The 72089-nt window shown below is 35.5% G+C and overlaps 2 protein-coding genes and 1 long non-coding RNA gene across 3 annotated transcripts; 2 read left to right on the top strand and 1 right to left on the bottom strand.

The window, feature by feature from the left end:
- The first annotated feature begins 1762 nt into the window (after window positions 1–1762).
- LOC135072877 (uncharacterized) lies at window positions 1763–5007 on the top strand. The gene is made up of 3 exons (XM_063966910.1): window positions 1763–2200; window positions 2515–2700; window positions 3247–5007. Coding segments are annotated over exons 1-3 (543 nt in total). The 5' UTR covers window positions 1763–2198; the 3' UTR covers window positions 3602–5007.
- A 1295-nt stretch (window positions 5008–6302) lies between these two features.
- On the top strand, window positions 6303–8599 carry LOC135072408 (uncharacterized). Its single transcript, XR_010257429.1, has 2 exons — window positions 6303–8033; window positions 8141–8599. It is a non-coding gene; the product is annotated as an uncharacterized LOC135072408 (long non-coding RNA).
- A 30854-nt stretch (window positions 8600–39453) lies between these two features.
- LOC135072426 (ATP-binding cassette sub-family G member 1-like) lies at window positions 39454–71401 on the bottom strand. The gene is made up of 8 exons (XM_063966326.1): window positions 71295–71401; window positions 54432–54616; window positions 47039–47347; window positions 45914–46488; window positions 43857–44048; window positions 42759–43154; window positions 40797–40897; window positions 39454–40047 (listed from the first exon to the last, which is right to left on the bottom strand). The coding sequence occupies exons 1-8, from the start codon at window positions 71325–71327 to the stop codon at window positions 39547–39549; spliced, it is 2292 nt and encodes a 763-aa protein (XP_063822396.1). The 5' UTR covers window positions 71328–71401; the 3' UTR covers window positions 39454–39546.
- Window positions 71402–72089: the final 688 nt, after the last annotated feature.

Genomic DNA, 72089 nt, shown 5'->3' with positions numbered 1-72089 from the left:
CCATGGTAAGATTCTCTTACCGTTTGTTCTGCCTAACACATTCAGCTCAAGACCCATGGTAAGATTCTCTCACTGAATGTCCTCCTACCTAACATACACAGCTGAAGAGCTATGTCAAGATTCTATCTCTGAATGTTCTTTCTTAGGTACCTGATTACTATTACCTTTTATTACCGTTTACCATTACTTACCCTTTTACCTTTACCGTTTTTAGCACAACCATACCATCACCTTTATGTAACACCATACCTTGAGATTTTTTATTCAAATAAAACAACCACAACCATAATTTATTATAAATTGAAATAAATTAAGACCTTTTTTACTACGATTATTGATGATATAAATCAATTCTTCTTCTCGTCGAAGTTTCTTATCCACGATTTAATTAGTTTATTAATTAAATCATGTCACTGGGGATCTGAAAAAATAAATAATGCTTTAAATAAATTGTGAACAGTTTAAATACAGAACCGAAACTTCTAACAATATTGCAACATTATTAATAAATAAAAAGGTTACCTGTTTTAACCAAGATCTATAACGACGTTTTCTGCTTATTATTGTAGATATTTAATTGTCTTGCTGAGCAGTAGGTACTCCTGAAATAAAGAGAACTTTTTTTAATCGTCAATAAAATCTGTAATAAATATTAGCAAACAATTATCTATTGATTTTAGTATTTAAAGATTTTTATTTGTGATATATATTAAATATTTTGAGTAACACTATAATCAAAGCGAAGAAAGTTTTCTTTATAAATCAATGAAAAAATGGTTTATTTATTCATAATTTAACCACGTATAGAAAAGAAAAAATACTGCACTGACCCCAGATAGCTTGGGAACAGCAAGCGAGTGATGATCTTAAAGAGGTATCAAAAAAATGGTAATCTCTCTCGCAAGTTAAACGAAAATCATGATCCGAAAGTTATCCTATAAACTTAAAAGTATATGAAATATATAATTACACTTACATTTTAGGAAATACTGCACTGGTTTCACAGAGTTTTTAAAATGTGCACTTATACTTTTTAATTATTACGTACATGACGAACTTGCACTCGATGAAATCTAATGTCACACTGTACGTTGCATCGCGTGGATCGTGGGAATGTACGAGCTGCAATTTATAGTCCAAGAGTAAGAGTTTTATATATTTATCTGTAAACCTGTTCATTTTAAAATGGTTTTAAAGTTTTGTTTCGAATTTTTGACATTTTGCATTATTGTACATTTATGACTATTAGACATTTATTTATTGTACATTTACTACTATACTACTATAAGTACTTACTCTTTCTAATATTGCAAAAATAAAATAATCTTTTAAATCATTTATTTCATATTTAATGAAAATGTATATCAATATTTAACCAATCTGAAAATAAAATACATTTTATTCAAATGTTCAATAAAACATCGATTTAAACATCTCAGCTCCTGGTCTCACACAGCTTACTTGCAGATTCAGCATTAAATGCTTTGAATGTGTGTGCACGACATGTAACTTTAGATTTTTATTGTTTACTTCGTGTTGCATTGCAAGTTGAAACTAATAATTATTTTTATCTTTCTATGTGACTCAATGGTGACTGATACATTATGCTTCTACCGTTAAATCTACCTTTATAAAGTAAGTAAATTTTTTTCTAAATGACAATGCATTGTAAAAAAGATGTAAATATTGTGAGGAAAAATAAAATCGAATAAAATCGTGAGTAAAATTAGTTGGTTTATTAGTTTTCTGTTGGAAGCAGACTCAAATCAATGTAGCTTATTACAATTTAACTTTACAAATAGAATGATGGAAATTCGGTACTTGGAATACTACATAATTAGTATTTGACTAGCCATTTAAGAAATTAACCTACATACTTTAGATTCTGATTTCACTTTTACTGCAACATAGTGTAACACAATCATATTTCCTTTAAACGTAACATCAAAGTATGGGTAATATTTTAATTCAAAAGGTAATACCTACTTGCTAGTGATTTTTTTTTCTGTGCTTATCGAACATAAAAATACGGTCCAAATTTGTATATCATTTTATTGTTACTTTAGTTTTAACTAATTAGCTTAATTTTTGCTGACAATTTATTATTGATCACATAAATACAGAATTTCACCGCAAAAAATTAATTACTTTGTGAGATTCTTTGTGAATAGCAAGAAACAAGCTCCCGATTGTGCAAAATGTGAGTAAGTACTGTTATACATTTATTTTATACTTAGTTTGTTCTGACAAATAATTTTCAAGTAATGTTTTCTTTACTGAGTATTTCTTTACATGTTTTCTTTACTTTAGTATTTGTGTAGAGAACCGCGATGTGTTTTGTTAAGCTAATTGGTCGCGGGTTCGAATCCCGCAACCATCAATATATCTAGCTAGCATAGTATGTATCTTTGTATTTGGTAGTGTACTTAAATGTGTCATTACCGTAATTAGACAGTGGTCATGATTATTAGGAAGATAGATAATATAATGATAATGATGATTAATATTTTATAGGTCGGATTCTGAGTACGCATCCAGCATTGAAGACGTGGCCCCATTAGAGGTGGTGCCACCACCGCGCTCGAGCAAGAGCAAGTCCAAAACCAGCGCGTCGACCTCAACCGCTTCTACGCCTGCGCCTAAGCCGAGGAAGCGAAAGCCTGCCGCCCATTCCGTTGCGAACGTTGAAGCCCTAACTAGGTAAATTTCCACCTTTATAATCTAACTAGCTTTTGGCTGCGGCTTCACCCGCGTAAAATTTAGTATATCACAGATCGCCATAAATTATAGCCTATATGTTATTCTGGGTTATAAACAATAATACTGTAAAGTTTCATCAAAATCTGTTCAGTGGTTTTGCATGAAAGAGTAACAAACATCCTCACAGCCAGACATCCACACAAACTTTGCATTAATAATATTAGTAATAGTAAGATTTTAGTAATAATATTACCAAACTCCCTCATAATTATTCTACAAGCACTTAATTTTAATATTCCCTAAAAGGTAAATTTTTAATTTACAATGAGTTTTTACGAGTACTTACATAAAAATCTAAGCGAATTAAAGTAAAATAGTACCTAATTGTTTAAAGTACAACAGCTGATCTTTTGACAACTTTTTTGTACAGAGCATTCTTATGTGTTTGTGTGTGTGCAATAAAACCTTTAAATAAATAAAACTAACAAAAAATATATTCTATTGAATAAAATAATCATTACTTAAATAAATGTCTATTGTTCACAGACCAAAGAAAACGAAGAGTTTGTTTTCAATCATTAATAAGGACGAGCGGGCAAGTGCGAAGGAGACAACTCGTAGCATCGCATCGAGCTTTACATCGCGGGTGTCTTCGGGCCAGTGTCGTCGGACTGCAGTCACCAGCGGCGAGTTCTACATAGATTTGAAAGTCTACAACACCGACGATGTTAAGAACGTTCCACCCGAGGAGCGTTACAAGAAAGCGCTTGCAGCGGTAAAACTCCAATGCGGTGAACAATCCCAGGAGTGGGAGGCTCTACAAAGGTTTATAAGTAGCGCTTACGTAATTTTTGAAGAGTGCGAACCGACTTATTACAGTAATAAAATAAACATTAAATAATTTTTACTTGTAAATAAACATACTTATTACACAGTTTTAATATTATTTTTTACATTCGAATTATTCAACATTATTTCTAGTAGGTAGGTATAGAGACTTTATTGTTTATTAACTAATTCTTGGTTCTAAAATGCCTTTCTGTACTATTTGTAACGTGTCCATAGGTTCAACCTCTTGGGTAGGACACTTGCGGAGTCGCTTGCACAAACAAAAGAACTCCACCCAACCACACAGTGATGGTGTGGAAATCGTAGGTTCTGCATTTCGCTCTCGAATCATTTCTTACCGATTAGTTGCAAGTGAACTTGACCAAACTTCTATAGATATTTTCTTTAATTCTATTCATAACAAAATAAAATCACTTTTAGATGATGCTTTAAGAGTACATACTTGCATCAAAGTGAATTTTGAATTATTTAGCATTTTCCTGTTATTCAAAAATAATATGCAGGAAATGAAATCTTTTGTTACAAAGAATTTTATACTTTACCACAACTATGATTTTGATAGTTTATTTTCTAAACTAGTGAGTATATTGAAAAAGAAAATGGAAGAGTTTGAGGAAAGCGATAGTGGTTGGGCTTTTTTAAGTAATTCACATTTAGAAATAAATGTCAATAAGTACCAACCATTAGGTGGGTCATCTTATTTAAAATTACCTAAATTTATTCAAAATAAGAAAGCATGTATAAATATTCAAAATAAAGACCAGTGTTGCTTTTTATGGAGCGTAACAGCAGCTCTTTACCCTGCTCGAAATCATCCTGAACGAGTCTCGTCTTATCCCAATTTTAAAGATGTTCTAAATATCAATGGGATATCTTATCCCGTCACATTCTCAGATATTAGGATTTTTGAGAAAAACAATCCTAAGTTAAGTTTTATCATTTATGGTCTAAAAAATTCTAAAACCATTATTGGCCCCGTATATAAATCTGAAAATACCAAAAACAAAAAAACTATTCATTTGCTAATGTTAGAAAATGACGCGACGTCACATTATTGTCTTATCAAGGACTTGTCGCGGCTTGTCAGAAATCAAATAACAGCTCATCATGGTAAAATTTATTTCTGTGATACATGCTTAGTGTTTTTTACTACTTTTGATGAACTAGAAAATCATTTATGTAGCGGGATCGTCACTGTATTACCTGAAAAGGGGACCGTCATAAAATTTAATAATTATGACCGTAAACAAAATGTTCCATTCGTCATTTATGCAGATTTTGAGACAATTTTAGAAGTGCACAAAGACAAATCTGATACGCAAAATACAAAAACGCTGCAGCACCATATACCCTCAGCGTTTGCGTACAATATAGTCTGTACTGTAAACACTAGCTATAATCGGTATGTATCATATCTCGGTTCTGACTGTGTTTCAAAATTTATAGAATCTCTTTACCGTGATGTTCGTGACATTCATGCAATCTTATCTAAAAATTTGCCTATGATTTTTACCGAAAAAGATGCATCCGAATTTTTGCAAGCCACTCGCTGTCATATATGTGATAACTTTTTATTTTCAGACAAAGTGCGCGATCACTGCCACATAACAGGATTATATCGTGGTGCAGCCCACAGATATTGTAATTTACAATACAAAATACCTAAGTTTATTCCTGTATTTTTCCACAACTTGGCAGGTTATGATTGTCATTTGTTCATAAAACAATTAGGTGAAATGCCTGGAAATATTAAGATTATACCTAAAACTAAAGAAAATTATGTGTCATTTACGAAATTTGTTCCGATTTCTGATCAAGAATTTATGCAATTGCGCTTCGTAGATTCATTTAAATTTCTTGGCACTAGCTTAGATAAATTAGCAAAAACTATTAAAAAAGAAGAGTTTGATCATTTACGCATGCATTTTCCAATACCTACCCAATTTAATTTACTTACTCGCAAAGGTATATATCCCTACGAATACATGGATAACTGGGATCGGTTTAAAGAGCGATGTTTACCAGAAAAAAAAGAGTTTTACAGCTCCCTTACAAATGAGCATATTACTGATGAAGATTATGAACATGCTCAATCAGTTTGGTCACAATTTAACATCAAAAATCTGGGTCAATACACTAAATTGTATTTGAAAACAGACGTTCTCTTGTTAACTGATATTTTTGAAAAGTTTAGAAAAACTTGCAAATTTCATTATCAATTAGATCCTGCTTTCTATGTAACCGCTCCTAGTTTATCATTCGATGCAATGCTTTACAAAACTGGAGTCGAGTTGGAGCTCATAGATGACCTTGCCATAGTGCGTATGATTCAATCAGGCATCAGAGGAGGAGTATGCATGTGTTCGCACAGGCATGCCAACGCCAATAACAAATACATGAACGAATACGATCCCTTAAAACCAGATACCTTTGTAGTTTACATAGATTGCAATAACTTATACGGATTCAGTATGTGTCAATCTCTACCGCTGTCGAATTTTAGATTTTTAAACCAGACAGAAATTGAATGTCTCGATATTGTTAATGTTCCTGCTGATGCAGAGTATGGTTTCATTCTTGAGGTTGACTTAAGCTATCCGAAAGAGTTACATGACAGGCACAATGATTTACCATTTTGTCCTGAGAAATGCATTCCACCGGGGGGTAAGACTTTTAAGCTCGTGCCTAATCTTTACGACAAGTACTTCTACGTCATCCACTATGTTCACTTGAAAACATGATTGAAACATGGGCTGATATTAAAAAAAATACATCGAGTCATAACGTTTCAACAAAGTCCTTACTTAAAACAATATATCGATCTAAATACGAGTTTAAGACAACAGGCTCAATCTACATTTGAACAAGACTTTTTTAAGTTGCTCAATAACAGCATTTTTGGTAAAACCTTAGAAAACAGCGAAAAAAGAGTTAATGTACATTTAGTTAACGAATGGAGTGACCACAATAATGTAACAAAAAAGAAAATAACTGCCAATAAATTAATTGCAAGCTCTAGTTTTCACAGTGTTTCAATTTTCACTGAAAATTTAGTCGCAATACAAACAAAACCTGAACGGGTGATTTTGGATAAGCCAATATACATAGGGTTTACGGTGTTAGAGTTATCTAAAAGCCACATGTATGACTTTCATTATTCAGTTTTTGAACCATCGTATAAAAACAAATTACAAATGTGTTACACGGATACGGATAGTTTCGTTTACCAAATTGAAACCGAAAACTTTTACAAAGATTTAAAAGAAACCTTCTTACATTATTTCGACACAAGCAATTTTTTCAAAGAAAATGTATATGGCTTACCGCTTCTAAATAAAAAGATTCCTGGACTTTTCAAAGACGAAATGGGAGGAAACATTATAACAGAGTTTGTTGGATTACGTTCAAAGTTGTATTGTGTAAAGACCATTAATACTACAATTAAAAAAGCAAAGGGAGTAAAGAAGAGTGTTGTTCGCGATATACAAATATCAGACTATAAAAAAACTTTGTATCACGGCAATATAGTGCGGAAAACAAATATTTTATTTAAGTCAATCAAACACAACATTTTTACTCGCAGTCTCAACAAAGTAGCGCTATCCAGTAATGATGATAAACGTTTTGTTTCGGCTGACAAGGTGTCAACAAGAGCTTGGGGGCATACATCCATTCTAAACATTTAACTAAGCATAACATTGAACCAAGAATTAGGTAATTAAAATTAAATTATAATACTTTCCTTAGTTGTACGATTTTCTTTATTATAATAGATAACCTAAGCTAATTAAGATAATATTAAGTTTCAAATAAATGTAATTAATTAATAAGGTACCTACCTATAAATAAATGATGACAAATTATTTACTTGGGTTTTATTTCTTATACGTAAAGACATTGGTTCACATTAACTCAATAAGATCATGTTTAGACATGTTTTAAAGTGTGATATTAATCATCGCATAGAAACGGTGAGATCGTAATATGACATCGATCACACGTTAGGAATCAATTTACTACATTTATTTTGCAACGCTGAGGAAACTTTTACAGGTTTGGACATGAAGTTAATTAATAGCACGTGGCATAGCCGGTGCGTCTCATGTTACCTATTTGATATAAGCAACCAATAGATTTTATTTAGTTATCAATTCGACTTTGTTGCGTTCAAACTTGTTTGGGTTAAAAGTTAAAATGGCTCAACGTAGTCACAGTCATCTTACCTCACCACAAGCCAGCTACGTTCTTTCAATCGATAGTAGAGTCCCCAAGCACGTAATTAAAATTGAAATTATGGAAGCAGTGGAAGTGTCAAACGATGAAGTGGACATTCAAAGTCGTGCAAAAACTCAATACATTGTGTACGAAAATTGTGATGATGTATATTTTAGCGCGCTGCAACTGATGTCACACATCAGTTCCAAACTGCGAGACCGCAACGAAAGACCTACCTTGTGAGTGGGAAATAATTAATTATCAATCAGGTATGTAGTATTTTAGTATTTTTAAGTGTTTTATTGTGTGGTTAACTATTTACCTAATTATTAGTTAAAGCAACTTTATTACAATTTATTCTCTTTATTCTTTACAGAAAATGACTGACGTATATGATGATTTTCCTCAATACGCTCAAGACCCGTTACAACAGTTCACTCAGCAATACAAAGATTTATTTGGGGTGGAATCGACGCAAATTGATCAAAAACGTAAAAAACGAGTTTCTCCAAAAAATAATAAGCGGATAACTCCAAAATCTTTTGTGGTGTGTAACGAACAGAAAGGCTTCAAAATGATCCAGATAAAGGTGGTGGACCTGGTCTGCGAGCGTGACCGAGCAAATTCGAACTCATCATCATCTACGTCAGATGCTGACAGCGAGTGCGTGTTACTTAGTGCCCAATACGTAGTCCATGACGCAGTGGACGAAATAATGGATATGACAGAATGTGTAATTAAAAAGATATCAAAAAAGTTAACTGGTTCTAACTTTTAATTGATTATGTTTTTTAATATAGTTGTAAATGTAATGAAATAAATTATTATGCAAAAACGATGTTTTTACTCAGTTCCCTAGGAATACATATTTAGGTATAAAAATAAACACAAAGTTTAATTCCATATTTCAATTATTTATTACAGTAAAGTGAATATTTATTAATTAAACACATTGTTATCTACACACCATTTCTTTAAACTTAAAACATTTCGTAACGCACAATACTTGTCATGATAAAAACAATTAAATAAAATTTTATCTTTACAATATAGTTCATTAAGACTATTCAAATTAGGAGTACCCTTACGAGTTATATCAATAACACTATTATTATTATTACACAACTCTTGCATCCATTTTACTTTTTCTTCCCCTTTGACTATAATTTTTTTATTTTTCAAAAAACCAGTCATCATTCTATGAAATTCTCTGTAGTCTATGTAGCCCTCACTCCATAAATAGCCTCTATTTCTTTCGATCCAACGAACACATTTCTTTTCTTCATCACTCAGTGCAGAAAACGGATACGGGGGCTTTATTAAAAACACATAGGTATACTCTACATTAGCTACTGCCATTTCTTTAACCAAGAATTTATTATTGCTGTCCTTAAACCCTTGCAAATCAACGATTACTGTATTATAATTATTCATGATAGTTTCTTTACAATGTTACTCAAAGGCTTATATTCGTATAAACAATCGTTTAAAATCAGGCAGTATGCAGCTGTCTTATCTGGAATTTCTTGGTCTGTCTCAATTTCGACTCTCACATCAATAGATCCTTTCAGTGTTTCGTGTTGTCGTGAACAGTCAATAACGAATAAAGGGGCAACGTCTCTAAATTCTTTTAAACTCAGCAACGGCTCTGAACGACGTCCGTGATACGACTGCTGAAATCTTGTATATTGTTCGTATAATAAAGTGAACTTGTCATCTGAGAAACTGATGTTCAACCCTTCATAGGGATAATACGACGAATTTAAAAAGACTCTTACATCACGTACATGACAATGATCAAACTCTGCCATTGACAATTGACTGTTGTGTTTGCGGTTGGTTTGTAAGGCTATTACAACAAATCGCGGTTTCTCTGTTTGGGATGCAGTTTTGATAGACCAAGTATGCTTACGTGTTTGAGGAAGTAATGGGTATTCATACAGATCCCAATTACGAAATGCTAGAGGAATAGCACGATCTTTCTCTAAATGCTTTAATAAATTTATTCTTTCTCGATCTGACACTTTGATATGTGGCACTCTCCAAATAATTTTACTAATTATAATGTCATCTACAACTTCTCCTGTATTTAATTTGATAGAATTAAGATTCGTATTGCTTCTAAGTAACACTAACTCGTGTTTACAGTTCATGATTATTTTTTCATAGTCTTCTGCGAATCCTAATATCTTGTTTAGCGGAATGGATAAGGAAAACGCCCCACCTCCAGTATTATTGGTTCCCATAGTTGACCAACCCCAAACTCGTGCATATTTTGATTCATTTTCATTTAGCGATAGATAAGATTTTATTGTTGTAGTTATACCTGCATTTTTTATTTTATCTATTTCTACTCCATTCAATTCATACCGAATATCTTGAAATAAGAACAATGCCGGATTATTAATGAAATGTACCTCAGATATTTTTGCTTTAGTTGTGGTGTTATAAACATTCACTTTCCCCTCGATATACAAACTACTAAGTGAAGGCAATACGTATAGATCTTGTTGATTAATAGGAATTCTTATTTCATCATTCTTGTTGAAACTTGTCACGTACGGTTTGTATGAATGATATTCGAAACTTTCAATGCTGTTGTCGTATGATGTTTGTTGAGATATATTTAGAATATTCATTTTATCAACCCGATTAGCCTTAGAAATTCTTTATTGGTCTTGGTAAGCTTCTTTTTTAGTTGAAACGGTGTGCTTTTGCGAGATGATCTTCGAGGAATGGCTTGGGTATACGACTGAGGGGGGTTTTTATTGAAATTTATCATTTTTTTCTGAAATGTAAATACAGCTGGACTTCTTCACCTCGTAAATTTATCTCTTTATTGTCAGCGTCCAACAACCGTATATTGATAGCACTTATAGAATTTTGATTAACAGGAAAATAAATTAAGTTTTTAGGTATCTCAATTATTCGATAACCAGGTGGAACATTAGGCACAAATTCATAAATAATGTGACTGGCTTTCCCGTTTACAAAGGAACCACTAACTACGTCGCATTCGATTCTCACAATGGTTGTTGATAGAATGCTAACAGGGTACTGTGAATCAGTACTTATATTAGCTTGTATTGTCTCCATTCCAAAACCTAGTATTTTACCAATTGATTCACTTTTATTAAAATGAACATCTTTGGAGCAAAAAAGGTTTGTCTTCAATGTATTGTTATTGCAAGTTAGTTTTAATACAGTGTTCTTCATATTGTCTTTTAAATAATCACAAATATCCTGAAGCTCATAAGATCCTTCAGGAATTTCGATGATTTCATTTTCACCATAATGAAACTTATTGTTTCGTTTATCGATATTAGGAATAGAGTTAAAAGTTGAGAAATACAAAAGACCGCATTCATATTCTCCTCGAAGTTCCAAACTTGGTGAATAATTTGTTGTTAAAGAGGCTCCACTTCCAGTTAAAGATACAGTGAAAGACATTTTTATACTAACACATTTATTTATTTCGTTTGCTATTTAAATGCTTTTTCCAATAATTTCTTAAAAATTTTAGACACAAATGACCACAATTAGTAGTGCCGTAAGCTTGATGTCTTACATAATTGTAGTTTATAGGCAAGGCATACATATATTTCATTAATTCTAACGGTGGTTTTAAATTACCAAAACTATCATAATATTCTACGTAATTGTTTTGCTTTACAAAGGCTACCCAATGCGTACCTGGATTTATGTTGCTATCCAAATTTAATATTCCACATTCTATTTTTCTAGGTTTCAAAGGTAACGTATCTCTCATGTAAACACCGCGAAAGTAAGGAATGTCATTAGCATGTTCCAAAATATCGAGGTTAGTGAGCGCACGTCTAGGTAGCCGCTTAATCAGTTTTTTGATGGGTTAAGATATAACCCTGCTCCTTTTTTATGAGGTTTAATATATAATCCTTTTCCAAGAGCCACCGCTTCCATCATTCTGTTATGTCTTTCAGATTCCTGAAGACTCTTCTGTGCAGCTTTAGAATCATTCACAGCTTTTGCTATACCTGCTGCTCCTCCAGCTAGTGAACCTAAAGCTGACAATCCCGCAAATATGGGAATAAGTGGTAAAAGTCCTCCACACTTTGGAAGAGGAATGATACGTGGCAAACGTATTCCTTTCTTTTTACTAAACAGTTTCTTTGCAACTGCATAAGCATATTTTATAACAGAGTTTTGATCCTTGGATTTCATTTTTTTCAATAGGGACTGTATTTTTTTCACACCTTTCTTAAATGATTTCATGCCACTGCCTGTTCTGATTTTTGCCTTCATAGCATTTTTTACTATCCATGATGCAATTTTTTCTCCTTTTCCAGCATCTTTCGATTTCAATCTCCTTTGAGCCATATTCAAAAGTTCCAAGTCGGCTTTGCGTCGAGCTCCAGGATCTTTATTATTGTAAGAAATATCGTGGTGCATGCAAGCGTTATCTAATTTGTTAACCCCTCGATCGCCTTTTAGAATCCGTTTTTGAAGTTTCGTACCGGGACCACAAAATTGATACCCAGGTATATGTAACTCGAACGGCAAATGATCTACCAAGCTATTGATTACACCACTGCCTTCCTTCATCGATAATCATCTAGTGTCCCAAAGAGAGATCCTGTGTTATTTATATACTTATCTAAATCACTAATTCACGTTTGTCTACCCAACTGTTCTCTTTATCACTTAGTCCTAACCATTTTACAAAAATTTTGTTTTCTTTTTTCTTTATAACTTTTTCAATAAGGTAGATGTCTGGAAATTTAGTTTTTTGTAACTCGTATCCATAAAAAGAGCCTAGAATATTTTGGTTGTATTTGTCTTTTATTTGATACGTTTGAGGATAGGTATCATTAATTTTTACGATTTGAAATATTTCCGTAGACCAATTAGGGGTATAACCTTTATAGAAATCTCCTTTGTATTTACTTATACGAACAAAATCGTTAACTTTAAAAGTGGATCCTTGACGTACTGTCTTTGGCTTTCGGGTTTTAATGATATTAGATTTAACTAAAGCCTGATTCGCATGATTAACATCAATCGGTTTGAACTTTGTAATGCGGTGCAAAGTGTTGTTATAGCGATGCACCACGGAATCTAAATTACATTGAAACCATTGATATCGTCCGCACAGACTGAATGTTTTGTAAAGATGTGATTTTATAGTTCTTATAACTCGTTCTACTATAGAGGCTTTTTTAACAGAATATGTGGAATAATGGTTTATGTTGTCATTTTTCATTAACTTTTCAAAAGAATTATTATAAAACTCTGTACCCAGATCTGTTTGTAAATTGTTTGGCTTCCGTGTTGATTCAGATAATATACTTTGCATTGCATTTGTAACATATTGTTTAGATTTTGCTTTCAACGGTCTTACCCATACAAATTTTGATAAAGTATCAATTACTACTAGTACATATTTATATCCTTTATTATACGATGAATATTTTTGAAAATCCATAAGATCCGCTTGCCATAAATCATCTATTCCTTTAATGTTAGTATGACGGCGACAGAAATTTCTTCTTGCTGGCTTGTGGAGCTCGTTAACTATGTCTTGTTTACTCATTCTTATCAAGTTTTGAAGGTAACATAAGATCGATTTCTTTTTTTGTGTAATACAATTTACTGAAATTGACACTAGTTAATTTTTCTAAATTATTTAAATATTTTTTAATGTTGGTTTGAATTGATTTCATTTCATTTTTTAGATCTTGAACATATTTATCGACATACTCTTTATTTACAGCCTCGTCATCCTTTTCAGGAGTTGGTAGTCCTTTTAATCTCGATGATTTTAAATCAAAGTCGCCTGCATCTGACTTTACTAATGTGTTGGTAGGAATGTTATTAGAAAATTCAGATAGTCGTAAACGCTTATGAACGTGATGACCAAATTTATCTATATTCATTGCCGTCTGCTCGGCTTCTGTAGTTTAATGGTACTGTTGAATCCTCCAGATGGTAGCTTTATATATTTTATGTCTTTTATAATACCAGCTTCATGCAGTTCTTCTATTATTGCATAAATTTCATTATTAACTCCAGTGTTACCAGCTGCCCATGACCCGAGTAGTAATTTTAGCCTTTCTACTAATTCATTCGGATCATCCCAATAAACTAAATCAGTATCCTTCTTAACTTCTTTCAATATATCGATGCCTTCACCTCGCGGGAGACTTTCTACACTACTTGCGTGACTTCTAGAGAACTTAAATAAAGGTTTAATCACGTTCATATATTTAAATCCTTTATTACTGTTTATTGGTTTAAATGGATCGAAGTTACGTTTGTGTGCATTGGTATCTATAAGTACTAATTTATAATTTTGTAAATCCTCGTTTGTAATTATTTTTAAATTTGGTGCCTTTTGGTATAATAATTCTTTCAAGCCTGGAGTTTTTTTTAGGCTACGGCTTCCAATTTTCAAAATGCGTCCATCGTCATAAACACGTGTATTACCGAGCATCAATTTTCCATTAACATTTCTAACACCAAAAGGAATATTTTGCATTACTTCAGATGACACAGACCATGATAAAGAATCATTAGCAATACTTGGTGATGACTGAATAGATTTAAATGAGTTGTCATGGACATCGTGTTCATGAGTGGGTGATGTGGTGAGGGTTTTGTTAGGTGTTTTACAATCATCATTTTCTAAAATATCTTCATAATCATTTAAATTTTCCTCGTTGTCAACATCCGTTTTGTAGTAATCAAAGTCTTCATCTGAATTATTGGATGACTGGCTTTCGATATGTTTAGTTCTTTTAACTGACTGGATTGGTTCTGTTTCTTCTTCGTTGTAGCGTTTGCCATCAGGTCTACTACTTAATAGTTTAAGAGGGTTCACAATAGGTTTAAATATTGTTTCCAGTGTCATATCATTTTTCATTTTTGAATCTTTTAACATTTCTACTTTTCTTTTCACAGCTGACGCTGACTTTAAAATTTGTTCCTTAAGGTTCCGCTCCATTGTTACGAGTTCCACTCTGTTTGACTTCTCAATTCAAACTAGTTTGTTGGAACGTAAGTAACAGTTACTTATATAAGAAATAAATAGTTTAATCTACTTTAATGAATGTATCAAACTTCATTCTATAACAACCTTTGTTTCGTTCACAATCCTTATTTATGACCACATAACTGTATGGCTTACCCCACACAGTTGAACACATTTCACGGAACTGAGTCCAGGTCATGTCAGACCCTACATGCTCATCGTAAATATGCCTTAGATTAATGTTGTCTTGTTTAAATAATATGATAAGGTTAGCATTATCTCTTACTAATTGCTTAGGTATTCTTGAGTAGGTTTGATTAATATAAAAACAGTCAATGTTTTTATGTCGTCCCATAGCAAAATAATCACGTATATTGTTTTGATTTTCACATGCAACATCATCAAATACGAAAATGGATTCAGACAAAGCATCATGTGGACTTAAAATGTCTTTATTATCACTATATTTGAAGTAAGATATGTCTGCAACTTTTTCCAATACTTTTTCCAAAAACTGGTACTTAGGTTGATACAAGGACTTTGAATAAACATATAAGTTGCGAAAACGTGGTCCATCACGGTGTAGCAACAGACTAATTACAAAATTGGTCTTTCCACAATTTGATGGGCCACAAACAATGCTGCGAATAGTATTTGGTAATAAATTACCATGACGTTTAAACTCTTTCGAGGATACTGGACAAATACATTGTAATTTAAGAGATTCTTTTTGTTTCAGAAATCTCATTACAGTTTTTGGTTTAAACTCAACCGTTCTGATTGATAGGTTTTAATGGAATGATAAAAACTTTGTTGAGTTTATAATTTTTATAGGAATTTTGGAAGATAAAACTACTTTCAACACTCCGTTCGTAGTGTATTATTGGGCATTCTGTCAAACCAGAGTGAGCGCAGCGAACGGTCGGAAGCGAAGCGGACGACTGGGGGACAGAATGCCCAATAATACACTACTGGTAACTCATATAAAACGACCGCAATTAAATGAATAAACGTGATTTTAACTTACACAAGCGCACCACTTACGCTTCAGAATTATCTGACTATTGGCAAATTATAGGCAATTGCAATGAGATATCCAATGCGCCGTGTAATATATTCTTAATTATGCATAATTCCCGTACGTCCATTTGGTCTACCTCGGGAAATTGCTGAAGCAAATTATATTCGGGCTGTAATTCAGGAGAATAAAAATATAGTATTTGTTACCACCAATCAACTGACGTACTTTATAAAACTGTAAAAACAAAACTCTCCCATTGATTTTGTAGGACAATACACACTATTTTGCCTTTTTTTTACAATTAAAAGCAACCGGAAATCCTAATTTACAGTTGTTTTAAAATTAATCGAGTATTTAAAATTAGTATGAAGTTGTACTTTAGAATTATTGGTGAATGGTGTCAAATACCCCGTTGCGCATTGGGCCACTACAACTCCTATGTTCCTACTAAAGTTGTGTAGCTTGATAGATAATGTTAGTCTTCGCAAACAGTAACTACAAGTAATGATAAGTAAACAACAGGCATTCTAAGGTTGGGTTGCACCACCCAACTTTGACCGTAACTTTGACGATAACCGGTGTTTTTTGTATGGATTTTGACAGATTTTTGACGTTTGTCAAAGTTAAAATAAGATGGTGCAACCCAGCCTAAGTTAAACTAACAGATCGATGTCTCCAGCTATTCAATATAGAGGTGCTGCATCTGTAGTACTGATATTATAATTATGATGCGAAAGTTTCTGAGGAAATTATGTTTGTCAATCTTTGTTTGTCAAGATTTTGATGAAACTATACTATTTCATGCAGGCAAAGACGCGGGAAAAAGTATTTAAGAAACTATACGATGCAGCATATTCTTCCTCTATATTCTGAAAAATTGGCTACTAGATAGTTGGGAAAATTGTAATTGAATACAATACAATACTCGACAAAATTAAGGAAGAGCCACGTCAAACTTGTAGACGCTTATAATCTGTCGCTGTACTGGTTACATACGCACCACTGGGTGCCCACGACATAGGTTATTCCTAGTGTGGGACCCGCAGACAAAGCAATCCCATCAAAAACAATACTTGTCAAAAAAACCAAGTCTCGCAACTCAGTTGTTCTACGGTAAAAAGTTGTGAGATCCATGTAATACCAAGTCCAGGCCAGGAAATCTTTAACGTTTTACATAAATTATTGACTTGGCCATCGCACTAAATAATTTAATTTACACGTGTTTTCATGCGATGGCCAAGTCAATATATTTATGTAAAACGTTAAAGATTTCCTGGCCTGGACTTGGTATTACATGGATCTCACAACTTTTTACCGTAGAACAACTGAGTTGCGAGACTTGGTTTTTTTGACAAGTATTGTTTTTGATGGGATCTCATTTCTTTTTGTATTTTGTAGACAGCAGTTATGTATCTAGAAAACTGGACCGAAATTGAAAAATTTTACTCGACTTGGCGGTTGCACTACCGTGCCCCCAAATATCATTTCTTTTTGTATTTTGTAGACAGCAGTTATGTATCTAGAAAACTGGACCGAAATTGAAAAATTTTACTCGACTTGGCGGTTGCACTACCGTGCCCCCAAATATTTTAGTTTTTCCTTGATTCATACACCAAACACTACTTATATTCCAAATTTGAAGCTTCTAGGTCTGCTAGAAGTGCCTTAGAGTTTTGATGATCGGTGAGTCAGTGAGTCAGTGAGTCAGTGAGTCAGTGAGTGACAAAATTAAGTAACTTTGACCCGTTATAATTCTTAAACTACTGGTTCAAATTGAATGAAATTTTAAATATACCGTGTCTTTACAATGCCTGCATAGCTAATGAAAATTCAGCCTTCTAGTTTTATCCACAACGAAGTTACAGGCGGTCGAAAATGGCCTGAATTGCTTCGAGAAAAGGATGGTACGGCCGTGCCGCTTTTTTGCTCGACTTGGTGGGGGCACTGCCGTGCCCCCAGATATAATGTTTACCGATTTAATTGTTACCAATTGTATTTGAAGGTGTATGCGAAAACGGTGTGTTTGCATAAATAAAATATTTGTATTTGTATTTGTAAACATCTACAGCGCATAAAAAGTAGTAAATTGACTAGTGAGTCAACTACTGTTTATCACTTTCACATATCGATCAATTAAACGCACCTCTGGAAGCAATATTAAAGATATTTCCATTTACCATTAATCAAGTCGTACTTTTGAAAAGCAGAACAACCTATTTGCGCCAAAATACCCACAGCTGATTTGTACCATTACTGATTAGAAGCGTCACCTCAAAGCCGTTTCAAATTAGAGACTACCCTCAAATTCCCCTACAGGTATGAGGTCCATTCCCACGTCCCCCTCTGGATCCCGAAAGGCAATAGCGGAGTCTAATTGAGTCATAATCGTACATTTTCAGACGTGACGGGAATTCCTGGCCAATTTGATACCGTGAAAAATTCCTAGGAAAGGCGTTTTGATGTGCAGTATGGAGGAAAATAGGTCACAGTTCTGACGGACGTTTGTGGGAAAATGTCCACGTGGATTCCTGGCCTATCCCGGACTAGGTTTATACAGATTTTTTTTCTAAAGATCCCGTGATGATTCCGAGATCCGCTTTTGACTGTGATGTTGTTACTGTGCGTCTATACCTACGATTTGAAATAGCAAAAGGTATCAAAGTCAAAATCAAAAATTTCTTTATTTGTATACCTAATCTTAGGAAAGTTTTTATGTCTCATAATCAATTGACGCTAACACCGCTTTGAGACCAACATTTAGCTAATCTTAAATATCATGATAGTTAGGCGTCTAATTGACGGCGCGGCCATAATGTAGAGTCAAAAAAAGCTCATTAAACTCATTTCAGTTGCAATATCGCAACTGTTACAACTACCTACCTGTACTACCTACATTTAAACCTGGACATGGGATCGCCTAATATTTTACCTTCTTCAGACTTGTCAAAATTCAAAATTAAATTAAAAAAAAAATAATGCTCAATATTGCTCAATTCAATTAACATTCAACTGCAGCTCTTTATTTTAAGAAAAAATCCAGGAACGGGAAGGAGTAACGCGAGACACTACCGTGTCTTTTTTGCACAAAGCTGTAAAAATAAAACGACATTTCCACCGTTCCGTTTCGCAGAAATAAAGCGGGAGTTAAATCATTACACGATAACACTGTGCTATCTCATTTATTTTGAGAAAGAATTCTAAAGCAGCTAATTGGCGATTTGTTTTGTTCTTGTGCTTTTTTAATGTGTTAGTTTTTAGAGATGAAAGATTCGCGGTATTTAATCATGCAATACAATTAAAAGCTCGACGGTATCGGCTTCAGACTGCTTATAAGCCAGTTCAACTCCCTACGACCGCTAACTTCTTACCCACCACAAGGTTGGATATTACACTATTTCGGATTCATATTTTAATATGTAAAAGAGCACCCATGCTATTATTATGTACTTGATACAGTAGTCTGTACATGATTTGTATTCAAAGGACAATATAATCCAAATCCAAGATCTAAACAATAAATATTTCCAAGTTACAGTAAATTTTGGCCTTAATAATTATGAAAATCAAATTTTTTTGCTGGTCGACGATTTATTTAATAGTATCCGATTGTTCGCCGACAAATTTTCCTAATAAGAGAGCACTTGAAGGAAAACAATGTTATTTTCACTAGCACCCAAAAGGCACTGAATTATTTTGCATCCCAAATTGAGGGAAGTCGAGTCGAGGATTTAACAAGCGATAAAATCGTATTAAAGATGGATTATGAAGAAACATAACAAGTCCTGTTTTGTGAATTTGAAGAAAATGCCCGTAATTTTCGGGAAAAATAATCTAAGCAATATTTTTTTAACTTAAAGTTGATCCTGTTTCCCATATTCTTTTACGTATTATAAGTCATTAAATCTAACCTACACCACACTAATAATGTCTCACTATGTCACTATCCTAACCTAACACTAGATTTGTTACAACTGACATAGAAAGTCACTAAAACATAACAACGTACAAAACAATAAATATGAGAACAATTTATATTACCGAAAAGTGACTTGTTTAACAAAATGTTACCAGTAATATATCAAACAGCGATTAACTTATTAAATACTAGCTTTCCGCCCGCGGCTTCGCCCGCGTGGAATTTTGTCTGTCACAGAAAAACTTTATCGCGCGCGTCCCTGTTTCAAAAACCGGGATAAAAACTATCCTATGTTCTTTCTCGGGACTCAAACTATCTCTATGCCAAATTTCATCAAAATCGGTTGCGAGGTTTAAGCGGGAAAGCGTAACAGACAGACAGACAGACAGACAGACAGACAGCCAGAGTTACTTTCGCATTTATAATATTAGTTGGGATTGACCTCACCAAATAGTTTTCCTATTTACGTAATACTTCTGACCTATAACATAGTTATTTTTGATACAAAATATTGTTATCCTACCCACTTTTCTAACTTTTATCTCAGTGTGGGCGTTCCATTTAATACTTTTAGCGATTAAACCGGTATTTGTCGTTTTATAGTAATATTTTGCCTTATGTATTTTGTAAAATACATAGTTGTGACTTTGTGAGATACCTAAGCGACAGATTAAACAAATCCCTGTTTTAGAAAGTTTGTTTGATTTCTTTTATCGAAGCTACAAAAACTAAACATGAATGTTTCAGAAACGAAATAACTTACCTTTGTAAGGTTAAAATTAATAATCTTAGTGTGTGAATCATTTAAATATGAATGGACCATTTAGTTATTTTTAAAACGTTTCTAATGCTCCGAATTAGTTTTCTATAGAAAAAAGGAAATTGGACAAGTTTCACGGAATTTAACTAGAATTGGGAACTGAAACATTTTTATGATATTTTTAGGATTCGACAACTTTCAGACATATTATTATTATCACTATCTACTTAAAAATATTAACGCGCTTGAGAAAGATGTCATAATAAACAATACTTACCTGAAACTACCTTAATCGTTGTTTAATTAGTTTAGGCAAAATAGAATTTAATTTGTACAACCAATTCATAACAAAGAATCTTGACACTTAACAATATTGGTGTTTCACAGCAAAAATACATATTATGTAGGTATTCATAATTCATAGCATTATCCAAAACGTGAATACGCAAAACAATACCGTTATCTCATTCAATACACAAGTAAATAAAAATCTGAGTAAATATGTCTTCCACCATATCTCCAAGTTGATTCAGTAAATATTTTTCTCTGAAACACCAATCAAGTGAAATTGAGGTTCTTTATTGCGCTGTATAAAAGATAAAACAGAATGGATTATATCCACTTAAATACAAGTCTCGAATCCATGAAACTTGTACTTTTATACGCTCGAAGCCTTAAGGAGACTTTAGCAGAGTTCAACGGGACTTTAAACCTTACGAAAACGTTCCACAATTGTGCACACTTTATAAGAATGAGGGTCATAGCACAGTCTAGCGGAGTAGCTGTAACGAAAGCGTCGAGGAACTATGAAGATTCTTTTTCAGAAGCATTTTCCTGGAACTGACACGTCTGTAGATCTTGATCACTGACTGGGTTGTCAACTACTTGATATTTTTGAGTGTGTATTTTTTTAAAACCCATTCGGTCGTTCGTTTCAGCCGAAAGACGTCCACTGCTGGACAAAGGCCTCCCCCAAGGATTTACACAAAGATCGGTCCTCCGCCGCTCGCATCCAGGCACCTCCCGCGAACTTATTTTTTAATTGAAAAACCCATTACTACACTACTTACCTGAAGGGTTAGGGATTTACGAAGAGCGTCTTATCTCTGATAAGTGCCTATCTTCTTTCTACAGTTCTCTTTAACAAAGAATGTCTACTGCTGAACAAAGGTCTCCCCCAAGGATTTTCACTAACGGCCAGTCTACCCGCATCTAGATGTTTCCAGCAACCTTTACCAAATCATCGGCCCACTAAGTGGGAGGACTTTTTACTCAAAAATCATAAAAACTTCACAATAATCCACGCAGAATTCCCTGTCAACATCAGTGTTCCCGAATCCAGGCAACCACAACTAGACACACTTGCACATCAAGCGTAACACTGTGGGATCTAAAGTAATTGTAATAAGCGCGATTTTGCGACTAAAACGTAAAGTCATCAACTGTAGGTACATTGTCCACAACATACCTACTCGAAAATATGAACACAAATATTTCTGACGCAAGAAGTAAGTAAACAAGAGCAGTAACATATTTTGTAAATAAATGCTTCAAATTTAACACAGGTTTTCCTTTTTATTATGATTTCCGTAATTACAGTTTATAAATATTGGTATTGCATACATTTTATAAATAAAAATAATTGGACAAAGGCAAGTAAAAGTATTTTAATTATTTATTATAAAATCCGTCATAATACTCGTCCAACCTACTTGAGTTCAAAAAGGTAAGAAATTTGCTGCTTCTACGATTGAAAATAGTCATTGCATTCTTTTTATTTTAAAGGTCATAGCACACTTATCAACCCCGAAAGCCGCGAGGCGAGGGGTTTACGTTACGCTGCGGATAAGTGTGCGTGGCAGTACGGAGTTTCATACAAAGAACACTGACCGCGTCGAGTTGATACGGTTACGATCCGTGTCGGTTGATAAGTGTGCTTAGTTCTTAAGGCAGATAGTAGATACTCAAGTTATTTTTATTAATAAATCACAGTTAGGCACTAAACTATATTATTATGCACGATACTTAAAAGATAAAGATAAAGATACATTTATTTGTTCAAACATGTGTACATAAGGTGTTAAGTCAGCATTTAAAATGGTATCAACATGTCGTACCTTTGCGGTGTACAAATTAAATTAAAAAAAATATATATCAATTACAATAATACTGCATAATCGATCAAATCAAATTAAAGTTAAAGTCAATTTTGCATAATCAGATTAAATGGAAAAAAAATATTAAGAAGTAAATCATTGTTAAGGGGATGTTATTGTAAATAAAATTCTAGGTGCCATACATAATATACTTTTACTCATAAGAGCTGAATTGAAAACTACTTCTATTCGAACAGTATGACCAAATATGACAATATCGCAACAACCCGCTGCCGCTTGTTCTAAGTTTCGGCCTTAAAAATAACGTCTAAATAGCAGCTAAAGCCGGGCGTCGTGTGCTGTGAATGTTGTGAGAAATTGGTCTATTTCTCAATACGACCCGAATGGTAATGAAATTGCGGGAATTTTTCCAAGAAAACAAAGGTAGCATGAGAAATTGTTGCTTGAGCACTTGTAAAATGCGACTTTTAGAGGCTCGCCGAGTTGAATGGGAGGGAAGATTCTATTAACGATGCCATAATTGGTTCCTCAAAAAGGTCAATAAAGGCTGGAGTGTAAAAAAAACGGTAGTCTACATCTGAAAAATTCTTAGTTTATCGGTGACCATAAGTTTAACCCAAAGAGTCTTTATTAATATTAGTTAGTTTCTTAAAAGTAAACTGCCACGAAATATTATCACCAAGGGAATGTATTTCATGGATGTTTAGCGTTAATCCATCTTGAACGAAACCCTATCAATAACAATTGATAGTGATAACTATTAATTTTGTGGTGATATTCTGAAAATTTCAAAATTCCTTTGTGTAAGTGGTAACAGGCAATTTAATGTAACAGTAGGTGTTTAAAAGAACAAAAGCTATTTGTAAGAATATACCTATAACCTCTACGAGTATAACATATGTACAGTCACGGAATGAAAAGGTTCGTCAGTTTTCAAATTGATTCCTTCAACGAATCGCGAGCACATATTACCTTTTGTAACTATGTTACACAATAATCTCGAGTTAGAGAAAATAATCTTTAACTGTTCGTCAGTAAAGTTCAAAATTATTCAGATCAAAGTTGTTTGACGATTTATCTTGTCAAGAAGATTATTATGATTGATAAACTAAAACCTTCTTGTTGGTTCAACCTGTCATTAATATTTCTATTAAATAAAAAAAACTATTGTCAATTGGTCAATGTCATCATTGCATTGCACTGATGGGATAGCAAAATAAACAAGCAAAACCTTATTCGTTAGCAAACGTCATATTTATTTAAATGTTAGCAGCACTGTTTCTTGCACTGTTATGTTGGCAGGTTTGACTCTTACAGTACCTAGTGCAAGCGAAAACCGACACTAAGGTGACGAACGTTTTCATTCCGCGACTGTACTTACTCGAATGTCTCCACATTTAAAGGTAGAGCTTCTTAGCACAGAAATTGGCATGAAAACAAAAATAAACATCTATAGCGGTAAATCAACACTTCTTTCTACTGAGACACATTTAAACACATCAAAATAATATAAATTAGATTATTATAATCCATAGTACGTATATTGCTTTTCTTTAGTTCTACCGTGTTTAATTTCACCTAAGTTTCCCAAGCAACATTTCTGCACACACACATTCATCCCGTAACGCTTTGAGAAGTATTCGAACGTGATGTTTACGGTCATTTAAAACCGTTTAAGCCTTTCCACTTAAGGGGGGAAGGGGAGGGGGGATCGTCTGGATATCCTTAACGTAACGTATCAGTGTAATCTTGGGTAGGGCGGGACAGAGATAGGGAGAAAATTAAATGTTTTGGTACTAGGGTAAGCTCGTGACTACGATGTATTTAGAATTACGTAAATCGCATATTTTTTGGCACTGTAAAAGATAGTTCAGTGTGTTATAAAGATCACCAGCGCTACCAACGGGTCAATCTGGAAATCATTGACGGAGCTCTATGTTCAGCAATGGATGTCCTGTGGCTGAAATGTTGATGATGATGACAGACGACCTAGATATCTATACTAATATTATAAAGCTGAAGAGTTTGTTTGTTTGTTTATTATTGTTTGTTTGTTTGTTTGTTTACTTGAACGCGCTAATCTCCGGAACTTCTGGTCCGATTTGAAAAATTCTTTCAGTGTTAGATAGCCCATTTATCGAGGAAGGCTATAGGCTACATCATGCTACGATCAATAGGAGCAGAGCAATAATTAAAAATGTTGCGAAAACGGGTTTTCACGCGTACGAAGTCGCGGGCACAGCTTGTAACTTCATAATTATAATTGAAAAAAAAAGCTATCTACCAACCTTACCTTTATTTTTACAATTCATCAAAATATTAAACATGTTAGCTGAATAAGCTCTAATCAGTCTTTAAGACATTTGTTTTCATTTTAAACCAAATACACGAAATTTCCGTAGAACACCTACTTACTACTTCCAACCTTTGTTTCGGAGTACCGCAATAAAATACCTGTTATTGTCTATAAAGCGAACAGTGAAATAAATAGCTAAATCCATAAAGATAAAACTGGGACGCTGAAGTGCAATCCTTAAAACCCTCGACTTTGTAGTTTAATGCCTCGTAAACTACAGTCAATCTGCAGTCATTGGGTTTACAACTTCAGGAGTTAAAATTGTTTTTCCGAGGTGATACTTAATACGACGTGTGAGTGACAGATGAAATAGCAATGGGTCGTAAAATGGAGAACCGATGCAGAAAACTTTCAGGAGGAAAATCGCTATAGCATGGTCGGTCACCTTGTAAAAAGCGAGCGAGAGAAAAATCTTTTCGTTCCTTCGTTTCAGCTAAATGACGTCCACTGCTGAACAAAGGCCTGCCGCAAGGATTTCCACAACGAACGGCCCTGGCACCTTCCGCAACCTTCACAAGATCTTCTATTTGGTAGGCACTAAAGATTGTAATTACATCAACGCACAAGACCAATAAGACCATTAGCAGGCCTGGCTCACTCCGCGCGGTACATCCGATAATTACCTACAGCGAAGCGCCCCGCCGGCGGGTATTATATCAGTCGAGTGTCACGCGCGCGCCCGTCAGGACGCTGGCGTGCGTTGTAGAATGATTATAATTCTATGATCGAAGTATTATTTAAAAATGGACATAGAGAAAGAAATATTGTGCGGCGTTCGGGTGTTTAAATTCGAAAAGAAATCTACCGGATTTATCTTTTTTTTTCGCTTCCCAAAGATGCTGAAAGGTATGTTGGCCATGTAGGTAATCAATAATTCTTAGGATAGTATAGGAACCTAACCTACCATGACTACTGTTCAGAATTCGTTCGTTCGTTTCAGCCAAATGACGTCCACTGCTGGACAAAGGCCTCTCCCAAGGTTTTCCATAATGAATGCATACTTACCTACATACGTACCTCATTACAAGTAAGTAGATTAATTATTTTTTCACTAGACAGCAACCCTAACAGCGTAAGAAGAGTTCAGAGGCACGCGATAGAAAGAGACAAAACTTGTAGGTGAATAAAATTGTAGGTACGTAGTGCTGTGCGAGCTGAATTCCACTGTATCGCGTCGTAGCAAGACTCGCATTTATTTAAATCGTCTTGCGGAGTAATCCTTCTGTACCTGTACTATTACTTATTCTGTGCCATTAGTCATCTTAGTTGTAAGGAGGTACCTACTTTTGTTATTATTTCAACATCATCGTCATCATCATCATCATCATCAATGGATGCCTCCCGCAATGATTTTCATATTTCCCGGTTGGTAGTGGCCTGTATCTAGCGCCTTCTTGCTACCTCTATGAGGTCATCAGTTCAGTGGGTGGTTTTCCGGTGCGTTACTTCTACATTCATTAATCAATTCTCACTTATTAGTATTCAATGGACCTCAATTTGATGAAGGCCTCCATGGTCATGATCGCCCATTAATAGGTTGAATTAATTATGCAGGTGAAACATTAATTGCCATGAAAGCAATTAACATCGTAGCTACTCGGTCAGGTGTAATGGCCAGTAATAATACTGCTTACAAAAGGAAAAGCTGACCAGATATTACCAGTAATGACGTCAATATTACTGTCGTTCCTTCCTCTGGTAATGACAATCTAAATTGCTCCACTTACAAATAGCCTCATTGCACTATAACTGTCATTCCTTTATTCCGTTAATGTCATTACTTGAAAATATAGTTGTTCTCGATGCAGACAGCACAGAACCATCATCATCATCATCATGTCAGCCATAGAACGTCCACTGCTGAACATAGGCCTCCCTTAATGCTTTCCACGTTGATCGATTGGTAGCGGCCTGCGTCCAGCGCTTCCCTGCTACCTTTACGATGTCTTCGGTCCACCTTGTAGGTGGACGTCCCACGCTGCGCCTTCCGGTACGCGGCCTCCATTCCAGAACCTTGCTGCCCCATCGGCCGTCAGTTCTGCGCACTATGTGTTCTGCCCATTGCCACTTCAGCTTGCTAATCCGTCGGGCTATGTCAGCGACTTTAGTTCGTTTACGGATTTCCTCATTTCTGATTCGATCTCGCAAAGAAACACCAAGCATAGCCCTCTCCATAGCACGCTGTGCAACTTTGAGCTTCTGTATAAGGCCTATAGTAAGAGGCCACGTTTCCGAGCCATAAGTTATCACTGGTAACACACATTGATTGTAGACTTTCGTCTTCAGGCATTGGGGTATTTTGGACGAAAAGATGTTACGTAGTTTCCCGAACGCTGCCCAGCCGAGTTGGATTCGACGACGCACAGAATCAGTCGTGGTGGAAATCCTTGGGGAAAGCCTTTGTCTAGCAGTGGACTTCATGGGAGCGGTATGGGAGGATGATTTTGTGACGGCCACGTCAGCGAGACTTCAGATTTGTATGCCTTGTCACCTCATAAATCAATGTCACCCCTCCCATAGGTACCTCAAACACTGAGTTAAGCGCTAGATCTATAGTTAATGCTAGACACGTGACAATCCATTTCTCTACTCGCTGTCGTTTTACTAAAATGCTGTAGTATTATTTCCTAAATGCGGTTCTTTCACCCGGGCCTCGGAAACTGCTGTCATTCACCGTTATGGATAACACAGACATTTATCTTTTGCTTCCTTCCTACGTGCTGGCAGATAAATCATAGAGCTTTTTCCAGGCGATTTGATAACCTATATGATGTACGGGGTATATCGGTTGTTGACGTATTGTGTAATAGAGGGAGAGACGGTAAGCTTAATCGCTAATTGAGATGGTAGAAAGGTACAATGAAGCTTGCCTGATGAGATTCCAAAGTAAGGTTCTACTGCGATTCTTATAGGGATCTATTTGGCCAGTGCATGACCAGGCTTTTATCCAATTCAAAACTCAATAGTACATTTTTAGGGCTCCATAGTTAACCATAAGAAATCTACTAAGTCTGAGTTCCACTTCCTAATAATCGAAGCTATAACAATAACCGGTTTTTTTTATGAAGAGTTTGACAGATTTTTGACGTGTGTTAAAATTATAGTAAGATGATGCAACCCAGCCTGTTTTTATTTTTTGATAAGCTTAAGTTTTATTTACTTGCTTAATTAATTTTTGAAGTGTTTACTTCAAATTGAGTGTCCATAAAATGATCGTAGGGTCTGGACTGACAAAGTGTTTTTAATGACAGAGGTTTCTTAAATGAGCGGGCCTTCTTCTGTATAAAAAGTATTTTAATGGACATGGCGCACAATTTTTGTTGAAGATGCCAAAAAAAACTACAAAAAATTAGAATGAATACTGTATTTTTACTTTTTTGATATCTTTAAAAATGACTAAAATATTCAAGCTCAAAGTGCGCTTCCGCTAGGAGCGATTTTCCGCGCGGATTTTGAAAATGTGACGTAGTAACATGAAAAGCTGCATGTAAGATATTATCTGTGTACAATGGTTAGAATGGTTAGTAGGGGAGCCGAAGCGGGGATTTCGGGACTTACTAAAGAGTGGCAGACTAACATACAAGGAAATACTTTGTACCTGGCTGATTACCTCTAAGTATGCATTTTTGATATAAAACGGCATTAGTTCTTATGAATCTCACTCAAAAAATACCTCAATTAAGCCCAAATTTGAGACCGCAGCCAAACTTTGTGACGATGGAAACTAGCCTAGATGGAGGACACATGAAATTGAACTTCTGCTTCTTCATTGATAAAGACTTATCATTTACCATACCTTATCATTTTGTATTCCATTTTCAAGTCACTTTTTTTTCGCTTACTGTTTAAACAAAACGTGGGATTTTTTTAAATCTCAGGTCTTTTGAACGCACATCTGAACGATGTCTGGTTTTAGTTTCTTCAGTTACTCCGTGACCATGGTGCTTGCAACAGTGCCGAAATATTGGAAATTCAAAACTAAGGTACATGGTCAGTAATAATAATAGGAAAAAGTCTTGAAAAATAAGTAAATCGTATATTACTTTATGTAACTAATTTTATTATGTATCATACTTATAACTAATCACTTCATTCAGAACTAGAAAACGATTTCAAGGATTCCACTTTTCTTCAATAGATGATCAAGATAAAGAGGTATTTATTATAAATTGCTCTTCCACCATTTCAATTATTCTATCTTACATCTTACTTGATGAAATCTTTTTCAATTTTATTTACATGGTCATAACATTTTCACCATTCCTCTGCACCAATTTGTGAGGTACACCTGAAACCCCCGATAAAGCAGCTATTATAAGAATAATATTTAAAAAAACCCTCCTTCTGACGCAGTTAGGTAATAAACTAAATGTATCCAATTTCACTCCAACTTACTGTCAACTCAACGACGCGCTTTAAAATCAAAGATTGACTTTGAATTATGCCTTATTTTTTACAATTCACATTGAAAACAATATGACTAGCTTGAGCTTTTTCGACTTTTTCACAAAAATAACAAATAGGCATGAAGAGATTACAAAATTTCTGCAGCGACTGACAGTTCACTTGATTTACTTTGACAGGTGACAATAAATCTATAGACATTTGCCATAATAATATGAAAGACACACTTTTCCAATATTTTTGTTTGCCATGAGATTCTGGTACACCTATACCTATCATTTAATGAAAAGATAAACTAAATTTTTTCAGCACAACGAAAATCAGCTTTGGCGCGTAGCAATGCAACGTGACAACTGCAGTTCGGACTTCTTTATGCGTCCACTACACATACAATAAATTCGAACTATCGCACATTTTTTCTTTTTAATGAAGAATGTTCACTAATTTTGTTTTTTAGCTTTCTGTATTCTCTGTTAAAAATAAAAAATACACGTGAAATAATTATTTCGATACGTCAATTAGTTTCCAAGATATTGAATTTTAAAAGTGCGGGCGGCGGCCGGCCCGCCATTTTATGCGCGTGACGTCATATTACAACGACTGGCTCATATTTGTATGGGTGGAATCTTGCAAACTGAATTAAGACCCACTTCCAGGCAACCGATTAAGCTGAAATTTCGCAAACACATGTGATTTGGATGACCATGCAATATTATGATGACATGGAGCTGATCTGATGATGGAGCTGGAAGGTGGCCATAGGAACTCTATAATAAAACGACTTAAATGCATCGAGTTTGGGCTCGTTCGTATTGTATTGATGAGTATTTTAATTCTATATAGTAATCGGGGTCTAATGATGGAGCTGGAAGGTAATTCGCAATAAAACGACACAATCGCATCAAGTTTGGGTTTGGTTCAATTTTAATTTATGTGATGGGTCTGGGTGTTAATATGTATAATAAGTTTGTATTTACAAAAAAAAAATATTTAAGTATGTTTATATCCGTTTTCTAGTGAGCGGACGCTGTGAATGTACGTCACACGGGGTCACGTGACCGTCGCACAGTGTTGCCACGGCCGGACAAAAACCAAATTTTGGAAACTGAACGTAAACCAAAATTGATTAACTATTATTCAAACTGAATATGTGTGTCGTGAAAATGCAAAATATTGAGGATAGATTGCTAACAGAAATGAAAATATGCCTGGTCAAAGTAGGGCGTCCGATAACAAGGTTTCCTTGGAACAAAAATGTAGCTTTATTCATTTAGGCACTGTTTTGTCAATTGACAATTGAATAAAATATTTTTCTTTTTATCATCAAGCTTAGCAGTCTAATAAGTTACTATGACACTCGAGTTAATCCACATTCAGCACCATAGCCTCCCCTTCTACAAGGCCCTCTACAAATGTCAAAACGTCACTTAACCCTTTTAGCACCAGTTCTTTTGTTTTTGAGAAGATGTACCCAAATTTTTATATCAATTAAATTATAGTCCAGTCGTTTGGTACAAATTAACGTGGTTACCTGGAAAGTGTTCCGGGAGTTTTGAAAATTGGTGATTAAAATAGCTCACTTTGGTTCTCCTGCGGATCTCCTCATTTCTGATTCGATCACGCACTAAAACCCCGAGCATAGCCCGCTCCATCACCCTTTGGGTGACCTTGAGCCTTCTTATGAGGCCCATAGTAAGCGACCACGTTTCAGAACCTTAAACTTTCCTATTTATTTCACGACTAGCTTTTGCTTGCGGCTTCACCCGCGTGAAATTTAGTGTCACAGATCTGCATAAAAATTATAGCCTATATGTTAATCTGGGTTACAAACAATAATATTGTACAATTTCAACAAAATCCGTTGAGTACTTTTTGCGTGAAAGAGTAACAAACCTGAGACACAGGAATCTTCCTAGTTCAGGTATCAACCCAACAACATTCTTACTTTTTGTTTTTCCTGATTGTTTGTTATCATAATATTATCTGTTATGTTGGTGAGAAATAAACATAACTTTACTTTATTTTAAACTTCCAGACATCCAAACTTTCGCATTTATAATATTAGTAGGATTATTATTATTATTGGTTTTTGGGCCTTTACTTGCGCCAACTCGACCAGGTTTGATCCATTGTGGCAGCCCTTGTCTTTAGAGTTCACTGCTTAGTCCCGTTGAGTCTTTAAATTTTTAGTAGGATACAATTATGTAATGTAGTAACAAACAAGACAAAAAAAATTTATACTTCAGCAACGCGAATTTTTTTATACTTCAGCATATTTAGGACACCCGGCAGCGTGTCCTGCCATGATCAAAGAAAAAAGAACTCATAATTTAGCAGGTAGGTACATTAATTTGACTGTTTCACAACTCTAAATCTATTTAACTTACATTACATGAAATTTATCACATTTATCAAAGCTTCTTAGCTTGTCTATGTCCCAAAAATTATAAAATGAAAAAAGTAGTTGTCAAAAACCTTTTTAAGGCGGATTTTTTTCAATAAGGCGGGCGCGCGTTCGGCTATAATCGAGGTCACAAAATTCGGAATGAACATAGCGAAATCCATTTATTCACCAATTTTCAAAAATTCTGGAAAACTTTCCAACTAAAATTAACAAATAACTGGACTGTTTACTCGTTATTGAGCACAGAGACACAAACTTGGTTATTTTTCCAGAAAATGTATATTTAAGTGCATAAATGTAAAAATGGCTTCATAGTGCACAAAATTGGCAATAGGTGGCATAATAATGGTTAATTTTTTAGCGCCTCGTTTGAAATGTGATTGAACGATGACAACTAACAACAGTTGTCAGAATTAGGTAAAATTTTATTTTAGTTGGAAAAAGACAAAAAGTGGTAAATGTGTTAACGTGCGGGGGCTGCAAAATCATGTTGTGACGTCACGCGCGAATATTGGAAATTTTTGAAAATTTTAAAAAGTCCGTAAACTTCTCGAGGCTCTATCTTCGGTAATACTGGATGGATTGAGGTGAAATAAAAACTAGTGTAATGTGTGTGATCTAAACTTTAAATTAAGTCATAATTTAACTTAATATTACAACTTATGCGTGTTGTCCATTACAAGTAGGTGGTTACAATTACAATTTGAGTGGGACTAACTTACTAAACGCGCGCCGGATGACGTAGCGTGGACAGGCCTCCCACTAGGCGGACCGACGATTTGGTGAAAGTCGCGGGAAGAGCCTGGATGCGGGCAGTGCAGGACCGGTCGTTATGGAAATCTTTGGAGGCCTTTGTCCAGCAGTGGACGTCATTTGGCTGAAACGAACGAACGAACTTACTAAATCTAATTCCATTGTGTGCCTTATACCTAATTTATTTAGTACGTTTACGGTTCACCTGCCGACTAATGGTTGGAGACGTGATGATACACGTCCAGGAAAATACAATATAAGGGATATTCGACCAATTTTGGTATGAAAACATACCTGTATCCAGTCATGTGATTGTATTTTACGCCCGTATTCACAAACATTACTATGAGGTCTCAGAGTGCGCGTGGACTCACAGGGACACGATTCAATTCAATCACAATTTGGAACGAGATATAAGCTCACTGAAAAGGGCTTTACATATAAAGAATTTCAATTTGTTGATGTTGGGATTTAAAAAAATGCGATTTTTATCAAAGTCGCGCCTTCAAAAAATTGCAAATATGTCCATTGGCACTCAATGAAAGTAAACGTGAGCTTACTAAAACATCAAGAAGCTTACTGAAATCTTTTACATAATAAGATTATAAAATTAATCTGAAATAATATTATTACCGAGGAAAATGTCTCCAAACACCACACAACATCAGAATCAATATCACGCTTCACGAAAGCTCTCGCCAAAATACACGCTCATTTGATTGAAACTCGATTATTTCGGCATCGAGAGTTCGCTAGTCGGTATGTGTCTGCGATTCGATTAGCAAACGAGTGTTTGCCCGCCCTCTATAAATATAAGTTTAAATCGGATGAGTCCCCGAGCGAATCAGTCATCCGTTCATTTGCTCTAGAGTTTACAGGTTGAACTAAGTACGAGTACTTACCTAGTTTTGTTTGCATGATGTTGATTAATTAAAATGTTATTTTGAGCTTTTTTTTACTTTGTTACTTTTATCTCAAAAACTTTACAATTAGGAAATGGCGACCAGTACCTATAGCATGAACAACTTTCGTCTTCGAATCGTTTGCGTATTCGATAAAATTCGATACTCAATCTTCGAAATAAACGATAACGTGACAATTTTGATTCTCAAAATAAGTTTCGTGCAACCACATCTCATACTAAGTTCACTTTAAGACACGTTCACAAGGGCGCTGTTGTAGTTTTCTTACTAAATCTTTTGATGGCGATTCGAGTACGTAAACGATTTAAACTCGAAAGTTTTTCGAGCTACCCGTACAGAAGATGGGATGACGAATCAATTACATTTAAGTTAAGGATCAGAGTTTCCTATGACCTCTTTGTCAAAAAAAGCTACGACAGACCGGAAAAGACAAGGGCAGAATCTAGTTATTATGTAAACAACCCTTTTACCGGCTAAATATAATCTTTGTTTTCGTAACCATAGTTTTATTTGCAACAAAACTATTTCCCTTTTCAACCCTCGCAAGATGACCTGAGAGCGAGTGTCTAAACCTTTGATCTTACGTGAACCAATTTCTATTGTTTCGAGACCCACTATTTTATTTTTGGATGTAAGCTTATTAGATTTCGAGGATGAAAGGTTTTATTTTTATTGTATCCCATTTTCAGTTAGGTTCAGACACGGCACATTAAGGTAAACACTTCAGCACCTTACATTAGTTGTGATAAGCACGAATTTGCAATAAAAATGTTTCTTCTGTACATCCAATAAAATAACAATAGAAGCTACTCGTGGCAAGGGGAAACGATGATGGCTGCGTTCTCTAGGATTTTGTTTGCAGGTTTAAAAGCTGGTAAATGGAAAAAACATGTTCCATTAAGTAAATAAACGCTGGGTTTGTCTAGATCTCTTCAGGCAAAGTCTAAGCGTCTGCTTAGGTGAAATCATTGAATACTAAAGAATTACAGTTTATTTTTAAAGTGCAAACGTTGGTTTTTAATCATAAGCAGACAGACCTAAACCTACCCATTGCCTACCTATTGTGAATCATAATGACTAGAAACAAATTGGACATCCTACTATTATTATAAATGCGAAAGTTTGTATGTCTTGATGGATGTTTGTTACTCTTTTACGCAAAAACTACTTAACGGATTTTGATGAAACTTTACAATATTATTTTTTATAACCCAGAATAACATATAGGCTATAATTTATGTGATCTGTGAAAAACAAAATTTAAAAGACGCGGGTAAAAGGGATAAGAGAGATTAGCTACGTACATCTACGTAGCTAATCTCTCTCATCCCTTTACTACGAGTAAATGTAGCAGTAGTGTGACCTATGCAAAGAAGAAAATCTACAATACCTTATCAGTGTCACCCATTCGTTTACCAAACAAAAGTTGATACAGTGTGTGATCTAAGCCTTAGTTTGAAACCTTAAATTACGCCATCTATCATATTACTGAAACACTTAGTTCTTGCTAGAGGTAGGTAGTCAGCTCCAGATTTGAGAACGATGTAGTCTTAGCGCTGTGCAACAGAGGGCTCTGTCCCACAATAATAAAATGTAGAAAGGAAAATATTTGTGTGACGAATATCTACTGGTTGATTTTTAAATTCATATAGGTAAAATAATCTTATGTTTCTAATAAGTTCCACTTTTGCATGCCGTGGCAGCCTGTAATTAAGATAGCACCTAGTCCTAAGACAAAATATGTATGTAAACCCCTTTGCTTGTATTTGTGTCTGTCTTGTTGGATGTATTTTCAAATAAATGAAACCTATTACTCGTAATTTTTTAGATAGCGAAGCAATTTCGACCGATAAAAAAAAAGTGACGATAGAATTCAGAAGCATAGTCTAAACTCGCTGTCAAATCAAAACGAGTAGTTAACGTAAATGCGCCTATTACCGCCAGTTTAAGCTGCCTTCGGATAAACGTTAGAAAATTAGGTATAAGACGTGGTGATAGATAAGACACTTTAATTTATTTATAACAATGATGAAGTAATCTTTGAATTCAAGTAGTAACAATGAGTATTTAATCACACAATAATTAATAAATAGCAATTTAATCTGAAAAAGCAGTTGTTTCTATTACCGACCCATAGACGAGGTGTGTTTCTATTAACGTTTTTTCTGTTTCTATTACCGACCGCTAAGAATATTGCTCTTCAATTGGGTATATTTCAAGAGGCACGGGTTCGATTCCCGCTCAGAGGCTCGGGAACCACTTGATTTTTTCAAATTAAATTTGTTTTGCTTTTAGTTTTAGTTAAATTTGTTTTTTTTTAAGTTAATTTTTTTATTTATTTATTTTTTTATTATTAAAAGAGAAAAGGCACGCTACTCGAAAATAAATAAATAATCAAGCAAAAATAGTAGATTATACTTGATTACGCGGTACCCGGTGTTCCAGTGAGTAGTGGGGGTCATTATTTAAACTATATTTGAGTTTTAATAAAATTTAATTTTAATTTGACTATCATTTTTAATTAGTTTTTGACTTATTGAATTCATTGGGGGAGGCCTATGTTCAGCAGTGGACGTCCTGTGGCTGAAATGATGATGATGATGATGATGACTTATGTTTTTGATTTTAATTGTATGTAATTGTGTATTTTAATTTAAACTATGGACAATTTGACAATGTCTGTATAATTATTTTAAATTATTTTTTATTATTCAAAAGATCTTAAAAAGTTACATAGTAGTTGTGATAACGCACGATTGGTTTGGTGTCATGTCATAAATGTTAGTTATATACAAAATACAGGCTTATAAGTCTTCGCAGGTGGCGTTATAGTTATGAGGCGGTAATAGAATTAAGTATGAATATTACTTTATTCTATTACCGACCGTAAAAAAAACAGTAACCAGCTAAAATATCTACTTTAATGAAGACGTGATCAGTGAAGTATCATTTCTATTAGGCTTTATTTTATATCAATAGGTACTAATTACAATTTAACAGGTTTTTTATAAAATCTATTGTCATACATTATTAGAGATATTCTTTAATGTTCATTGCAGTTTTATGCCAAACCTATGACAATTAACGTATGGCGTTAATTGATTTAATTATGTGAAATATTCTTATGAATCGATTAAGACAACAAAATGGAGGTTAAATGCGTAATTAAACATATAAATACTAAAATAAAAAACTTTATCAAAATTCTAACAACGCCATGGGTCGTTATTAGGAACCAAATTATGAAAAGTGTTTCTATTACCGCCCATATTTAAAATTATATTTAAACCACAAAAATACAGCGAGAGGGCTATATTGAGGGTTTATTAAGGAAACTAAAGTACGAATTAATATTGTTATGCAAAAACATGTTGACATACTCATTTTAAATGTGTTAAAATCGCTAATTAATAACAAGGTGCACCTAAGTAGCTGGGAGCGCGTCAGTATGAAAAGTGCGTCCGTTGCGGGCGCGTCCCATTTAATGTCAAATAACTTCGTTTACTGGTTATTTACGAACACAAACTTTAATCGGTTTGATAGTCAATAAACATATCTAGATATTTTTTAGGTAAAGTGTTTTCTGGAACCTGTTATTATGTCTTTTATGAAAGAAATAAAAATAGGGCGGTAATAGAATACAAATTTTGGGGGGTCGTTAATAGGCGCACTTACGTTATAGTTTAAAGTAGTTTTGCCAATTACCCACATGATCTGGACCCGATTCTAATTTGTATGAAGAATCGGCCGTTACCATATCGGTGTACTTAATGTGCGCACTTTCATACATCTCCATAGTGATTAAAACAGCCCGACCCAACTATCGGCCAACTAAAAATCGGTGGTCTGCGCCTAGGCTAAAATATCAGTGGGCCGATTTTTCTAACTTTATTTTACTGAATAGTTCCTATGTGATATATATGATCCACACTGAACTGTCCCACCAAACTCAATGACAGGGGGGCGCTACCATCGTTCAACTAAATGGTTTCCAACATGGCAAAAATCGGAACCAGCGATCCGGTATTTACGGTGGCGCCCCACTGTCAATGTCATGGATAGGACAGTTCAGTATTTTGGAACTATATTAATAAATGTCAAAGTTTTAATGTCAATCAATTTTACTCTTCAATTAAAAGTTATCGGACGATTGAAAATCAGGATAGTAAATTGTATCACTAATGATAATTGTAAAACAAAAGAAAACAAACCTTTTCTCCTCAGTTCCCGCCGCACGCTTTTCTGGGCCCGGGTAAGAGCAGCAAATACTCTTCACACTCACAAAATATAACTGTCAATACCCTCACATAAATTTTTATGACGTATTAGCACATATTGATGAAAAAGTCGTAAATATTATAGAGTCTGGATTCCACACTCACTGAATTCACTAAATATTGGAAATTGACAAATAAATGAACCGCTATTGCGCACGGGCGCTTTGAAACTACTCGCAGCGCGCGTATAACTTCACAATGCATTGCTCTGTCACTTGCAAGCGCAGCAACTTCAGATTAAAATGTAAAACAACTTATTAATTTGTAAATATTTATATTAGTTTATAAAAATGTTACATTTAATTATTTCTGTTTTTAAATAAAATTTCCTTTTTGTAAAATAGGGCATTTATAGCCTGACCAGGAACATAAAAACCCTGGCATAGAGGCGCGTCAATTGCATTTGATAGTGCAACACTAAGTACGGTCGTACCTGTGTTAAATTAATAGGCTAACTTTATGTATCAGGATTTAGTATTACGGGCTAATTTGATATTTTCATAAATTAACGAAAAAATATTATTATAGGTAACCTGGTTTAAATAAATTAAATGAAACCATCAATCGAGCTAGTAGGATTTATTTTATTATTCATCAATAATCAAATTCAGAACTTGAATATTCAACTGCAATGTTTGCTCATGAAAGCTTCAAACTCGGTACTTATTTCCCAATTCCATAAAATTCAACACTTAGAAAGTGACAAAATTTTTTAAAATAGGTAGTTGAAACAAACTACAGTTAATTTTCATAGTGGACTGTACTATGCGATAAACATGTCAGTCTATTTGACAACCTTTGTCGGAAACATTATTCAATGAAAATATTGTCCGAACCCTTAGTATTTCTTTTCGAAAAATACTTTAACACATTGTGAACCACTTTTCTTTCACGACTATAAAAATATTTTAGCAATTTAATTCACAAAATCAATTGCGCACATTTAAAATAAAGTTTGTTTACACTTTGAAAGCAATAGACTGACATGCAAGGTGACATGTCAATGAAGTTTTCAGTTACTGTTGCCATTAAAAGAAATTAGTACCATTAGTTTTCCGCAACATGGCGAGGGTTTTTATGTTCCTGGTCGGGCTATACTGTATTTATTAGAAAAATCTAAAATTTAATTGAGATAGCGTTGGCAAAGTGCAGCAATTCTTTACTTTGACTGCATCGATTGTATTTGAATGCATTTTTATGGCACTTACCGACTGAATAAACATTTTGAGTGTATTTTAGAGATTAATTATTATTAGCACTAATAGCACATGTAACATACCCTAATACACATTCATTTTAAGTTTCACTGGATCTCGTACGAAATATTTATTGATTTGAAGAAAGCAGGTGAAAATAAAAATAAGAAAATCAAACAACCAGAATATATAAAAATCACAGTCGTTTATTAATAATAAATACTGGTAATTAGGATAGGTATAGAGATTTTACCAAAAATCCTTAGCGTAATGAAAGGTACTTCAAGGATATCTAATTAAAATCTAGAATGTAATGTTCAAGTGTTGAGTAAATACGAGTGGAACCGCCTATGTCTTCGCGTTATAAATTTAAATGAACTAATATCATAATTACTAAATAAGGAACTTAACATTAAGTCATGGGCCCAATCTCCTATAAAACCTTAACAGCTAACCCCTAAAGGTACGTATAAACAATCTAAATCTCATCTGCGTCCTAAAAAGCTAATTATTTCGAAAACTAATTCATAATTCCGGATAGGGACGCTCGATACACACGAGTAAAGCAGAGGCGTGCTATTGAGCAGAATACGCGCGTCCATATCCCAAGAATCCGTGGAAAACCGCTGTAAGCAACTTTGTGCATAATCTACTGCATCATCTTCAACTTGAACCTTAGAACTAGGTATGAGATTACTCTTATAAAGACGAAGAAAGCGGACAGCGCGCCTACATCCACCCAGAAATTCGCCTGATCCATGGTCATTTCTTTCAAGAATTTGTCTGGTTTCCTGAAATGGCAGTAGGCCTCGGAGCACTTGAGTTTTTCTCTTTCGAAGCCGTAGACGGAGAGCATGGCTCCTTCGAAGCCGTATCGTACGTAGCTGAGGTAGGTCAGCCATTGGAGATAGCTGGGGATTGCGTTGAAGTTGACGAAGAATCCTGAGAAGAGAACGACTGGGATGGTGGTGACGGGGCCGAGGTAGACGCCTGTTTCGATCTTCATGGCGGCTCCGATGAGGAGGCCGAGGGACTGCGCCACTAGAGCCGTGAGGATGTTGATGGTGACGAACATCAACACCCGCTCCGTCTGCATAGGCTGCCCTGTCATGAAGTATACTATCATCACGTATACGCCGCTGAATACTATCTGTAATAGAAAATTTCATTGTGAGAATAAATCGCACATCACAAAAGTGAACCTTTCTTCCTTCGTCAGGGTCTCATAATAGACCAAGAAGAGAAACTCTTGTTATATTACAAAACTAGCGGCCGGCCGCGACTTCGTACGCCTGGATGCCGTTTTACCCCCTTAGGGGTGGAGTCTTGTAAAATCCTTTCTAAGCGGATGCCTACGTCATAACATCTACCTGCATGATAAATTTCAGCCTGATCCGTCCAGTGGTTTGGGCTGTGCGTTGATAGATCACTATGTCAGTCAGTCAGTCAACTTTGAGATATATTTATTTAGATATGGAAAAAAGAGCTGCTGTTATTTACGAAGATATTCATCGAACGTACCTATTCGAATTCTCGAAATTCATTAAGGCAAAATGGTTTGGAAGAAATTCTTCAAATTCTGGTAAAATGCTTAGACTATGGATAATGGATAGAGAGACTCAAAAGCTGCATCAATTATTTTCTATTTGATGAAATATTTTTAATTCACGGATTAACTGATCAGCTGTTGAAATCTTTTCCTTGAAACCTTGCTTACCCTTTTCTACCTGAAAGACTTGTGTGAAAATTGGTTGAAAATCAAAAAGCTCAATACGTATTTCATTGCCTAAGGAGGAGTTAAACCTAAGACCATTCTTGCTGAGCAGTTGCTCCACTAACTACTGATCTATGGATTTTCCAATGATTCCTAGACTAACACAAATAAAATATATTATTTACCTGAAATGGTAAGTCGGCCATAGTCTTCGCGAAGTAGAACGCCTTCAACGAGTACCAATAATTCAAATGCTCTCGCACAAACACGCTCATTTCAGTAGGGACTGGAACAAACAAAATCACATGTTATTACATTCAGCATAATAAGTATTTATCTTACTTATAAAACGATTTAAGTACTTAATTGTTAGAGCGATCTTTTACATTCCGAAATTCTAGACTATCTATCGACTCCAGTTAAACTTTTTCATCATCATCATCATCATCATTTCAGCAGACGGCTACCATAAGTGCATCCAGTGGCTTCCTGAAACCTTTTTAAGGTCATATTTTCCTTGTCAGCTTTTATTAAGGTCTACGGTCTAAGTACTGACTTTGGATTTCGCCCTTCACTTGTTAAGGAAGTTGATAGCATTTTAAGCTGTTATGTAACTTACAGAACAATAGCGTAATATAAATACTGTAATTATGAAATCGCGTGTTAAAATGGTGGTGTTATCTACTCGTGCCACATTACAAAAGAACGAAGCGAACATTCGCTGTACAGTGAAATTGCCTTTGATATTCTGTACGTATTTTTAATTATTATCACCACCAAAATGTATACCTAAGCATGAGACATAATTTCCATATCCAATGCCTACACTAAACTTCAAAGTTACAAAAACAGCAATTATAAAAATATATTCAATTTGTTTATGGTCTAAGACTTCATGTCTATTGTAAGAAATTTTTTGTATACCAGCATGGAACAACAAAGAATTTGAATTTGAACCCATACCATCGCATTTTCTCAAAAGAGTTTCCTTACCAGTATTTTATATTATTTTTTTTTCTTGTGGCGGAGTTTGGGCTGACACTGTGTAGGTTTGTTGTCGACACGAAAAGAAGAAGTATTTTATTACCATAGGTTCTATTACAACATTATGTTATGTAACGTACTTCCCATAATTTTCTCGGAAGAGCTTCCTTACTGCGAGTATTATTATTATCCTAATGATAATATCCATGACCGTCTACCTTGACAATGTCTCCTATACATCATACTTATACACCCACTACACGTACTTCGCAAGGTCAAGTCTATGTGGCTATAATATTTGTAGGTCACGCAAGGAAGCCTACTGGGCACGAGGAAAGAGACATATAAACTACTAGCAGTGCCCGCGACTTCGTACGGGTGAAAATCATTTTTGCTCTGCACCTATTACTTGTAGCGTGATGGTATATAACCTATAGCCTTCTTCGATAAATGGGCTATCTAACACTGAAAGAATTTTTCAAATCGGACCGGCAGTTCCTGAGATTACCGCGTTCAAGTAAACAAACAAACAAACTCTTTAGCTTTATAATATTAGTTTTAGTACTAGTATAGATAGTAATGATGTTGAATTTATTATGGCCACCAGCCGGGTTAGGATGTGCGCCGTGATAAAATCTTATGTCGATGATTTTAGACGTCAAAATGGGCTTATCGCGTTAAATCGATAAAATGGCGCGATAAACTGGGACTGGACTGGTAGTTCATTAAAGACCACAATTATATCATGTATTGTGGAATCCCACCGCAGAAGCACTAATTTAATGAATGATCAAGAAAATTTTGTAGTTGTTTTGATTTAACCTCTCGTTTTCTCGTAGCGTACCGATGCGATGTGCGCTCTAAATAAAATACAAGGTTTAGACATTTTTACAAAATTATGAACATTTTAATTACAATGTTTTCTGATACATACTACATGAATAGTAATATGATTATCCATCAGTGGCTTATTTGGTAATATGCATTTACCTATCGTCTCTAAGTCTCTATAATCTACGCTAACCGCAGGGTTTGGTTGGGAGATATTTTGACCATTGACCGCCGCAAGCATTATGATTATTCAGTACGCACAATAGTATGTTAATAGCAGCCTTTCAATAGCATATACTATAGAATACAAATCTAAACTACAAAATACTCACATGTAAGAATAGTAGGCATCATAGCAGTGAACATAGTGAACATAACAGTGAAGAAGATACAGCCAGCGTTGCTCATAACTTTCGCCGCGTCGGTACCAATATCGTAGTATAGAAACCCGATGAGAAGACCGACCACTGTATGCGAACATAGCCTCAAATGCGTCAGCATCTGGTCTCTGAGTATACTCCGGAAAGTCCTCTTCAATAAGATCCAGAATTGCTTCCACCCTGACGTAGGGAATCCAGTCTTCACTGGTTTCTTCGAGAAACTTTCGCTCGAGTCTAGGAGTGAAGTCGTGCAAGTAACTGGTGCAAGATTGGTGGCGTTTGGTAAGTTCTGCTTTTCTGGATTCAGAGCCGGTTCGGACATGTCTATCACAGTACAGGTTGGCTTATCTGGAATGTGCAATGTTATTGGTTAATTACGCTGGTTTGATTATGCAATACATTGCCACAAACATGATGACAGAGATAATGTGTTTTTTGCCCAAAATATAAATAAAGAAAGATAATTATTATGTGGCGCATAGTTTATAAACATAAGAGTTCAATCAATACCTAACAAGAGTTTGAATAATAAATAAAAGTGTCGATTTATGTAGCCATAAGGGAAGAAGCTTCCTCCACCACCACATTTTTTGTAGGAAATACCTAAATAAGAATTTAAGATTCGGTAGCCAGTTCCTCTGTGGTTGAGGATTCCAGGTGAAGCTCAATTCTACCTTCTGTCTGATCATTATTCTCCATCATAGACGATTCAAGCCAGAGTTTCTCTTTTAGCTTTTCACATTTTAAAACTAGTCTAATAAGTTCACTTTTAAAACAATTTTGAATATTTCTCATTAAAAACCACATTGAAATTCCTGTCTAAGTTAGCACTTAGTAGGTATCACTGTATAATTACTCAAGAAATAAATAAATAAAAACTCATCATCATCATCATTTCAGCCAAAGTACGTCTACCGCTGAACATAGGCCTCCCTCAATGATTTCCATAACGACCATTTGGGAGCGGTCTGCATCCAGCGCCTTCCTGCTACCTTTATGAGGTCGTCAGTCCACCTTGACGTCCTACGCTGCGTTTACTACTTAGCTCACCTATCACAATTTCCAGTGCCTCTGCCTTCTGCGTGTTGTTCTTGCTGCTCAGGTTGTTGTAGTTCAAGTTCTGCGGGACCGATGATGACGAAGATGATGATGATGACTGCCCTCGCCCACAGTTGCCTTTGTTCACCGCCATCACCAGTTTGTGCACCCAGTCGCCGTGTTCGCCCGTCGCCACTTCCATCACTGGAATTAGGTGAATTGATGTTAATTATCATCATCAGCATCCTACTAATAAATGTGAAAGTTTGAAGATGGATGTCTGTTTACGTTATCACGCAAAAACTGCGTATTCATTATTATGGATCAGAAAAGGATTACTAATGTTTGGCCAAAAAACGTTTCCCAAATTATCACATCGCAAACAACGTTTCGCAAATTTTCATTTGGCAAATTCTCACTTGGCAAAACAACTTATTGCAAACTTTTAATTCGCAAATGTCGTTTTTGGCATATTATTGTTTGGCAAAGTATGTTTTGCCAAATGTTTCATTTGGCAAAAATATTTCACGATAAACTGTTTACAAAACAATTTGATTGGTGCATTGAATGGAATAAAACATAGTTTGTGGTTATTATTTTGTTTAGTGGGATTAATTTTCATATTTCATTATTTTCCAAATGATTAATTAACAATAGAGGTGATTCTAGCGCTCGGCGGCCGCTGCCGCGGCACGCTTCGCTCGCCTTCGCGCGTTAAGGGTCACTGTTCTAACCTAACCTAACCTACTATTTTCTGGAATACCTACTTTCTGCAATCATACTATTTTCTGCAATCTCTTTGTTTTACACAAAATTCTTGTGAAACCACGATCATGTGCCATTTGCTTTGATTTGTGGGTAACGGTGGGTAAGTATGTGAAGTGTCAATTTGACCAAACAAATTATTTGGGATATAATATTTGGCGAAATTAAACATTTGCTATATAAACATTTGCCAAGTAAAATATTGCCAAATGATAATTTGACCAAATTAATTAGTTGCCAAAAGTACAGTTGCTAAAAGTTCATTTGGGAAATGAAACTTTGGCGATAAGTTGTTTGCGAAGTGAAATTTGGCGAAAAGTAATTTGGCCAAACGGAAGGATACCATCAGAAAAGCATTTGTAACGATATTTTGCCCTTTCTGTAACAAGCTGAATTTTAGGCGGGCAAAGCCGCAGGTAAAAGCTATTGTTTAATATAATCCAAAAAGGGCTCAATTACCAGCGGTGTGGAATATGTATTACTATGTATAAAAGTAACGTAAGTAGTCCCGGATTCGATTGCGGATACTAGGGCAGTTGAAAAAATATTGACTGAATGTGGATGTCTATTTTTCTTACCTAACAAGTGAAGTTTGTCTTAGTTATTTCAACCAAAAGATTCTTTGAAGACATTTAGAATCTTTAATACAGATACTCGTATATGGACTAACTGAACATCTAAATTGATATAATTGAAAACATAACGACTAATTTTAAACCGTCTCAAAGTAATGTTGAAACTAAGCGGAAACCAGAGATAAAAACCAAACGCAATTGTCAATTTCAAAGGTCAATGTGAATCATGCGGCATGACTTGAACTGATCGTGTTTTGTTAAATACGAAGAAATATCACACGTTACACTTTTGCATAAAATATTTCGTAGAAATGTTCCCTCGAAAACTTTGTGTGATTGTATTTTTGTTGCAAAATCGTACGTATCGCAACTACATAGAACAGTATAGTTTGAAGTATCATCGTTTCGTATTATAAATGCTATTTCAACTACCGCGTAAATAAATCAACGACTTTATGGTAGATTGCTTGCTTTCGTGTAACTTTCATTTTCTCTACAATATGAGATTTTATTATGATAATATCCACTGTCACTTTCCGTTCAATTTAAATTCTAATTTCTAAGCTTGAACGTAATGTCTATGAATTAAAAATGTTTAATATTGTTGGCCATAAATACAATATTGCACGCAGCTGGGTTAACAAATCTAAATTTATTCAATTCCAAACTGTAAGTTGATGTTAGCAACAGCGGCGTTAAAAATATACGTTTTCTGGAAATAGAACTCACCGTAATCCGCCGGGTTGTGGTAACTAGGACAGTGCAGGCCCATAGACGAGAGGAACGGGACCAGCCCGCTGACTTTCCCTTGGTATATACATTGCCCTTCAGCCAGGGTGTACAAAAAGTCGAACATCTCGAAGAGCCTAGCGGACGGTTGATGGATGGTGCAGATGATGGTTCTCCCGCCACGCGCCAGCGACTTCAACAGCGATATGCACTGGAAACATGACGAGCTGTCCAGCCCAGACGTGGGCTCGTCGAAAAACATCACAGGCGGATTATTAACTAACTCTAAAGCTATTGACAACCGTTTCTTCTGGCCGCCAGATAGGTTGATCGTTCTAGTGTCGCTCGCCTCAGCGAGGCCTAACATTTCTAAAATCTCATCGATCACAATCTTTTTGGCAGTGACGGTCATGTCTTTCCCCAATTTCAAGTTAGCTGATACGTTCATTGCTTCTTTGACAGTCAGATGTGGTAGGAGGCAGTCGTCTTGCATGATATAGCATGATAGCTTTCTAAACCGCCGTAGGTTCCTTTCTTTGCCGTTTATAAGTATTGATCCGCTGACGTTTGAAGTTCTGAAACGAAAGATTATTGTTAAGCACACATAGTTAATTGGAGCGAATATGGCGTTGGCACACGCCCAAATGTTTTGGCTTCCAAAACTAATTCGTCAGTTCAGTGACGTAGAAATAGCGAAGGTAGCTCACGTGAATGATGTTGGAAAGAGTGAAATGCTACAAATTGTTTATTAACAATAATAAACTTTTCAAATTAAATCTCTGAAGTGTAACACTTTGGAAATGTTAAAAACGTACTATTTTTGTTCTAGAATTCCTAGCGGTGGAAAATTAACAGATGTTTTGTATTCAAGACAAGATGCTACATTTTTTGTCTAAATGTATTGGAATAAAATTATAATGAATCAGTAAGTACCTACCTACCACGAGAATTATAAAAATGTAACGTAACAAAATGCTCATAATTTTTTGGCATGATCTTAAAGGAAATTATTTACGTCACACCAACCTACTGAGCTACCGTGGGTGGTTTACACCCTTCTATACCCAAGGTGGTCTCTGAAAATTTGTAATGTATAGGATTCTTAGAATATGAAGTAAAACTTACTTGTATCCAGCTAAAATGTTCATAAGGGTACTTTTCCCCGCTCCCGAAGGTCCCATAATGGCCGTCAGTTCTCCAGACCGGAATGTACCGTTGATGCATTTGAGGAGGGCTTTGTACCCCCTCTTTCTGCCTTCGCTCACTGAGTACGAGAGGTCAGAAAATTCGATGTCGACTGGAGGTCTTTTGGGGAGATGTGTGAGGGTCGCCATGGGTTTCTTCTGGTCACCGTAGCCGTTAGGGATCTTGGGCACCAGGCCTGTCATGGCTGCTGTGCCCGCGCCGCCATTGCAGAGGTTCATTTGAGAGCCACTGGAATAGAGAAAAGTGTTGTATTATTATCATGAAAAATAAAGAAACGATGTTCAAAGGAGTCAGAGCGATGTAGGGGAGTCCTAGGTAGAGTTGTAACAGAGGAGAGTTATGATATTGTCGATTTTTTAGAAATTATTAACTACTAGCGAGCTCGTAACAGTGCGCGTGAAAAAACGTTCAAGTCTCAATTCGAAACGTTCAAGATTCTGATACTTCTTCTTCTTTTCGTGTCGACAACAAACCTACACAGTGTCAGCCCAAAACTCCGCAAGAGTGGCGTTGTCAGTAGCACTCATCAAATCCTCCTGAGTGCAGTTGCTTGGGCACTCAGGGCATGACATCAGGTGCTGACATTCTGATACTGATAGCTAATAAGTTTCCAAAAATCGACAATGTCATAACTCTCCTCGGTCTCCTCTACATACAAGGATGCACGATCTAATCCAGAATTACAAGAAGATTTCAGCTTGTTAACTACCAAGCGTTAATTGGAGATTCTACTAGCCTGTTAGTATTCAGAAACTATGCCTCAAGTAAATCTGTGAGCTTGTGGTTCTATCACTGAACCAATTCTGAAATTCAACCAATCACAGACTTCAATCTACGCTGGAGTTTCAATAGTTCTGAGCATGGTTCAAGAATACGGGGAATAACGTTTTATCTCACACATTTATGATCTTTATCTTCTAAGAATAGTCACTGACTCAACTCTAAGTCATGAAAACTAACGTCTTAACAACTAAATAGATGTGTCAATGTCGACTAAAATAGCTAACGTAAATACTTCTACAGACAATTTAGTGGGGTCATTAAACAAACGCAAAAAGATACTGTAACGTATTATATTGTTCATTCAACATCGGAAAAGTAAACTATTATTTCCCAGCCTACATTATACCTAATCAATATGTAGAGCATGGATGTGAAATTCTGCAGACTTGGATAAGTTACGATTACATTTTTTCACGTTGAAAGTGACAACGATACATGATTCTGTTGTGTTACTGACTATTGTTTTATTTTTATTTGCATAGAGGTCAATCTATTAAAATTATTTGTAAGCGGGTAATCTCTGGTGCTTAAGTTCTAATTCTAAGAATTCTATCACTGATGGATGCCAAATATCATCAACTTTCACCCCGACATCACTCGGAGCTCTTTTATGTAGAGTACATAATTGAAATCAATAATATTTGGAACCATGAGGAAAGGCAAGACTTAATACTTATACTTTTATAGAAACCTCCGACCTCCTCCAACCTCTGTTATTGCCTAACTTGTATACCAATATCGATTACATCACGGCCCTACGATTTATTATCACTGTGTGTACGCAACACTTTATTTTGTTGATTTTAGTATCTTTCTTAAGGGCCACATCAGAACCTGTTTTGGTGACAATTGTTCTTGATTTTAGTATCTTTCTTAAGGGCCAAATGATAACCTGTTTTGGTGACGTAGAAAGTTGTTCTAGCAAGTGTATTCTGATATTGCAAATGGTGCCTTGACATTATCTACAGCACCATGTGAAAGTAACACAATCAAAAGTCGGATTTCCTGGAATTTAAATCACAATTTCTCGTAAAAATCACTATTCCAAGAATTCAAAGACATCAAAGTCCAGTCATATTTACCGGAAGTCAGCTTTGAAATCTAGAAGTCACAAAAATGAAAACGAAAGCAATCACGACTACTCTCTTCCGCTTCTTATACACTGCCAAAGGATTCTTTTATTTTTAGCCCAAAGGTTAACTGAAAGAGAATGACTGGGTTCAATGGCATTAAATTCGCCTTACGTACCAACTTTGTGGAATTAAATAATAAATAAATAAAAATCAATACACAGTTAAAAAGTTATTACATAAACTAAGAATTTCAAAGCCTCTTTAGGCAAACTGCTTCACTCTAATTGTTCATTAGAGATAACACTTGGACAGATGCTGTAGTACATCGGTATGGCGCTGCGCCAGCGCCCGGGATGTTACGCCACGGAATGTTTTACTACTAGCGATAATCGAGACCTATGGCTTCAATATTGTTGACCTACTTCTGGAATGGACTGGAGTAGGCTTTGGTGTTATTGTTGATGCTTGTGACACGTGTATGTAAATTAAGGATATTATTTTTATATCAGTCCCAATTGTACTTAAGGGGTGTAAATATAGCCTATAATGGAGCGAAGAGTGATCAAACCCTAAAAGAAGCCTTATACTTCATTATCCTGAAAAGTTTATTATATTTCACAAATACAGGAGAAGTGCATTCAGACCACAAGTGTCTTTCTTTATAGACACTTCCTGTATTGTGAAATGAGAACATAATTAGGCAGACCAAGAAACCCACTTCTTCGTTGCACGACAGAGCTTCTTATAAATCATAATCACATTGTGCAAACAGCGAGTTTCTCAACAGCAAAAAGGCTGGAAGACTTTCATGTAGTTCGTCCTATTAAACAAAGGTAAAAAGTGTTTTAGGAGCTCGATATTTATACAATTTATGTAGTTATTGTAAACCTTATAAATGTCACTTCACTGAATATGTTTTCAGCTGAAAAACAGCGAATGTAACAAAAAACACAGTATTACTTTCAAGGGACCCGGCTAAATATAGGCTTTTGACATTGAAACAGTATCGGCATGCTTAGCGAAGGTTGTTTTCTTCTAACCTAGACAGTCACTTGAATAATAAACTTATTTTTGAAATAGTCTTTGTTGTTGTTTTGAAAGAACATAATCCGTAAATGTTTTAAATGGACACAAATCCCGAGACATTCCATGCCAAAGGATAATAAATTATAACAAGGAGGGTAAAAAGAAGAGCTTTTATTTTCGTACAAAATAATCTATAATAACGTCTTAAAGTAAGTAGACACAGTTTTCTATTCTTCTTCTTCTTTTCGTGTCGACAACAAACCTACACAGTGTCAGCCCAAAACTCTGCCACAAGAGTGGCGCTGTCAGTAGTTTTCTATTACTTTATGTGTTTTGAGATTCATAAACGTATTTCTAGAAAAAAGCTATCACTTTTTTGTTAAATTACTGAAGCATTAGAAATTCGTCTCTAATACAAATATTACTGAAGCGTTTGATGTTGTGTCATAAATATTTTTATTTAAATTTAATCATCTCATATAATAAGAGATTGCAATGATTAAAAAAAGAAAGATGAAAGCGTTTAGGAATTCAAGTAATGTACCTAGTTAACAACTCTGAAACATCTACTCCCTGAATTAAAGGGGACTCACCCAGGGCACAGTACTATTCCCTTTTCTTTATAAAATCATCCCATTAGTGGGGTATCATTCCATGCTAATACAAACCTTGCCGTACATTAATGGATTAGCTTAGGTGTGGTCAATGGAAAAGCTTTAGCGAAAATATCGATCTCAGCTCTATTATTAGAAGGCCCTTACAATGTTACTTGTTTGCATCTTTTTAGCATGCTAAAGTCTCTTGTTAAAATTATACTTAGCTACATAATCAATCAGGTTAGCAATTTTAGAATACTGAAATTCCTGATCAAATACGGTGTATGAAATGAAACAAGATTATAATATATCAAATACCCGAATACGCGTAGAAGTAATCTTATAAAAATAATAAATCTTAACAATAAATCGATTTGAGATTTTGTAAGTGTAACATTATTACGCAAACGAAAAATTTTATCCGTTTTCTGCCGTTCGTGTAATTTTTCTGTCTTTTGATCCTAGATAACACCTACCTTACAAATCCTACAGAAGTATTCCCTAGTAATATGTCTTAGTTACTTTATCGCAAATAACATTCTGTATTTATTTGACACTAGCTCTCCGCCCGCGGCTTCGCGCGTTGACTACAATATTATCTACATATTTTACGGAACCCTATTTTTTTCCAAAATAAAATTTAGCCTATGTTACTCGCGGATAATGTAGCTTTCGAATGGTGAAAGAATTTTTAAAAACGGTCCAGTAGTTTTTGAGCCTATTCATTACAACCAAACAAACAAACAAACAAAGTTATCCTCTTTATAATATTAGTGTAGAAGTGTAGACAAGCATCATAATTCTTAGCAGATTTTCTCCGAATAAAACAAACCACTTTCTTGCTGAGTGAGATTTCTTTCCAATGTTCAAGACGAAGCCTTATCGATGACATATTTGTTACCTTCCTAATATAGGCTATGTAATTGGATTGAATCGACATTACGCAGAGTGTTTGTCCGTCGGTTATTATGGTTTGATGAAAGTAAATATTATACTAATGCTAGACTTTATTGTCTTGTAATTAACTAGATTTTATAACTACAGTAAACAGTTATGCATATCAGACTACTTTTGGCAAAATGTCACCTTTTACAATTACAGAAGTTACCACACTATTTACCTTCATATGACGTCACTCGTACAAAAATAGATTTAACCTTTTGTGCTCGTACCTACTAAAGTATAAATAAATTAGCTTAACTGTTGTTGTAGGGAATTGACACCAATGAACTCTCCATTTGTTTACCCAGTTCGGTCAACATTTACGTAATTCTTATGTCTACAAAATAAAAATATAATAAATAAAAATAAATATCTTTGGACAATCTCACACAGCGCCATCTAGCCCCAAAGTAAGCAATTAATATGCTTGTGTTATGGGTGCTAGCTTAACGGATATACTACTTATATACTTTTTTTTTTTTAAATACATACATATTATACATAGTAACACCCAGACCCGTCACAGAAATTAAAATTCATCATTTCAATTTCTGCCCGGCCGGGAATCGAACCCGGGACCTCTCGGCATAGTAGTCCGTTCTGAACCACTACACCAAACGGCCGACAAAATGGCTATTACTATTTACTTGAGGTACTATTACTTACGAAGAAGGTACATTTAACCATCATACTCGTGTACTATTTATGTAATAGCTAAATGCTGGACTCGGAGGCAAATTGTAACATCAGCGATCACAATAGATGGAAACAGATCGCAGCGATACTAGGACTTAATTGCGCCACTTTTTATCATCATCAAGTCAACAAATATCTCACTGCATGAGCAAAACCCTCTCTAATTTACTAGGAGCAAATGCAGGATTGGCCTACGCTAGAAAGTTTTCGAGTAAGGTTTGTTCCCATTTACCCCTACGGGCTTGCCACCAGAGTGGTGATTGGCAATAAATAAATAGCGTTTATATTCCCATCTGCCCCTTGCTCAAATAAAAAAACACCAAGATACCTTCGTACACGACTTGACTAACAAATGTATAATCATCGACATTACTTACGTCAGTCTACGGTATCGATAACACTTGCAAATTGGATGAAACAAAACGGGACCGGATGGTAAATGACGTCACATGCAGGTAACGGTACCGCGAGGTAATGCGTGATCTTTTATACATAGAAACATTTATTTTGCATTTTGCTTACTACTAAAGTAATTTTAAAAAAACTTCCGTGCGTTCGTCTAAAGGTTTGCGATGGCGATGGCGATCAGTAGAAATCAGTAGGATCGCCATTGCCATCGCGCACGTTAGCTGCAGCTCAGCTCAGTTGGAACCAGATAAAACTCGCAGAAACAACAATCATACCTAAACTCCCGTGCTGTCTCTAATTGTAATTAAGTGAACTTAGTTTAATATATTTAAACTAAGTTTATAGTTTTAGAGACAGCACGGGACGGAACAGAGCCTAACATTCAAGAAGTAGTCATTTCGCTTCACCTCCAAGTTTGGTACCTACGTCCTACCAAGTTTCGACTTCTGCGACTTTTTCGAATCGATATTTTGGTTGTGAGCGTTGAGACAATGACTTCAAGACAAGTTTATAAAATTTATAAATTAATGCTCACAAAAGATACTTATACACGAACATTAGTTTCGGTATGTCGACTAAGTTGGAACAAATACGCCCCGTTATTTTTGGTGGCGATTATTATACAAACGGAAAAGTAACTTTATGTAAATGAGACCGAGTGCGTGACGGGCGCCCATTAAATTAGAATTTCATTGTCGCCAGGGAAAGCTTATTTAATTATTTCTTTCTAATTGTATTACGGCATCGCAGGACAATGACAAATAATGTCACACGTTAACGTAAACACATCACTCGTGTTTGTAATAAATCATTATTATAACACTTACGGAAGTGTACTACTCGTAGATGAACATCCGAAGTTTTCAAATAATATTTTTCCATCACATCATACCATTTAATTTCAAGTAAAGTGGATAAACTTTATTTGAATTTGAAAACCACTGGAAAATGTTTAGAAGTCTCAATAAAAGAATACCTTCAAAATAGCTGAAAATGTGATTAGGGATCTAAAATAAACCGAAGCAGCGTTGATCTATGTATAGCAAGAGGGTCGATGACATCACTAAGGTGATGCAGTTTAAACGGACATACAAATCAATTTGACTTGGACAAGGCAGAGGGAATTTTAGCCAATTTTTGCTCAATTTAAACTGCTTTTTGGTGAGGTCATTTTCGTTTTATTTTATTCATTTGGAGACTAGCGGTCCAATTTAGAGTTTCAAAAGTTTAAGGAATGGCCTTCACTAAAACTAAACTTCGCAATGGAGTTCTATCTACGCAGGGATGTGGTCTATCAACAACAATAACTTCAGAACGGATTAGGCTATTTAGGAAGCTTATAGTTATTTGAACGTAGATATAGTTTAGAAAGGATTTTCGAAAATTCATAGGGAAACGGGAGTCCAAGTGTATGGAGGAAAAAGAGCTTGTAGTCCACGCAGACCAAGCTGAAAGATAAGTATTCTTCTATTTTCCCACTCTTCAAACGTCCTTTTTCATTAGAACAGTTATCAACGGGATTGCTACCATATACTTTTTATTTACGAGCCTCTGATATTGAAGAAAGATCCGCACTGTTGCAAGCGCTATGATCACATGATCATGGTCCTTTTTCAGTTCGTTCGTTTCAGCCAAATGACGTCTAGACTGGATAAAGGTCTCCCTAACCCAAGGATTTACATAACGACCGGTTGCGCTGCCCGCATCCAGACTTCCCGCGACCTTCACCAGATCGTCGGTCCACCTAGTTTTTCAGTAAGTATTTGCGTTAAAAAGAAGGTCCCTTACCCCATCAGCTGTCCATTGTTGAGCTGCTCAGCCACCGGCGGGCTCTTGGCCTGCGAGAACAGCACCTTGTCTGTGATCTCGCCGCGGGAGCCGCGACCCATCAGAGGCAGGTGGATCTGGGTGCCTTTGGACTCCATCTTTAGGCCGGGCGTCATCGCTGCATTCGCATCGTGTGATAGGTAGCCCTGGAAGGAAAGGATCTTGGTTATTGCAAACGTAAAGGAAGCCTAAAATGTCCTCACTGCACGGCCCATGTCTCACTTCGAATGTAGCCAAATGCGGATTGATGGAACGGCGAGTGTAAGGTAAACAAGTGGTTTAAAACTTAGAAAGTTTGTAACTATACCATAACCCAAGGCAAGCAAGGCATAGGTCTCAATTTCAACTATGAGGGGTGGCTGACACGTTTCAGATTGGTGGAGGTATGTTTATAATTATAAGGTAAGTCGCCACCGTTATCAGTCACAAGTTGCTTGCCTCTGACTGTAGGGGAGACCGAAGAGAGTTGTAACATTGTAGATTTTTGGAAACCTTGCAACAGCGCGTATTTGTTAGCTCGAGACTTGGAACTAAAAAACGCGCACTGCAAAAACGTGATTTCCAAAATACGAAGACGCTTGTGACAAATGCCACTTGTGGCATTATAATCGAGAGACAACAGACAACAAATATCAAAAGACAAAAATTTTCCAGTGGGTTTTTAACTAGAATGAACTTTATTAATGTGTTGTCAACTATACTTATTAACTTTGACACAATGATCTTGACAACGATAGGTTGTTTTACGCATGTTAATAAGTAGGTACCTACCTACAGTCATACATAAAGAAAACAAGTAACCTACCTCACATGTTCCTCGTTTGTTACTACATACATAAGATACATTTTTTGAACAATAAAGAATTTAGCAGATTTTTTTATTGACACGTCGTGTGTCTAACGGTTTACGAGTATGTGCAAGGAATAAAAGGTCAACTCTTTTATTTTTTGTTTTTGTGTCGAACAGCTAGGTACTTCTTAGTGATAACTTTCAGCGAGGTAGAGTCACCATACAAAATATTAAAATTCCGCAAATAATTATTGTTAACCTTTTTAACTAAAGATGTAAGGCTAACATAATCAGTCTTTCTTTTAAACAGTCGATGTTCAACTGTCATTCAGTCAGTCTCGATGGCAAGCAGAACTGAGGTTCATTGAAATAAACGAAGCACCGGCATCATTTTTTGTCCCTGAGATGCGACCAATCATTAAAACAACCATTATTTTTAGAATGAATATCCGGGTTATTGACCTTGTGACAGGTTATTGAACCTTCTTTGTTCACTTGACTGTAATTTCATTTGATATCGTACCTTGTAATATAAGGTCCTGAAAACATTGGCTGTAATTTGGGAAAAGAGCTAAGGAAAAGGATCTTCCTTCGGGATTCAATAAAACTGTTCGAAATGTCACTTTTAACAAGTTACTTTTAGTTACTTACTATTTCTTCAGCTCTACCGATAACTAACTGCTCTCATAATAGATAGAATTCATTCATCATCTAATAACATCATAATTTTCAATAAAACCACAAAACTGACATTATGAGTGTACCTACGACAAGTTTCAAAACTACGCAAGCATTCTAAAATTATGCACAAAATTCTAATTAAAACTCGAAAAACCTAAAACAACAATGGCACAACCTAAAATCTTTTCAGCATCAAAAATCTTAAAAGCATGAAATCAAAACACCAACGCATACCCCAGTTATCCCTAAAGGCCATAAAGTACGACCCAAATTAGAACAATTTAAATAACTTTAACAAAAGTCTTAATTCAGTCTCTGACGAGCCGCCCACGTTCCAAAGTTGAACCTGTTTTGACTGAGTTCGACAAAATGTTTATTTAACTGTCATTTTATTTCCAAATCGCACTGACAATAATACTCGTATATTTATACGATGTGCCGTCGTCTGTTTGTATTTACAAACAGACGACGGCACATCAATTTAAAAACTAGGATATAATAAGAGCGAGTTACATAAGAACCTTCTTTTAACCAACTCTATATTTTTACATTTAGCCTACGAGTATTATGTGAGTTGTAGTCCAATTAGTTAATCACAACTACCTAATACCTAACAAAGACCTTATTTTTGTTACAGTGCTTTGTTGGAAAGCAACCCAAAAATTCTAGGCACTATTTTCGCCTACGGGCGGGTTTTTGTTTCGCTTTGTAAAACATTCAGACAGTTTTTTCTGGGGCAGTGGAAGCCTTAGTTTTTTCGACTGAAACTACTGCTGTGGTATAGGTGGGAGTTAGGTTTTGCACCCACACAAAGCTTGGTAAAAGCAATACGTAATAGTTCAAACGACTATGAACTAATCGAAGCTTAGCCCCGGACTGGGAGGCCTGAGACCGCAGTGTAGGCGGGAATCACGGGGTTGTAGAGTCGAAAGTTTTGTCCGGATTCCCGTTATTTCTCCCAATAAAGACGAATGACGAAGCACTGTGGTTATTTTAATATTTACGCCCACGTTTTGCCACAAAAACAGGTTAGATTTTTACCAAGTTAAAAGGACGAAGGAAATCCAAAAAATGATCCTTGTACTCCGTCTTCTGCCTTGAGTGAGAGACTGTTGTAGTTAGGCTTTTTAAGTAGGTATCCCTAGTTTTTAGCGTCCATTCCTAGGGTAAGGTTGTGAAATATCAGTGCCCGCAGATAAGTGTCGCCCGAAAATACTAAAAAAATATAGACTAGACATATTTTTTCAGTGTTGTCGGACGACTGGTCACGTCAAACCTATTATACAGGATTAGGAACAGAAATGTTGATCCTGAAAATTTGTTAGTTAAACTGATGCGATTGGATAAGCTGTTCTTTATGAATGAGATGTTTTTCACAGCGTCAGTAAACTTATTTAAATTTGAAATTGTTGTAAACACTTTTTAAATTGAGTAAATATTACGAATACAATGGATTACCTACAACGGTACATACTCATACCTAAAGATCCTAAAATAAACATGACACATAATTTGTAAACTGTGTCACTTCATTTTCTTTATGAGTCATTTATGACCCAAATTGTAAAAGCAAAGTGTACTGCACTTGTACGAGTGTATTTTTTCATTTGCGCGATAATATCTTTAACAGTTGCTTGTAAACTATTTACTTATGTACAAATAGTGAATATTTTAACATTATAGTGCTAGGCGTGAATATTTTATAACATTTACATACTCATAAATACAAACATTCAATGGAAAAATACTTACCAACATTGCATTATTGGTAAAAAAATTACAACCATAATTTTAGCTTGTCATCTTCAAGACAAAAACATTATTATTATTTTAGATAATGTTGCTAACAGATGTAACAATTCAATTTGCATTAATTTATTATGTAAATGATCCTTAGGGGAGACCGAGGTAAGTAGAAACAGAGGAGAGCAATTGTGACATTGTTAATTTTTCGGAACTTATTACTTAAGTGAACTCGAAAATGCGCGATTTTTAGTTCAAGTCTCGAACTACCAAATGTGCGCTGTTGCGAGCTCGCTGATGTTACAGGTTTCCAAAAATCGACAATGTCACAACTCTCCTCTGTTACAACCACCTCAGTCTCCCCTACTTTATCTTACTCTTCATTTTTATGTAAATTACTAGCTTTCCGCCCGCGGCTTCGCCCGCGTGGAATTTTGTCTGTCACAGAAAGACTTTATCGCGCGCGTCCCTGTTTCAAAAACCGGGATAAAAACTATCCTATGTTCTTTCCCGGGACTCAAACTATCTCTATGCCAAATTTCATCAAAATCGGTTGCGAGGTTTAAGCGGGAAAGCGTAACAGACAGACAGACAGACAGAGTTACTTTCGCATTTATAATATTAAGTTGGGATTACAATCCTACTGAAACAGAGATTTACTCTTATTAAATCTGTTCGAAAAGTAAACGAAGATGGATAATGGCCGTCTGAACAATGAGCAAAGGACAGCTATTGTCTAGTACCGTCGACACTTCTTCAAACAACTCAACAACATTTTCAGAACAACTCTGTCAATTTATTGAGAAAAACTTTTCCTAATTGACTCTATCCGACTGATTTGATCGACGTTTTATCAATTCAATTGTTTTTTTCTTTATTATACCTACTAAATGTGTACTGTGATATTGTGAATAATGGGAGTAAAGACTGAAGAAGATGTTAGCAATTTTTCTCGATATGTAAAGTCAACTTTACTATCTTTGTTTTGTTTGATGTGAAACAATTTTTCAGGTTTCCTATCCTGATTGTAATGCTAGAAATTATGTACCTAATTAGATGATGTATAGAAGTAGATGCTATTAATTATTATTGAAAAGAACAAGTAGAAGGTTTTGTAAAAGATTAATGGATGCTGACATTTCAACTACATTAAACAAGAAAGATTTGTCTTTTGTTTTCGTTTAGTCAGCGGAAAAGCATCTTATTGACTGTTAATATTTCTCACCAGATGACAGCTAGTTATATAACCTCATGCTAAACACAGTGGCATCTTATGTAGTTTTCATTGAGTGCTATTTTGCAACGAGAATGTAGTCTAATGTTACTTCTGACGGTAGACATGGGTCTATCTAATCCATCTTCATGGGTCGAGAGCAGGATCGGCGTAATGCGGGCCAAAGCTTGTTTAGGCTTTAAGGGTCCTTAATGAAGGCCTGGGCGGCTCTCATTAGGGGAACCGTATGTGCGAGGAGTATTTTTCGTTCCTTCGAATAAACTGGGTCAATTTACTTGACGAGTATTTCGTGTCATGTGAAAATTAATTAGTTAAAAGTTGAAGAAAAATTAAAGCGTTAAATATTTTTCTATTCTTTCACTCAAAGTCAGAATACTCTTCATTATATCTACTAACATATCCAAGTACTACGACAGTATGTGTACGTTTGTCTTAGCCAGATCATCATCTTCAGTTAGCCATTATAAGACTATTTTAACGTTAACCTTAATCTGCATTAATTTAGCCATATATTTGTTTCAACAAATCTCTGCACTGATTTGATTCTGAAAATTCATAGGCCATTTCACCGACCGACATCGACGCAAAAAAGGCCGATAGTAATATTTTACGATCAAGTTACGAAGTCCGATCGTTCTAACTTCGTTATTTCACACCAACGCGCTCAGTCTGAAATATTCGATGCTTTACTTCCAAAAATAAACGGGGGTCGCCCACTAGCACATCAGACTATACATTTTTAATGCAAAATCACTTCTATTACAACGACATAAAATGCCATAGTGTGAGCTTGATATGCCCTCCAACAATACAGTAAAGATTAGTAGGTACTATCCTTATCCTTACTTTATAATATTATAAATGCGAAAGTTTGGATGTCTGGATGTCTGGATGTTTGTTACTCTTTCACGCAAAAACTACTGGACGGATTTTGATGAAACTTTACAGTATTATTGTTTATAACCCAGAATAACATATAGGCTATAATTTATGACGATCTGTGACAAAAGAAATTTCACGCGAGTGAAGCCGCGGGCAAAAGCTAGTAAATTATAAAAGCTTAACGCTTTGCTCAATAGTACGCAAGTACTGACAGCTTCAAATAGTTCGTGACACCTAAAGTAGCCAAAAGTTGACAACAGAACCTTATTTCCATTGTAACAATGAAGTATTGCGAACTTTTTGGCTACTTTAGGTGTCACGAACTGTTTGACGCTGACTGTTCTAAACGGGTAATTCAAACGAATACTTTATGTAATGCCTATTTTAGTATTGTATTGATTGGTTTAATTGTAGGCTAATTCCGAGTAGTTCAGAATTGTTAGGGCTAAAGTTCAAAACATTTTATTACAATGGAAAAATTTTTCAGTGGAATTACTGTAACAAACAAATTCTTCAAAGTCATTAAATGCCATTAATAGATCTAAAATGTAACATACATTTTCACTTTCAGTGTCTTTATTATTATTACGATTGCCATGCCCTCATTATACTGGGGCTTTAACCGTTATCACTCTTGCAATCAAAATTTAATTTTATTGACTAAGTCGCCATCGGTCCACTTGGCCAATAAAAGCATCCAACAGTGAATTTAAAGCTCCAAGCAAAATGTACATACAGAGGGAACGTCAAAGTAACACCCGTCTTAAGTAGCTGTAATAGATCTCATTTTGTAACGAAAATGTACAGTCTAATGTACTGACTGTATACTTTAGACCTAAAGCCTAAGAGTATCGCTAATTTGCATTGCCTTAAACGATAGCGCTCCTTATTCTAATGAAGCCAAGGCTTAAATTTAATGTGGTTGGAATAATTAAACTTGAACGCTAAGTGAGGACATTGTGGAAAATGCACTAGCGACGTTTGACAGAGTGTCTAATGCAAATTGAGCATGCTCAATCTAAAATAAAGGCAGTCAAGTTTTAGAACATAAAAGCTAGCAAGTATGTGACAATTTTATTATATCCTATAGGACATAGTGATTGAAAGAAGAAACACGAATGACGATGAATTATTTTGAAAATTAAAGGATTTGCCACACTGGATGGGTTCTACGGTTAGCGGTCATGTCAAAGTAGACCCAACCCGCATCATTTCATGTAGTCATGAACAACAGATTTAATCATCATTTCAGCTTTAGAACGTAGGCCCACTGCCCACTGCTGAACATAGGCCTCCCCCAATGACTTCCACATCGCACGGTTGGTAGCGGCCTGCATCCAGCGCCTTCCTGCTACCTTTATCAGGTCGTCGGTCCACCTTGTGGGTGGACGTCCCACGCTGCGTTTTCCGGTACGTGGCCTCCACTCCAGAACCTTGCTGCCCCATCGGCCGTCAGTTCTGCGTACTATGTGCCCTGCCCATTGCCACTTCAGCTTGCTAATCCGTCGGGCTATGTCGGTGACTTCAGTTCGTTTCTGATTTGATCTCGTATAGAACAACAGATTTGCCTTGAGTTCAAGATTAAGAATAGGCACTATGAAATCTTATCGGCCTAAAAGTAGTTTATGAGAATTCGCGTGAGAAGCACCCATACACAACTCCTAAATAACTTTGTTTACATAAAATTAATTTATTGTTAAAAAAAACTAACGGTGTTAAGAAATGACGCTACCATTTTGCACAAGTAACTATCGTTGAAAATATCTAATAGCTATGAAAATACATAAAATACTTGAAAATACTTGGGTTACAGGGTTCAATGAACTTCACAATCGTTCTAAGTATTCTAAAAGGCACACTTACCTTAGTTCCGTTCCGCTTAACGGGTTATAAAATTAAATACACTATTATGCAGTTAAATGTTAACTGGTAAGTGCTTTGGTCAATAAAAATAAAATAATAATTTTGTTTGTAGGTGTACGAGAAAACAGCAATAATAAATAAGCAATAGAAATCTATTGTAATAATATAAGTAGGTTCTTTCGTTAAATACACAACTAGAAACATATTGTAGGTCATTCGCTTAATTTATAAGTACCCATAAGTTCCGAAACAAAGCAAATGGCTGCGAACATGATATTCAGTGATTTTTTTTGTTACTATACATATAGCAAGTAGAGCTTTATCATTATGTACTTATAAAGTAACCACCCGTATATACCAGTATTTTTCTTATTACATTAGATATAGCGTTACATTTGCCAAGCATTTCTTATGGCCAGTCAGAGACAGGAAAAGTAAGATGGCCGATGGCCTATTGTCAGAGTTCCTTGTGAAACGTGTCATGCATGATTTATAAACTAAATGTCCTCTCCGTAGGACCTCCGTCTAGGACGACTCTAATATGGTTTCCGTGCCGAAAAGTCCACTTCTGACGCTGTGCATGACCTGACTGACTACATTGTTAGAAACCTAGATAGTGGACATAAAGTATTGGGAATATTTTTGGACTTGGCAAAAGCATTTGACACGGTCTCTGTCCCGATTCTGCTAAGTAAATTGGAAGGCATGGGAATACGGGATGTGCAGTTGAGACTCTTCGAGAGCTATCTAAGTGAGAGAACCCAGCGAGTTAAAGTAGATGATGTCATCAGCGATGAGCGCACTGTCAATTATGGAGTTCCCCAAGGCAGTGTGCTAGGGCCCACACTTTTTCTAATCTACATTAACGAACTGGGAGGGCTTAAGCTACCTAACGGAAAATCCATAATTTTCGCAGATGATACAGTCCTATTATTCAAAGCCAAAACATGGGAAGAGGTATACGGAAATGCTCAGCATGGAATGAATCTTGTAACGCAATGGCTAAAAAATAATGTGCTGACCCTAAATGCCGACAAAACCAAATTTATTTCTTTTACTATAAAAAAACAAGTTGACTCATCACCTAATCTTGCTCTGACTGCTCATTCCTGTCTTATGCCAGGACATGGTACCTGCTCCTGTCCTTATCTAAACCGTTGTGAGAGTATCAAGTACTTGGGAGTCTATATCGACGAACATCTCAGATTCCAGGAACACATCAACTCTCTCAACAGTAGGCTCAGAAAAATGATTTATGTTTTTAGAACTCTGAGACACGTTGCTGATGAGTTCGTGCGCAAATCGGTCTACTTTGCACTAGTGCAGTCACTGATTACTTACTGCATCACTGCCTGGGGAGGCTCGCCCAAAACAAACCTCATTGATCTTGAGAGAACGCAACGAGCTATTCTCAAGGTCTCCTACTTTCACACATATAGACATCCCACGTTCCAATTGTATACCCAAGCTAAGGTCCTAACAGTGCGCCAACTGTTTATATTGCATATAGTGCTCAAGCAACACATCCTTGTCCCTTACAAAAACCCCTCTAAAAGTTCACCACGTAGGCGTCAACTGCCAGTGGACCGACGAACTCACAAGTTCTCAACATCTTTTTCGCAGAAGTTCTTTTGCTATCTTGGCGGATTCCTTTATAATAAAATCAATAAAATTCTTACAATATACCCGCTAACGAAAGTGAAATGTAAAGTGTTAACTTCTGAATGGCTAAATACTCTAAATTATAATGAAACAGAAATGCTATTAAATGTACCACTTTAGACGTATTTAAACAAGCGAGTTGAGTGTAACTGTTTCTGCTTTTGACACTGTAAAACTGATTGTTGCAATAACCTCTATCTATCCTTATACTTTGTTTTCTTTTTTCTATATTTATATAATACTAGCTTTCCGCCCGCGATTTCGCACGGGTGAAATTTCGTTTGTCACAGATCGTCATAAATTATAGCCTATGTGTTTTTCTGGATTATGAACAATAGTACTGTAAAGTTTCATCAAAATCCACTCAGTGGTTTTTGAGCCTATTCATTACAAACATACAAAAATAGTTACAAATCTTTCCTCTTTATAATATTAGTATAGATGTATTTTTTTTTTTTGGGAAGTTGGTTTGTGGAGGGGGCCTGATGACCTGAAATACAAGCTTCTTTTAGCTTAGTTTAGGCATCAGTCTCCCACAATAATCGAATTCTACTATAAGTCTAAATTGTATTAAAAATATTGTAATGATTGTTGTGGTGAGGAAATAAAGCATTTTTATTATTATTATTATTATTATTATTATTAATAAAGTTATAGTATGTACTAAAAGATTCAGAACGTTTAGTCGCATTGTTCTTAGTATATTTATTTTTTTAAAGCTAGCAGGTATGTAGAGACTATCGCACATAGTCAAAGTCAAAACTTTCATTCAGTACATAAGCCCTTTCCAGAGGGCTTAGTGTGAGTTTACATCCAACATCGTCAATAGTGAGCGCGTTAAAAAAATGTATGAAGATTTTAGTTCTTGAAAGTTTCCGCTAGGAGCGCTGTACAATCCGTCATACATTTAATGACACTTTTTTACGCGGTCGACATCGAATGCGTTTAACGTAAACACACACTACGCCCTCAAGACGCTTATACACGTCCCAAATAGAGCTTGCCCTACCACCGCTTCGGGAGTCCCGAATCGGGACAAAATTTTTTTTATGGGCTAGTGCTGGGAAGAAGTGGCGAAAGAAATTCGGTTACCTTTGTCATAATTCATCATAATTCTTACTTGTGTTGCTTATGAAAATTGTTATGCTCAAAATACAATAATTATGAAAATCTGAATAAATTACTATTTGTTTCGTTACAGCGCTACGGTTCACTCATTTTCTACGATCGTTTAATATTTTTCATAACCTAAAGACCAAGAATTGCTTCACAAATATCATGCAGCAACATTACTTCTCTCAAAATATATCATGGGCATTAAAAAACTGCATTTGACATTAGCAGGTAATTACTAATAACAACATTTAAAATAATCTAAATGTTTTCTGGAGGGATCTGGGGTGGCTGAAGTGGGAAGATAAACCACAAATCGCTCACAATGGCCCAAATCACGAGTCTAAGTGAGGTATTAGATTGCCCTGCAAAACTCACTAACCTACATCTAAATGTAAAATTAGTTCTGCATACAAAACTCAAAGGAATCCATTTAAATTATCCATCCCCAAGTGAGCCGTGAAAGCGCAAAGATGTAAACTTCCAAAGGGTAGTTTGCGCGACCCAATTCACGCGACCAAGTGACACTCGTCAAAGACTTGTATAGTCTCTAGTAAACTGGGAGCCGTTAAGACGTTCCAAATATGACTTTGATATTCGAAATTGGAACTTTTTCTTTTGTTTTGAGTAATTATGACGTCATAAATTAAGTATTTGACATCGCAGTCAATTGACATACGTTTTGACCTGTCAAAATGCACCAATCCCCAGATAGTACCTAATTCTGTGTTATGACGTCTCTGCCAGGTCAATTAACTATTTATTAATTTCATATAATAATATTGAAAATCGTATTACGCAGCAAATTGAAAAGTGACTTAATTTTCAGGGCTAAATTGAAGCGTTTTTTAAGAAGTTTTGTCTTTGAATTGTTTGTTATTGGTATCCACTACCCAGTCATAATAATATCATATATTATTTTTGATGATTACGGTTTTTAAGCTAAAAAGGTCAAAGATTTAATTAAACTTTTTTACCGACCCAATTCACTGTGACCGACCGACCCTCATGTAGACATCAATTTATTTGCTGTACGTAAAAGTCAAGTCCAATTTTATCTGACTTGACCTTTAAACCAATATAGATGGAAAGCTGTTTTCATTCGTTTTAAACCCTATTTAGTCAGCTTTCAGTTCAAAATATGTTGGCAGCAATCTGCCACCAGTAGGGATTGGTAGCTAAACTAGCTAAACTTATGCATGACAGCATTGACAGCCCATTTGGGCTTCACACTAAACTGGGATTCTAATCCGTGTCAGTAGACTGATGATTCTCTTTCTACGATTCCTATTATTGGAGTCATAATTCCGTACTAGTATAATCGTAGATAGAGACAATGAAATCTATTTATGATCAAATCCAATCAAAGTAGATAATTGTATATTTTCTAATTGCTTTTATATTCCAACGTATAAATACTTTTACGGTAATATCTTATTATGTTTAGAATATTAATTTCAAAAGGAAATAAAAAGAAAAGTAGTTACACCACACTACATTTTCCAGGTTGGTTAAACAACGCTTCAATGAACTTGGTTGTCCGATAAGGAATGTGGTTACATGCTTCCGTCCCGGTTACTGATCCTGGTTTGCTTAAGATATGTCAGATTATGTGTTGTGAAAGTCCTGTTGATAACTAAGCGAGTTACATCAACCGCCAAGAAATTACTGAATATGGAACCTTTTTGAGTATTAATAGAACTCGTTTTTGATCTGGAAAAATTATGGCCCCAAAGTTTTTCTGCATGACGTCATCACGTCCATTTTTACTCGTCGCAAGTTCACAAGAGAAATAGACTCATTAAACAGGTGCGATGTCTCGCGCCAACCACGCGCTATTGTGACGTCACTACACGAGTCATCTGGCTCTAGTCCTTGTCATGACGTTCGCACTCGCTCTACTGTGACGTCATTAGTCTTCTGGCTCTAGCTGAACTATTAGGGATTCTTAACGGCTACATAATCTACGGCCGCTTGCAGATAGGTAGTTATAAAAAATACTCATGTTTTGTTTGCTAAAACTGTCAAAATTTCAAGCATATTATTTATAGAAAATTGTAGTCCTTAGAAGTTCTAATGTAATTATAACTCCTTAAAAGATTGTCATGTCAACAGCACAGGAATTTTCCCAATATATTTTGAACTATTAAGTTTCTACTCATCACCGGTGTACCCGACGTTGACAATGAAGACCCACTGTCAGCCACCCTGACGTTACTGAAGGATAATCTTGGACTCCCCAACATCGCTTCAGCCTCCATCTCTACATGTCATAGGCTCGGGAGATTCAAAGAGGGACGCAGTCGGCCAGTCATCTTAAAGTTCGTCAGTCGGGAAACTCGTTCTCTCGTATGGAAGAAGAAGACACAGCTAAAAGGTACTCCATTTGTGATCTCAGAGTTTTTAACGCGGACAAGGCAAGCCCTGTTTTTGAATGCGCGGAAGCACTTTGGCATGAGGCGTGTGTGGTCCATGGACGGCAATGTGTTCATTAAGTTGCCAAACGGCGCTCGCGAACGAGTCTCCAGCAGCGAGGAGCTAGACAGGCTCATGGAGCGCCACAGCACAGTCACCCCAGTGCCCCAGGAGTCCGTCCCGAAACGTGCAGGCCGTGCAGCCGAGCCTGCGGCGCGCGTCGCAAGTGCTGACGCTTCCATCCCGAAACCAGGGGCATCCAAAACGCAGCGGGCATGCAGATCGAAGTAGTGTTGTCATAGTGTTTCAGTGTATTTTCACACTACTGTTTAAATTGTGTACTTCGCCTCCCATTTGTAACTCCAGTTGTGGGTACTAACGCAATGTTACAGTTCGTGCCTGTTTTATACCGTCACTATTTTAATCCTTTTTTTTATTTCAATTCAAGGTATTTTCACTTCACTGTTCACTTTGTTTTCTTTCCGGTATTGTTTTGACATCTGTCTGACACTTCATCCATATAACTGTCCATTTTGGTTAGTGTAGGTTCTGTCGACTGTTCTAATTTAATTATATCACTCCAGTATCTAATTATGAATATTTCAGTGAACTTTTGCTGAAGTTATATTAACATCTTGCCTTAAAATATGGTATTACATTTGGGTCAATCTTGCACGACAGGAGCATAGAATAATTTTAATGCGATAAATCTAAAAATCTTTCTCTCTCCTAAAATGCAGTGCCCGACAGGGTCCATAATTTTATTTTACCTTACCAATAACACCTTTTGTAACATTATGGAAGCAATAAACTATTGAGTATGGAGCAAAGTGATTTGCAGGAGAATATCAATGCACAGTCGAAAGCATTACGCATGTTTATTGCTAAATCGATCTTATTACAATGACATTAGATGTCATAGACTTCAGCTTCTTATGCTATTGTCCGTACATGAATAATGTACTGCAAAGAATTATCAGCTATGTCAACATTTCCCGAGTTTAATGTCTTTCCAAGTTTCCGGGCATAAAATTCTTCCGCACAATTTGATACATGCCTGTAATAAGTTATTAATGGTAAAATGTATGGAATTTATTTATTTTGGGAAAATAAAAGCTTATGGTTATGTAATACCCAAGACCAACGAACGGCCCTGACTTTGTGAGCTTCTTGAAATGTATTCTAGGCATTCGAATTCCAAATTTTTATTTTAAATACGAACCTAAATCGTGTAGGGGTTCGTAAACGATTTCTGAAATTTCGAATGCGATGGATTAACGAATGTTTCAAAATACTCGTACGTTGTTTATAAATTTATGATTTAAAAAATACGAATAGGTTCTAGTTTTATGTTTCGTTTTGTTACAGTCCTTTTACATTTAATCGATAGCGGCGTATCTGTTTGTATTGTCTGCCAATATCTGAATACCTCTCGGTACAATCTTAGTGTGTGTGTACTACAAATACAACACGTATTTGACGTCATGAGACAATATCTGACGTCATGTCGTGCTAAGTTTGACGACGTAGAGGCGGCGACCCGCTTTCAATATAGAGTTCTAGGCTACCGGTTAGATTTCTGGAAGGATTTGTTTGTTTGTCATAGCAAAGATGTAGTTTTTTTGAAGAATATTGGTCTTATAAAACCATCTGGACTTTTCCATTGCTTCCATAAATCTTTTACATTTAAAGTGGCTAATATTAATCTGCTGACCTTTAGGTGTAGGTCAGCCTCGGTCACCTGTCAGCGTTCTCCAGGTTTCTTGTTTGAATTATCCTTTTCGTTCTGAGAAATTAATATGTGTTACAATGGGTCAAATGATTTGTTGTATTGTAGTCGGATTACTAACTGCCCAGATTATCTGATTTGAACATCTGATATTCCGATCCCAGACGTAATCCTACTTTTCGATTTCTTTCGAAAATGTGAGCGACAAATACAAAATTATCTTTTCATATTGTGACCGACCATAATGTCTGACTGATCCTTTTTGAAACGTCTTTTTTCTGTCAATAACGGTAACTAGGTTTTTTGTTTCTGTGTGTTCGTAATTTTAACATCAACCGGAAAAGGGATTGTAACCGTTTCAACTCGAGGCGGTCAGTAAGTATTATTTGTATGAAACTCTACTGCAACGCACACTTATCCGCACCTTAACGTAAACGCCTCGCCTCGCGAGCTTTAGGGTTCCACGTGCTAACAATTTTTTTTTGGAAATATCGTATCATTATGCATTAAATGTAGGTAATTATTTGTAGTTCAAGGTCGCGAAAGTTTGATAATGCAAATAACGTGTATGTAGATTGCGTGCAAGAATTAATCTACTTAATTTTATCACATTTCGAGTGCATTTTAATATACGCGGTGTTTCAATGATTACCTACTTGATAAAGTAAATATAATAGTAAATGTAAAAGATTTATGGAAGCAATGGAAAAGTCCAGATGGTTTTATAAGACCAATATTCTTCAAAAAAACTACATCTTTGCTATGACAAACAAACAAATCCTTCCAGAAATCTAACCGGTAGCCTAGAACTCTATATTGAAAGCGGGTCGCCGCCTCTACGTCGTCAAACTTAGCACGACATGACGTCAGATATTGTCTCATGACGTCAAATACGTGTTGTATTTGTAGTACACACACACTAAGATTGTACCGAGAGGTATTCAGATATTGGCAGACAATACAAACAGATACGCCGCTATCGATTAAATGTAAAAGGACTGTAACAAAACGAAACATAAAACTAGAACCTATTCGTATTTTTTAAATCATAAATTTATAAACAACGTACGAGTATTTTGAAACATTCGTTAATCCATCGCATTCGAAATTTCAGAAATCGTTTACGAACCCCTACACGATTTAGGTTCGTATTTAAAATAAAAATTTGGAATTCGAATGCCTAGAATACATTTCAAGAAGCTCACAAAGTCAGGGCCGTTCGTTGGTCTTGGGTATTACATAACCATAAGCTTTTATTTTCCCAAAATAAATAAATTCCATACATTTTACCATTAATAACTTATTACAGGCATGTATCAAATTGTGCGGAAGAATTTTATGCCCGGAAACTTGGAAAGACATTAAACTCGGGAAATGTTGACATAGCTGATAATTCTTTGCAGTACATTATTCATGTACGGACAATAGCATAAGAAGCTGAAGTCTATGACATCTAATGTCATTGTAATAAGATCGATTTAGCAATAAACATGCGTAATGCTTTCGACTGTGCATTGATATTCTCCTGCAAATCACTTTGCTCCATACTCAATAGTTTATTGCTTCCATAATGTTACAAAAGGTGTTATTGGTAAGGTAAAATAAAATTATGGACCCTGTCGGGCACTGCATTTTAGGAGAGAGAAAGATTTTTAGATTTATCGCATTAAAATTATTCTATGCTCCTGTCGTGCAAGATTGACCCAAATGTAATACCATATTTTAAGGCAAGATGTTAATATAACTTCAGCAAAAGTTCACTGAAATATTCATAATTAGATACTGGAGTGATATAATTAAATTAGAACAGTCGACAGAACCTACACTAACCAAAATGGACAGTTAATCCTGAGTCTGATGCTAAAGGGATAAAGTTCAAAGTCATTTGAAGATAATATTTATCCGGTGGTAGGTCTGTACATTATACATCCCTTGAAGTTAAGACCTATCATTTATCATAATTTCATTTTCCTCCCGTCACTTAAGTAGAACAATTTGCTCTTATTGAACAAAACTTTAAATTAAATTTCAAATCGGCTGTTAAATGCTTTGTAGTATAAGAACTTAAGAACCATGACATTAATTATAATATTCTTAATCCAAAGTAATTAAATCAGATAACTCAGTGACCGATATCAATTACTAGGTAATTTCTAATCGTATCACATAGATACTAGACTATTAAGGTAGCAAATGTTAATTCTTTCGAGATTTTCACTATGATAATACGTAATAGATAAAAAGAACACCTGTTAATAGTTACAAAGATAAACATAAATACCAGGCACATGCAAGATCAGTTTTACGAGATAAAAGAAGAAGTGTAGTTGAGTCCAGATATTAAGCAGACACTGCAGAATAGAGCTGACCCACCAATTTATTTGTACATAGGAAGGAAAATTACTCCCACGTTAGCTCTATAACTTTTACTTTGGTATGACATTTTGAAAGTGCCCTTACATAGGTTCCTCGGAAACCCATAGTGGGGTCAAATACATATTTATTTTAAAATAATCAAGAAATGTAGCCGGTAGCACATCGTACCACACTTTATAACACAAACATAGTTATTTTGTAATAGGACTTAAAAATGCGTCTCTACACGTCTCAGTAAAATTTTAACCCTACCATTACTTTAGAAAAATTGTTCTACTGGTATAGAACTTCTAATACATATAAAATGCATTTCCCATGCTTAATAAAATTACATACCTGCACCCATGTCCCGCTACAATTGACCAGCATCACACCAGCATAAAACAAGTTACACAAATCACACGCGCTCCCCACACGGGCTTACGTCGTCGATTGAATAATTTATTAATTAAACTCATTATGCTAATCAATCAATACCCTTATCAAGTTCAAGGCGGATACGATACAGCGGGGTAATTTAGACCTTATTGACTGAATTTTTGGTCTAATTGTGCGTTTTGTCGAATTTATTTTAGCCTCACTTGAAATCTACAAGATCTGTCTACGTTGAAAATCTTTAAATAAGGCTCTTAACATGATTTAAAAATAATCCTCTATAATAATTTTACGATAATTAACCCAATTATTAGTAGCATTAAAATTGATCGAGAAACTGGTGTCGAAAATTCCTATTACAATTAAATAGTTAGTAAACCGTCCAAATTAATACTGAAACTTCATAGTTGTATCAAACAAATAGGTTCGTGATATCAAGACGGTATTAAATTGATGACTGAAATACTTATTGGTTGAGATCAGCCTCAGTATCATCAGTATTTGAGACTATTTCTTTTGTATCGGTCAACCTTACCCCCTCTTCTTTAAGTCTATTCTTCTATCTATAAGAGTCACTTTCTAGATTCTGTCAAGAGTGACAGCGACAATAGAGCCAAAATATGGTCTATTATCGCTGTATGGTGTAAGCAACCTTCATTGTATGTGTGTTGTATGTTCCATGTTAAATTCATACACCATTCTCATACAATAGTATTTCCTTGGATAGAAGTTTAATCCCACTAAGCGCGAATCCAC

Source organism: Ostrinia nubilalis, chromosome 6 (genome assembly GCF_963855985.1).
Source record: "Ostrinia nubilalis chromosome 6, ilOstNubi1.1, whole genome shotgun sequence".
Taxonomy (NCBI): domain Eukaryota; kingdom Metazoa; phylum Arthropoda; class Insecta; order Lepidoptera; family Crambidae; genus Ostrinia; species Ostrinia nubilalis.
The sequence above is the reverse complement of the archived record's forward strand: the minus strand, read 5'-3'. Positions and strand labels throughout refer to the sequence as shown.

What these genes read in the sequence shown, in the direction of transcription:
- LOC135072877 (XM_063966910.1), top strand. An exon ending in AACGTTGAAGCCCTAACTAG is followed by an intron (nt 2,701 to 3,246) that starts GTAAATTTCCAC and finishes TATTGTTCACAG; the next exon opens with ACCAAAGAAAACGAAGAGTT.
- LOC135072426 (XM_063966326.1), bottom strand. Translation starts at nt 71,327, where the DNA reads ATGCTGGTCAATTGTAGCGGGACATGGGTGCAG. An exon ending in AACATTTTAGCTGGATACAA is followed by an intron (nt 46,489 to 47,038) that starts GTAAGTTTTACT and finishes CTTTCGTTTCAG; the next exon opens with AACTTCAAACGTCAGCGGAT. An exon ending in CCACAACCCGGCGGATTACG is followed by an intron (nt 44,049 to 45,913) that starts GTGAGTTCTATT and finishes ACCTAATTCCAG; the next exon opens with TGATGGAAGTGGCGACGGGC.